A 71,695-nucleotide genomic window follows, 5' to 3' on the forward strand; every position below is an offset into this window, starting at 1 on the left:
TGAAAGACAGGAAGACTGAACACCCTTCTTCTGCCTCAAGCTACCTCCAGCTCAGGCCAGCATCATGGAAGTGGCTTCATGGGAGGATTTAACTTACCAAAGCAAAAATCACATGAAAAGAAAATGTGTTGTAAGTGTTATGGTGAAAGTTTATTTCATTTGCTGCTGTTCCAGAGCTATCAAAGGGGAATAGCATTTTAACAACAACCCTCTGGTCCTGACATCACTCGGGCTGGACCTGCATAGGCCTAAAGAGAGAACCATACCCACACTGAGTGTAGTTGCTTTAATACAGTAATATCCATTCAGTAAAGAAGAGCATATACAATTATCTGTATGCAGGGACATGCAGTTTTAACAAAACTCTAACCCAATGCAGATAAAGGCCTCGGAAATCACACCACAACATTCTCTTTTAACCAGCAGGATGACTTAGATATTGAAAGATTAAAAACCAAACCAGAATATAAAATTGCGAAGGAAAACCCCCAGGAAACAAACTGCAAATCTGAATGTCCCGCACACTGAAAAAGTGTATGTTGACATACAGAAAAAAATATAGCTTTCAAGTAATTATGCACAGATACAGGATACCAGAGTCTAAGTAGCAATAAAGTTCTTTACACCAGAACCCTAATGTAAAACTTCACAATATTAGCAAAAGCCCAACCATTGGGGCTTATTTACAGACAAAGACATTAAATAGCACTTTCAAGCAACGATTGTCAGACACAGACATTTCACTTTAACAGCCCAACTGATATACAGAACATTGTACCTTACTTAGTTTGGTTATTGTTAATATACTGATCAGGCTACCCTGGGTTACTATACATTTTAGTGTACTGTTACCCTAGGCCAATTTGCTATGACAGGCAAAGCATAAAGAGCTGGTTTGAAGGATGGAAAACACCTGCTTGTGGATTTGAGGCAGGCTCACCTGTCAATCAGCAAGGGAAATCTGATGTTATTTCATATTTCCATTGGTTTGATGTCACCTGTTAGCCATTTCCATTGCTTTAGCAGCCCACTACTGCCATATTCTTATTCCCCTCGCCGCCAAGCACGGAGGGTCTCTCTGCAAAGTTCATCTTCACTAAGAAAAGGAGTACTTGTGGCACCTTAGAGACTAACCAATTTATTTGAGCATAAGCTTTCGTGAGCTACAGCTCACTTTATGCATCCGATGAAGTGAGCTGTAGCTCATGAAAGCTTATGCTCAAATAAATTGGTTAGTCTCTAAGGTGCCACAAGTACTCCTTTTCTTTTTGCGAATACAGACTAACACGGCTGCTACTCTGAAATCTTCTTTAAGATTCATGTTGGTAGGGGGCTGAATTATTGTGATGTCTATTTCTGAAGTGTTAGGAGTGCCTAGCCTTTTGCCTTGACTTCCCTGTAACTGTGGTTCAAATCAGGCCAGCTACTGGTTGTGAACTCAATGATGAAAAGGAAAGACACACACATACAAACGAGGGACTACAGTTCTAGATGAATGTTTCTTTGAAAGACAAGTTTCTTCCACCCTCCCAATCTGTTTGGTGTTTGACAGTTGTCAGGCTAACACCCAAACACTCAGTTCAGACCAATGCATATGCATGAAAAACCTGATGGAAATAATTGCTCAAAGCACCAGCCCAGTAGCCTAGCAAAGGTGGGACGAAAGGTCTTGTGAGTGAGTGCACCTTCCAATTAACTCAACAAGCCTTATGCTACTCTCATAGAGAGTCCGATCCAGCACTTACAGAAGACAATGGAGTCTTTCTATTGACTTCAATGGGCATTGGATTAAGACCTTCCTCTGTGTTTACACCTTCATTGGCTTCAATAGCGTCACTCCTACTTTACACTAGTATCAGTGAGAGGAGACTCCAGTTCAATGTTCTCAGATACCATGGTGATGAGCACAGTCTATGAACCTAAACAGAAGAGAATGAGGATTTGTGCCTGCTTATTCCAGAGCTGAATTTGGCCCAAGGTCTCTCTTTAAAAAAAAAGAAAAGAAAAAAATCTAGCAAACAAATTTGAACTGGAAGCTTTGGGGCTATTTTAAAATACTTGCTTAAGACAAAGACAGTCCCTGTGTGGTATGGTCCACAGTGCAGGCATTGTTGTAGGAGGTTGAAAGTAAGAATGAAGCTCAGACACAGGATAATGGATAGTCACAACCTCCCTCTAACTCATATTTCAAGCAGTCTGTTTCTCCGGGTAGGTGCTCAAAACCCAGGGTATGTGTGACTGCAAGAAAAGAGCTACAGGCTGTGTGTGTTATTTTAAAAAGCCCTCTCCCTCCTCTCCGCCCAGTCTCCAAATTGTACGGCTATAACCTTGATCAAGCATCTCCAGGATAAGTCAGCAGCCCAGCTGCATATAGGTGTAAGCTCCTATATTCACCTGGATTGGATACCTGCAGCACCAGCCCCTGTACAGCGGGGAAAGCGGCTGCCAAACCCCCTCTGATGCAGGTGGGCAGGGAGGGATGGGCATTGGCTCCTCCCCGAACATGCCAGCCAACATAAATGAGCCAGCTGGAGAGGGAAGTGACGTGTGCCAATAAAAGGGTTGTGGAAGATTATTTCCCCTGTGGAAAAAAGAGGAAGCAGGGATCCAGTTGTGATTCTCACAGTCACAATGGAGACTGCGCGCTTTCCCTGGGGCACTGCAGTTCCATGCTGCCCTTAATGTGGCTGGACTGCCAGGTGCCAGTCCAGCCCTCTGTGAATCACAAAACACTTCTGCATGAAGCCTTCTCCAAGAATCCAGCCAAGCATTGGGAGCATTCAGGAAGGGTGGAGAAGACAGAATTAGATCCCGTACATTTCTGCCATTGCTTCACACAGAGCTCTTCCTCTTCTCCCCCCACTTCCCTTTCCCGGGAACAAATAACCATAAATCAGATCCATAATGGCAGGGATAATTAGGGGGTAATTTCAGAATAATTATATGGTTATTTATGCCTTGATGATTACATGGCACAAGTGTTACCATGAACAGATGTAAACTTATAAATGAATAACCAGTAAGTAAATATCATGTAATTACAGAGCTAGTCTATGGTCATTGTTCCTTATTAACTCAAGTGCTTCTCTTCAGAACAGCTCAACAAAAAAAAGACAACAGAAGCCCTGGAGATTCCTAAATTATGTGGATCTGGTTATTCTGAGGGAATTGGTGCGTTAGGCTTTTGCAGTTCTGTGCCTTATGTGTGAAAGGCTCTCACTGACTCTTCATGGGCCTGATTCTGAGCGCCCACAATGCCCCCTGATGTCCACATCAGTGTTTCCATTGATGTGTAGGGGCTTTGGCTCTCCTTTATACTGATGAAAAGGACCGATCCAAAGCCCCTACACGTCAATGGAAACACTTCCATAGATTTGCGCAGGCTCTGGATCAGGCCTCAAATCATGACTGACTCCACTAAAGTCAATGGTGCTGTGCTGGTGTGAAACCATGGGAAGCGAGATTAGAATCAGGACTTCAGCGGGTCTTAATGGAAGCTCAGAGTCTGATCCTGAATGGCACCAGCACAACTATTCAATGAATCACTTGTGAGGAATGTTGTACATATTCAGTAAAGTGAGTAATATTTACCAATATGGTTTCAGCTCCAAATTAGGGTCAAATCCAAGGGCTATTATAGAGGAAATGGCCTTAAGCTGCAAGAATTTGGATTCAGATCCAAGCTTCATCACAGTTCAGGAATGATTAGACCTGGGGTTTTGGTTCAGGTCCCTTTCAGGCTATTTTATCTGACACTTCTAAGTCATGTCTGGGGCTTGGTTTGGCTCCCAGTCACTTTGCCAGGCCTCTTTTGGCAGTTCAGGTTCTGGCATTCAGGGCTTGTTTTGTTTTTACATGCAAACTCATATGTAACCACTGCTAGACATTCAGTCTTAAACATAGGAAATCATGGCATTTCATAGGAATGTGGCCATAACAGATCAATGATCTATCTAGTCCAAGGGTCTGTCTCTCACAGTGGACAGTGCTTGAGAAGAAGGGATCAATACCTTGTAATTGTATCTAATAATGCAATACTTCCCCATACAAGGACAGTAGCAGTTTCTTTCTGATCCCAGTTGGTGAATGGCTTATCCCTTTTTAATTCCTATACTTTAAAATTAATGCTTATAACTAATGGTGTTTTGAAAGACAGTCTATTAGACCCCAGCGCTGCATGCTTCACACAAGTGAAATTCCCCCTAATTGAATGGGAGTCCGGATGTGTAAGGGCTGCAAAGAGAGGCATTAGAACCAATACTGAGTGTGACATTTCACTGAAGAACAAAAAGGCAGAAGCAGAAGGAATGGAGATTTATATTGATTTCTTGCTGCGTTTCATGGTTCAGAATCTCATCCTACTTGATCTTGCATGTTGGGTTGTGGCCTTTACTGCCTAGTGTGATAAAAGCCAGGCAGCCTGCAATTTAGTAGACTGGTAAGATTAAAGATGATCCCCAGCCCCAGACTGCAAAATTTGGATCAGGGGTTTTGAAATGGTCTCATCTCTGCCAGGGACAGGTCCAGCAAGAACACTGGATCTAAACATCCCTTAACTTTGGTGGTACCAGTGTCTATACCCAAGATACAGCTCTGAATTGGGCGCATGTCAAGCTGACACCAACCTTGCATCAGAAGGAGGGGGAAGGAAGTGGCAATTGGCCATGGTGCCATCAACAAACATATCCAAGATGGTAGATAGAAAACAAGAGTGGAGGAAAGCAGGAGTACAGAAGGGGTGAGAGAAGACGCAAAAGAGCAATAGGAAAGAGGAAAAAGAAGAAAAGTAAAAAGCCTTAGGACCAAGTTGTGAACCTCTTAGGCATCTGAGGGAATGGTGACTTGAGACATTCCAAGAACTTAGCTCTGAGCCTTTCTTTATTTTCTTCGAAATACAATGTGGGGAGCCATATTACTTTTGCCTCTGCTCCCCATGATATTTTCAGGCATTAAGCCTAGCTCTGTGCACCTATTTATTTGACTTAGACACACACGCACACACCTCCTCTTTTTCCTGGCGTTAATCCCATCATATGGGGTCCGCTCTACGTGTCCTCTCTCTCTCCAAAGCACTTTGCTCAATGCCATAGCTTCTATCACACCACAAACTACCATGTCTTCCCTTATGACATCCCACCATTTCTTCTTGGGTCAGCCTCTCTGTCTTTTCCCTTCAGTCTTGATCTCGTGGACTCTCTTACCCACACAATTGTCTAGACTGCGCTTTACATCACCAAACCGTCTGAGCCTGCACTCCCTCGTTCTTTAGTTTATGGCTGTTACTTTGAGCATGTCTCTAACCTACATGTTCCTCACATGGCCCTTCTTGGCTTACCCCAGTCACCCATCTCAACATTTTGCTTTCTGTGGAGCAGACCATTTGCTCATGTTTTTCTTCTTTGGTGCCCAACACCGAGCACCATACCTTAAAACTGGACACACTACAGGGCAAAAATCAGAGCTGGTGTAAACAGGTGCAACTCCAGTTCAAGTAGCAAATAAGGAAGTCAATGGAACTTATTAGCTATATGAAGTCTGAATTTTGCCCCATGTATTAATTGTACTAAGGGTGGAATTCACCTCAGCATAAGACTCAGTCACCACTCTAGTCCCCAGTCCTGCAATCTGATCCACATGGCGTGTGCGCATTCATGTGAAGCCCCACTGGAGTTTGTGGGACCCCAGATGATCTGACTGCAGGACCGAGGTCATAGGCCCATTACTGTGACTGACACCACATAGATGGACCCCTTCACATGTCTGTGGAATCTGTTGCAGAAGAACGACCCAAGTTTTCAAGCTCTTTGGAGGCAGGGACCATGCTTTCATCTATGTTTATACAGCACTTAGTTCAATGGGGCCCCAATCCCGATCATGGGCCTCTGGGCAGAGTTGTAATTCAGATATTAAATAACAATAAGACATCATGGTCAATAATAACCATTGACTCAGCGGGATCACTCAGGGTGAAATTCTCTGGCCTGTGTTATTCAGGAATTCAGACTAGATGGTCATAATGAGCCTTTTTGGCCTTAAAATCTAACGGTAATAAGCACAATATCCAACAGTAAATGTTTATAGGTTTGGGCCTTTAATTTGTCAAAATCTGCCCATCGTGCATACAATGGATTTAGGCAACAGAAACTTAAGCCACAGCTATCCTCAAGAACCTGGATTTAATTTATCTAGCATACATGAACACCAAGAGTACATATCTAAAAGGTATGCTGTTTTTGCCATTGAGGTTTTTTGTTGATTTTTTTTCATGTTCCACATTTGCCAAGCATACCTAGTAACTTGCTCTTTAAAGCAAAAAGACCTTGTGTTTTCAAAATATCTTCCCCTCTAGCCTATCCCCGCCCCCTCCAAAAAAAAAAAAGCAAAGCAAGATTTTGGTGCTTATTAAAAATTGCGAATCACCCCATAGTTCTGTATTAAGGCAAATCGTGATGCAACATTGGGGAGCTGATTCCTTACCCTATGACGAAAATGCATCAGCTACTTTCTCAGTGTGGATCTTGCTAGAATGCACGTTCTTGGATTCCCCACCACAAGAGCCTTATTAAAAAAAGATTATTTCAAGGACATTTTGCCTGAACAGATGCTGTTACTATGAAAGGGAATAATAAATAACCATACCTAGTGTTCACATAGAGCACTTTTCAACAGCAGAGCTCAAACCACATAGGCAAAACTGAGGTACAGAGACTAATCCAAGGCCACCCACCAGGCCAGAGCTGGGAATAGAACCCTGGTCTCCTAAGAGGCAGTCATGTGCTTTAACCACTGGACCCCACAGCCTCATTCCAACAAAGATGAGACTCTGAAAACCACAGGGCTGGAACATTTAAAAAAAACAAAACAATGAAAGTTGTTGCTTTTTTATCAGAATTTTTCCAGCCAGTTGGCTTCATACACATACAAATTAAGGATCCGGAATCACATCCAAATCCAAACTTCACTGGAGTTTGGTTTCACGGTTTCAAGTCCAGGCCACTACAGAAAGAGGCCTAGCTTCCTGATTTTATAGATCTACGGGTAGATGTTAGAGATGAACCTGAACCAGAACACCGCATCAGTATACAGACTACAATATCCTCCTAAGTCAGTTGTTCTCAAGCCTTCCATTCTGTGGACCTGATGACAGAGAAAGAGTTCTCCATGGACCACCTCTTTCCCAGCTTCTCAAACCCACCCCCCACTCCCTTGCATGGTTCTCCAGGTGCCATTCTGTGGACTAACAATAGCCCATAGTTTGAGAACGGCCACCCTAAGCCTTCAGGGTCTGAGCCAGCTCCCATTTAAGCCAATGGAAAACCTCTGTTTCAATGGAGCAAGATCAAGATCTCATTTGGTTAGCACCCTTAATGCCAGAGTCCTAAAAGTGACAGAGGAACATTGGCCTGTTTATCTCCTTTAACTGTGGCATGACAGGTTAGATATTAGTTCAACCTTTCTAACTATACGGATGGTTAAGCACTGGAACAGGTTACCGAGAGAGGTTGTGGAATCCACATCATTGGAAGTTTCTAAGAACAGGTTGGACAAACACCTGTCAAGGATGGTCTAGGTTTACTTAATCCTACCTTAGCATGGGGGGATGAATTAGATGATCTCTCGAGGACCCTTCTAGCCCTATATGTCTAAGATTCTCTGAACTGGAAATGGTAATAATCCTCAACTGTTGGTAACTTTGTCTTATTTTGAAGAGAGGGTGAAGGTTAGAGATGGGGGCGGGGGGGCAGGTTAAGCCAGTTGGCAATTACATGTCACCGGAGTGAACTCGTGTTTCATTTTCACTCTGGAGTTGGGGTTTGGCGGGAGGGGGCGGGTGGGGAAGAGGGAATGTACTCACAGCCCCTCTTCGCTGCCAGTCTGGAGTGACATCTGCCGAGCCAGCGGAAGCTGAACGCAATGAAAAGCGCTAACAGGTCTCATATCTGCATCACAGCCTCGTCTAAGTGTAATTAATTAGTAGCGCAGCAAGTGGGGGTGAAGTCGCATTTTCTATAGGCTTTTCATTCTGCAGCGATTATTACAGGAGTGATATCGTCAGCATGCATTTATTCCAAACTAACAAAGTAGCACTTAGTGACTGAAATTTCCTTGCTTCTTAAACTTAACACAGAGAGTTCCTGGAGGCTTTTTTTCCTTCCCCGCTCTTACCACTATATTTATAGTGGGACACATTATCTTGTGTGTTATTCTGGGGGAGGGATTTGTGTACTTCCCCACCGACTGAGACACAATAGTCATTTCCAAGAGGCTTCACTACCGCAGCAAATGGATCGTTAGATAACTTGGTGTCACCATTCTGGCTAGAAAGGAACTTGAAGATGGCTTGTTAGCCTAGGTGCAAGGTAGTCACCCAGGAAGCAAAAGGTCATGGGTTCACAGCCTGACCCTTCCTTCTAGGAGAGCAATCCTTCACCTTTGGGTTTTGATAAATTGGATGGTCTCCATTTGAGATTATACAATGAATTGCAACAAAGTAATTAGCCAGGATTCCACTGCAGAACTGGAAAAAAGGAATCAAGCATTGTCAATGTCCCCTCCTGTTTCGTGAGGGTCTGTTCTTGCACCAAATTATTTCTGAAAGGTGGCCACGTGGGCTGTAAAGGTAGCAGCACGTGGAAAGACCTCAGCCCACGGGAAATAAATGGTTTGGAGCATCAGCGCTGTGACGAGGAGGAACTGGTACAGAGAACCAGTTTTACAGCTTGTGAAATTAGTGACTAGCTCCCTTGAGCAGAAAATAAGGACCACAATCATTCCTAAACTCGCTTACTTCTTCAAAAACCGGTTTAACGGGGAACGATACATCTCACACCATGGGTACCCATAAAATTTGCCTCATTCCCCCCAAAGTCTAGGTGTTGTCTCAGCCACACGTATTACACAGGAGTCATTCCGGGACCCTCAACCTCTGGTTCTATCTCAGCACAAACCATTCTAGGAGAGGCAGCTATTGGCTATCAGCTTCTTCTACTGCTCTGGTGACCTTGGTGGGTGGGGGAGAAGGAAGGAGGCAGCAGGAGGAGAAGGCCTGGAGAGCAATCAAGATTCAGCCTTCTCCTTCTTTTTGCCTTTTTTCAGGAAGGATGGGGTCCGGAATTTCTTCTTCTTCTTGGAGGGAGATTTGGATGGCGAGCCTTCTGGGGACACAGGCCCACTGGTGATTGACTCGGTTTTGTCCTTAGGGGCATCTGGGTCAGCATCTGTGGTTGTGGTCATCTGGCTCATTCCTTTGCTTAGGGTGTCTTCTGCAGTTTGGTCATCATCTTTCCCATTCACAATCACTGCTGCCGGCTGCGCCATCTCTCCAGCAGCAGCGGGATCAGCAAGGGCTGGGCTGGTGTCCGTCTTCTTAGCACCTTCACAAAAGAAAGACACAAGGCATGAGGATTTATGGAGGCAGGGTCCCCCATCTCACTAGAAGGGCTACTACTTTGTGTGGCTACAGGACCGGATCGCCTGGCTTTGCCATACAGATGGAACAGCTGATTGCTTTAGGGTTGTTAAAGATAAGGGTCAGCAGAATATCGAAGAAGTGGTTTCAACTGGGAGACTGCCGGCTAATAAGGGGTGGGCATTTTCCAGCTTGCCTAGAGCTAGCCCTGCGGCCTTACTATAATCATTCCACCAGAGACTTCAATGAGGATACTCTAGATTGACATTAGTTTAAATAGAAGCAGAATCTGGCCCACGCTGTAAGGAAATTGTCATGGCCTGATTCCCTTCTCTCTGACACCATCGTAAGTCCACTGGGCCTGGTTCTCCTATGCCGTGCACCTTGGGTATTTATACATCTCTGCAAAGTGGGTGTGATCTGAAGTTGGTGGTGTGTTTCATCCACTTTGCACAGGAGCTGCAGAGCAGTGGGGAATCAGGCCTATGGTATTTACACAGACTAGACCATATCATGCTCCCATTGAATGGGAATTTGGCCCTTGATTTCAAAAGAAGCCAGAGCAGTTTTGCTGTGATGGGGAGAAAACAGGACACTGATGGGTTGAGACAATATGGCCGGGAAGGAACATAGACTATCAGGGTTGGAAGGGACCTCAGGAGATCATCTAGTCCAACCCCCTGCTCAAAGCAGGCACAATCCCCAATTTTTTTTGCCCCAGATCCCCAAATGGCCCCCTCAAGGATTGAACTCACAATCCTGGGTTTAGCAGGCCAATGCTCAAACCACTGAGCTATCCCTCCCCCCAGGGATCCTCTGACCCAGATTGATTTCACATGTCCTAGAGCTGGGGAAAGAGCTTGTGCTTCATGTTGCCTCCTTGGTTTCATTTTCCCTCTTTGAATGCAGGCAGAGCTAGAATTCGCAACTAAAGATACGTCTACACGATAGCCACTGCAGTGGCAGAGCTATGCTGCTAAAGCACATGTAACATAAAGCATATTCAGCACCGTGGTGTAGACAGTTCCTACAGCAATGGAAGGGTTCTCTCTCCAAGAGGCTGATGGAAGAATCCTTCCGTCGACCTAGCCATGTCTACACCAGGGGTTAGGTCAATCTAATTACAGTGTTCAGGGTGCAAAATTGTTCAGAGCCACCAAGCAAGGTAGCTAGGTCAGTCTATGCTTTACGTGTAAATCTGGCCTAGATTTAAAACCAGAAGTCTCTCAACTTCCTCCCTGGGAAAAAGAGGTTGCAAATTCCATCTACAGCAATCCGGAGAAGAAGGGGTTATTGCTAACCGAACACAATGCCCAACAGCAGCAGATTGGCCGAGGATGGTCAGAACTCCTGGAAGCCTGTCTGCTAAATGAGCTGTACATTTAAACAGTGCTAAGGGTATCTAGGCACTTGGGTTTTCCATTTGCTCACACATGCTGTTTTTTCTTCCAAGCCCACAAACACAGACTGGGGTGTGTGTTTTGCAAAGGGCTTCTTTTGCAACTAGTGTTAATGAATGATCCTCTTTGACAATGAACTCAGGAAGCTGTGTTCTGGGAAGAAGCAATTAAACAATTGCATGCATGCCTCTCTTCTCTTTTCCTCTTCCTTCTCCTCTCCCTCTCTCTTTTTTCCCCTTGTCCCGTTAGATTTCTTTATTGGATTTACCAAGAGAACTATAATTAACACACCAGACTTCCATAGCACTTTTCAACTAAGGATCCCAAAGGGCTTTACAAAGAGGTGCTGAGCCACCCAACGCCCTTGTGAGGCACACAATATGATTTCCGTTTTACAGATGGGGAAACTGAGGCACGGATCATTTCGGCAACTTGCCTAAGGTCACACAGTGTGAGGAATAGAACCCATGGATCCCCTGCTCTAATTGCTAGACCGCACTCTTGGCTGATACTTGTCACAGCTTGTGTAAAGCCCATGCAATGTACATAGCAGAGCAGCGGTTCCCTTTGTACATATTCATCATGAATATATTGCTCCCTGGCTGTTTTGCCAACAAACTACCTTTCACTCCTTCTGCGTAGGCAAATATGGGACACGTTTAAAACGGTGATACAACGGCTTGGGTATTTGCCGGGCTTGCTGGTTTGTCACTGGGATACAGCTAGCATCGAAATATGGATAACATTTGGTATGGTGAAAGCTGGATTTCCCCTCTCCAAACTCCCCGCGCCCCTCCAGAGGCTGGCTGTAAGGACACATTAACCTTGCTAATTCAGACAGTGAATACAGTTTCTGCAGGCATCCCTGCCGTGATTCCATAAGGGTTTGGGATAGAGCGCAAACGGCATGGAGGAGGAAGCTTTCTTTCCAGGGCCTGCAGAGCAGAGAACATTTGGAATCAAGCAGTCAACCCCTAATCTTGGCTGCTCTCATTTGTAAGGCCTGGCTCTTCGCTTGACTCCAAGCCTGCCTGCACCCCCACTCAGCGCTCCTTGACTTAGAGCACGATCCTGGCGGGCACAGAGAGGTACTTACTCAATGCATAGCGCTGTCTCTGCTGGGGTTGTTCCTGTGACTAATTGCAATGAATGAAGGTGACAGAATCTGACCCTCAAGACGTAATACAGTTTAGAAAACCCTGGGGCTTGTCTATGCAGAGACCAAGGGTATGTCTACCCTTCAAGCTGGGGTGTGGATCCCAGCTCAAAGAGACTTACCTGTGCTAGTTCTGAGCAAGCCTGTGTGCTAAAAATAGATTGCAGCTGAAACTAGGCACCCTGAGTATGTATCTGTCTGAGGGGATCCCGGGATCTTGAACCGATGGGCTCTCAGCCACTGCCGCATCCACACCACCACCTGTCAACTCGTGACTGAGGAATTGGGAGCCCGAAGGTGTAACACTCCACTAAGTGCACCAGCCACAGGGACCCGACTGGAGACGCTCTGGAGTCCCTGACTGGGCCGGGTACGCTACTGAAGCCAGGAAGAGACACGAGAAGCGGTCTGTGCGACAAGGTGGATCCTGGCTTGCTGCTGCCATAGCCCCTGCTGTCCGCTACTTGGCTCCTGGTCTCATCCTCAGTTCCTGACTTTGATCCTGCTCTGTTCCCGGCTCCTGCGCTCAGTCTTATGCCAGTCCCTGAACCTCGTTGCTCCGGTTTCCGACTGCTCTGGCTCCAACCCTAGGCAACGGCTCTTTGTTTCTGACAGAGCGCTGATCCGTGGCTTTAGCTCCTGTTTCCTGTCTGACTTTCGGCTCCGACACCTGGCTCCTGACTTCAGACTTGCCCATTGATCTCCGGTTCCTGAACACTGTGCTGCCTACCAGCCAGACTGCCCACGTCCCAGCCACTAGCATGGTCTTCCACAGCCCCTGACACTGTCCAAGACACGAGAACGCCCCTCCACCCATGCTGCTGTGTTAACTTGATGAGAGGTGAGGTGAGTATGTCTCCTCAAACTCCCAGGTCAAAGTGTAGACATATCCTTTGTGCACGGCAAGCCAGGGTCTGAATGTACCATGCACTAGCCTGCCGTGGACTAAGTCACCACATGGACCCAACTACCATGCATGCCAAGTTCCAGAGTGCACTTTGATGTACCCCAAAGCACACCACGGAACTTTTAGCGGGCGGTAGTAGACGAGCACACTCTACGTTCATACCCTGGCTTGCCCCGCACTAAGTCTCTGCGTAGACAAGCCCTTACTTCCGTCCCTCCCATCACAGGAGATTGGTCAGAGCCGAGAAAGCTCCAAAATCTGAAGCAGACCGGAGTCCATCTGTAATTTTGACTGAATCAAGCCCTAAGATTGTAGCCTACTTAAAACAGTGACACCCATCACTACGCAAAGGTATGCCAGTCAGTGGCTGGAGTGAGAAGTACTTTGGCGAGAGAAGCCCAGTGCCGAGTCCTGAGAACGTACTCGTGTAAGAATTCAGCCACACATTTCCAAGTAAAGAAATAATGCAAAGGGGTAGTAAGCTGGCTAGGACTGAAGAATGAAAGTAGCTTCAGCTCTCAGACAGGCTGCGTATTCAGTACATGGGTGAAATTTTTCAGCTCAAATTTAACCCCCCAACCCCCAACAAAATGCAGCTTTGACAACACTAAGACATTTCACGAGATGTCAGTTTCACCAAATTGGTTTGGTAGGGGAAAAAAACAAGTGAAAAATATTCTGAAAAAAATCTTTGCCTCTGTAAGATGCTCTCACATTAGGCGGCGTGAGGAACGCAACACTGCATCACCCCCAGACCCTGCGCTCTGCAATATCCTTGAACATACACGGCTTGAAACCTGCCCAGACTCTGGTCTCCTGCATGGCAGAGAGGGAGCTGCTAGGTGAAACGGTCCCTAGAAGTATCTATAACATCGATTTTTTTCATTTTACCACCCCTGACCCAAGTAATGACTTTCCATCAGAAACCTCATCAAATTTTAGAGCTTTCCTTTTTTCATGCTGTCCTTTAGGACACTAAAGGCACAAATTGTGTATGCAACAGCAGAAAGTGATATGCACAATGGGAAGCGATGGGGAAAAGACAGAAGAACGGCAAGAAAAGCGGCTTATAGCAAGCGTAAATTGCTTTGCTGGCCAGTTTTGATGCGGGTCATTTGAACTCATAGTCATTCAGATGGCCATTGTTGGTGTTTTGAAATCAGTAAGCTAAGACAAAGCTCTGCTCTCAGATCCGCCTGGCAGATCTTGAATTTGATATTCCATTCCTCCCCCATGCACAGATCCCCCACTGATAGAGTGACCAGATGTCCCGATTTTACAGGGACAGTCCCGATATTTGGGGCTTTGTCTTACATAGGCATCTATTACCCCTCACCCCCGTCCCGATTTTTCACACTTGCTGTCTGGTCAGGCTACCCACTGAGCTCAACGGAAGTTCTGTGAACAGGGCAAGAAGAAAACTCTCAAGCCCTCCTGGGTAGAATTTTGTCCATTAAGCAGATTTTGTGATCTTGGTGCCGTGCTCTTGAGGGTGGGAGATTCCTTCTACAAAGACCTGAGGCTACAGCTGGCTCCTTTTTACAGCTTTCAGGACTATCTTTAGGTGGAAGAGAGATAGGAGATAAAATGGGGCATAAAAATAAATCCTTCTCAAAATCTTGAGCAAGGAAAAAGTCAGGGCAACTCTTCTGAAACAGCATATAAGAAAGGAGCCTTTCTTAATCCCTCTGAAGTGAGAAGCATCAGCATCTTAATAGAGGTCTAAATCACACAGTTGGATGGTCAAATCAGCACACAGGCAGGTGAAGTGGGAACTTTCGAGTATCAGTGCTTACATACAATGGTGAAAGTTTCTAGAGAAATGACAGATAGAATTGATGAGGATAATAATAATGCTTTGCTCTCGTATAATACTTTCCCACAGTAGATCTCAAAGTGCTTTACAAAGCAGGTCAGTAGCATGATCTCCATTTGTAAAATGGGGAAACTGAGGCATAGAGGGGGGAAGTGAGTTGCCCTAGGTCACCCAACAGGCTAGGGGCTGAGCCAGGAATAGAACCCAGGGCTTCTAAGTGCTGCTCTGGTGCACCATCCAGGAGGCCACCCTGCCTCTGAGCCTAAGCGCTGACTGAAACAGCCAAATGCAGAACATGCAGGTTCTATTAAGGTGCCCAACATTTGAAAACTGGTTCCTATTGGTCTCCCATACAACGAAAGACGGATACTGGGCGAACTGAAAGCTAGCACATTTGGATGCTTCTCCATGGAGCTGCATCCCTGCTGTGAACGTATTGGAAGATTTTCCCCACCCACCCTCTATCTCCCCTGTGAGAAGCATCCCACCTCCCGCAAGGTGATGGTATGTGAGCTTAGAAAACAGCCTCTCTATACTTACTACAGTGACAAGTATTCAGAATCAGAGGTAAGTCCTTTGATGAAAGCAACACATGGAAAGAGAAAGGAAGAAATTGTGGGGACAGACATACACCAACACAATGAGACACAATGCGACACAATGAGAACAATAAAAAACGTAACGCCACCACATTGACCTTCATGGACCAGGTCATGTCTTTGCCTAGGACAGCCAGATCTTCATTGTCTCCAGTGATCTGCGCATCTGATCTGAGGAGCATGCTAATAACTCGCACTATTTCTCTTCCCGCATTATGCCCAGCTACTGATTAACACAACACTGACGTGTTTTGATTTTATCTGTCTGATACCCTCTGATGGTATTACGTTGCCTCTGATCTTACACTGAAATCCAAGGGAGGATATATATATAGATATATATAGATATATATATATATAGACACACACACAGAAGAATGACAAGAAAAGCTGTTTATAGCAAGCGTAAGTAGCTTTGCTGGCCAGTTTTGATGCTGGCCATTTGAACTCATAGTCATTCAGAAGGCCACTGTTGGTGTTATATATATATCCTAATTGGATTTCATATATATGTTAGAATTGGAACATATATCTATATATCTCCTGCCTTGGATTTCAATGTAAGAGCAGAGGCAACATAATACCATCATATATATATGTATGTATATATATGTGTATATATATATATATATATGTATGTATAATGTTCTGGAATCTTTGGGACCAACTCACACACATCTCACTAACCCAAAGCCCACTGGAGTTAGTAGAAAGACTCCCATTGATTTCAATAGGGTTTGGATCAGGTCCACAGCCAGCAGCTTCTTATGACACGTATTGTTCTGCTCACCGGTTGCGCCTCGTTTCAAGTTGGACTGCCAACTCTTTGGGGCGGGGGCTGTGTCTTTCTATGGGTTTGTACAGCGCCTAACACAATGGAGAGCTTATTCCGGGTGAGGGCTTTGGGCACGGCTGCCGTGCAAATAATAAAGAAATAGACACATCTTCGTTCCAAAGGCCTCTTGTGTGATTTGTTGGGACAAAGGTGGCGCAGAACTTATGGCCATAATAACCCACCCTCCTTTTAATAAAGAAAAGGAGGCCTTTCTACTGGTGGAAGATGCCCCTCCAAGCCTACAGCATGCCCAGGCCTTGCTGCCCATGTGACAGGGCTCAGGTTTATCCCAGGATGCAACTGCAGGAACACTGCTGCATCCACCCTAGGCAGTGCCCCCAAATGCTTCAATTCCTGCCATGCAGCATAACCACCGCCTGGCACGGAGGCTCAACTTACCATCTGAAGACTTGGCGGGGGACACGGATGGGCTCTTTGGTGGCGACTTTGTGGGGCTTTGCTCCGGGGAAGCGGAGGGGGACTTCACCGGAGGAGCCTGAGATTCCTCTACGCTCGCGTCTCTCTCACCTAGGAGCAGAGAAGACATCCAAGTGCTATGTAAAAAATGGGGGATGAGATCCCAAAAGACACACTCCTTGCCTGTCTTCTGGGTACGGCTAATTGGAAATATTTCCTCCAAGCCTGAATGTTTTGAAGACGTATCGGTTTCCATAGAAAGGGTTTTCTCAGAGCGCTGTACATACACAGGGCACTGGCCAGGGATGTGGGAGAGCCAGAAGCAAGTCCCTGTTCTGCTTGATTCAATCTGGGAGGAAAAACTCTGCTCTGAACCTGGATTCCCTGGCCAGTGCCCTAGCTAACCCCCCCGCAACATACACACACTTCACGTGACCGAACAAAGCCATAGCCGCTCCCTCCGGTTATTTACCATCTAATCCCAGTTTCTTTCTTTCCACCTCTTTCTTGTACTCCTCTAGCTCTTGGTCGGTTAGCTGGCTGAACGGGTTGGGAGGCTCTGGCTCGGTCGGTATCTCCTCCTGGGATACTTCTTTTGTCTCCGTGTCTGCTTTGGAAGCCAGGTTACTCTCCGCAGACTGAAACCAACCGCAGACATGACATTGCACCATCAGCACAAGGGCTGGGGATATGGTTTAGTGGGTTTTATGGGCCATCTAACTTAAGCTAGCGATCCTCTTTTGTCACGGACCGAGGCTCAGTATTCTAGGAGCCCAGCCCATGGCTTAAGTGTTTGTTCTCACAGATGCTGATCCTGATCTGCAGGGAGCACAGCCCCACGTCCAGCAGAACTGATGCATTCCACCATGCACAAGGGGAGCAGGTTATGGGGAAGGCACATAACCCCTGCGTGACATGAACTCAGCTCCAGGGTGGGAGGAATACCTTAGGGGGCTGCTATGGGGGGGTGGGCTAGTGGATCCATTACTCTGTGTCTCCACTTGATACTGCCAGCCATGGAGTTGGGGCACAGTGCAGCTTTAACAGGGTGGGGGCAGCTCCACTCCAATTCTGAGCTGGGAGAGAAACGCCCCACTTCAACACCAACACATCGCCGTCAGGATTCCCCTGATCCGAGCTCCACAACCGGAGCTCACATGCTCATTCTGCAGAGAAGGACCTGGGGGTTATGGTGGACGAGAAGCTGGATAGGAGTCAGCAGTGGGCCCCCGTTGCCAAGAAGGGCTGTTGGGCTGTATTAGTAGGAGCATTGCCAGCAAATCGAGGGAAGCGATTGTTCCCCTCTATTCGACGCTGGTGAGGCCATATCTGGAGTACTGCGTCCAGTTTGGGGCCCCTCACTACAGGAAGGATGTGGACAAATTGGAGAGAGTCCAGTGGAGGGCAACGAAAATGATCAGGGAGCCGGGGCACATGACTTACGAGGAGAGGCTGAGGGAACTGGGGTGATTTAGTCTGCAGAAGAGAAGAGTGAGGGGGGATTTGATAGCAGCCTTCAACTACCTGAAGGGGGGTTCCAAAGAGGATGGAGCTCGGCTGTTCTCAGTGGTGGCAGATGACAGAACAAGGAGCAATGGTCTCAAGTTGCAGTGGGGGAGGTTTAGGTTGGATATTAGGAAACACTATTTCAATAGGAGGGTGGTGAAGCACTGGAATGGGTTACATAGGGAGGTGGTGGAATCTCCATCCTTAGAGGTTTTTAAGGCCCGGCTTGACGAAGCCCGGGCTGGGATGATTTAGTTGGGGATTGGTCCTGCTTTGAGCAGGGGGTTGGACTAGATACTTCCTGAGGTCTCTTCCAACCCTAATCTTCTATGACTTTATTCACCCTTAATCCACACATGACTTCTGCCTCAATCGGCAGAGAGCAGGGATGTTTACTGCTCTGTAACTTTCCCCGTGAAGCTAGCCCCTTCGTTAATAAGAGTACCGGACTCCTGCTCTTCTCTGCTATCACGCTGGCTAAGAGCTGGGATTGGGGTCCTGCCGATTTCACATCCTGGCGGTTTTGCTCCCGAATCTGTGGGTGAAAAATCAGCCAATAAATAAAAAGAGCTGAAATAAGAGTCTAGCCTAGCTGGCTTAGGGGCACGGTAATAGATAGAGCGGGCCTTGAATTGCCACTGCTTTGCACCTCGGAGAGACATTTACACTTGGGCTAAGGTAGCGTAAAAAGCTCTTTGCACCAGTACCAAGGAATCAGAGAGTCAAGCACAGAACCTCTCTCTCCCTGGCTGCCCATCTGAATCCAGTTTAGCTCAGTAGCGAGTGAATGCTCTTGCCATCCAACGCCCGGTCCTTGGCCTACGTGAAACGAGTCAGCATGTCTCAGCCCCGTTCCTAGAGGACAGGGAGGTTGAGCGTGACTCTGGCACTATCTGGAACGTCCGCCTCAGCCAGGAGGCCAAGCACCGACTGGGTCACCGAGTGAATTTCCCTCTGACCTAGGGGTGGTTCATTCCGAACAAGGCTGAATCGTGTTTACAAGGCAGCGTTGGGAAAAGGGTATATGGCAAACTACCCTTGTACCTGCTCTGGTGGTGAACAGAGGACTTCAAAGTTGCAAGTCTGGACCTCACCACCAGCACTAAACTTGTTTATATAAAATGAAGAGAAAAAGTAAAAAGGAAGTGGGTCATCTGTTCCCCCATCAGCTGCAGGAAAGTCAGGTCACTGGAGTCTCCAAGGAATCTACTGATTCTCGGCCACCTGGAAACTAAGACCTGCCGTAGAGCATGGGGTGACAAGAGAGACATCTGAGAGCTGACACACCTTGTTCCTCATTTCCAGCACTTCCTGTGGGTCTGTATAGAGAGGCACAAATTGGTTGGGGTTTTCAATTCGGATCGGGGTCCCGCTGCTGGTTTTTTCCACCTCATCGGCCTTCATCCACTGGCCCGTACCAAGGATAGGTAGGGAAAGAGCAAAGAAAATGCATCAAGCCCGGAACTGCACTATCATTAAGATCCAGGAGAAACATGGGTCCAGCCTATGGGTTTCTGAACCACCAGAGAATTTCAGATGTTCCAAATTTTGTAGACATTCAGAGCTGGGCAGAATCCCTTACGGAGAAAGGAGCCAGCTGCAAGATTCAGGAATCTGAATTTGGATTCAGATCTAACCCACCCCCTTCCTTGATGTTCAAGGTTTTGGTTCAGCCCATTCGGGTTCAATTCCACACATCTGGATTCTGGTGTGTGCCACTTCAGGGTTTTGCCTTGACTTGTGTCTACTAAGCAATTGTTAAATCCCTGTCCAAATGTTTATCTAGCTTAGGAACTTGTAGGGTCCCCAATACCATAGCATCTCCCCACCTTTAATGTATTTCTCCTCCACGCTCCTGTGAGGCAGGGCAGGGCTATTATCCCATTGTACAGATGGAGAACTGAGGCTAAGTGACTCGCCCAAGGTCACACAGGAAGTCAATGGCAAAGTAAGGGATTGACCAGGCACCCTCGCCACTGGCCCACTCTTCCTGTCTATGCCCCAGGTGACTCCACTCTGTTGGAAACCCCAGCTGGTTAGCGCATCTTCCAATAGAAGAGGAAGGTGAACATTGTGGGGGGCAGCAGGGATAGCTCAGTGGTTTGAGCATTGGCTTGCTAAACCCAGGGTTGTGAGTTCAATACTTGAGGGGGCCATTTGGGATCTGGGGCAAAAATTGGGGAGTGGTCCTGCTTTGAGCAGGGGGTTGGACTAGATGACCTCCTGAGGTCCCTTCCAACCCTGATATTCTATGATTTTTATACAGACCAGTCGCCAATTTTGGGAGGGCTCCCCGTGGTACCTGTTGCTGCTGGAAAGCAGCTTTGATGCCTGAAAGCCGAGGGGTTGTTTTCAGCGATGTGTGAACTGGTTTGAATACAAACTGCCTCTTCCCCCCAAAACCTTCCCCTAAAACCTGAAGGTAACGATTTACAGGCTGTCCTACTCTGGGCCTGGCCTGAGCCCCAGTTACTCTGGGAGAGGCCGTGCTTGGGGTATACCGAGTCCAACCAGAAATATCATGAGAACGTCTAGATTGGCTCCAAGCATCTATTGGGCCTTTCAACTCCTTACCCGCTGCGCTCCGCTGTTGTGAAGGAAGTTGGCCATGTTCCTTTATGACAGTGCCTCAAACTCAGGACACAAAGCGCATTCCCCCTTACCGTGGTCTTAGTCCGTTGGCTGCCCACGCTTCTCTGGTTCTCCTCAGCTACGTTCACCCGTAGGTAAGTGTTGGGCGTGTTTAGCCAGCGGGTCTTCTCCTTCTGCTGCTTCTGGGCATGCTGTCGGAGGGTGGCGATGGGAGCACCCTCCTCCTCAAAGACGAATGCTGTGACGGTGGCAGGGATCAGCACATCACTTTTATGCTTGGTTTTCTCCTGCACAAAGGGGTGCCGATACTTGTATCCTGTTCGGTAACCCTGGAAGGACACAATCAGAATGCTTCTTTACTTGGAAAACTCTAGGGCAGAGGTCCCCAAACTGTGGCGTGCGCCCCCTTAGGTGGGGGCGGAGGGACGTTCAGGGGGCGTGGCTGGGGCCCAGGAGGGAGTGCCACCCAGTTCCGCTCCTGGCCCCAGCTCCAACTCCTGGCCCCGCACCCAACTCCAGCTGCCGGCAGCGCACCCACGGTCCTGGCTGCTGGCCCCACGCCCAGGGTCCCGGCCGCCAGCTGTGGCCCCAGTCACCAGTCCCCTTACCCAGGTCTGCGTCCCCTCCCTGAGCCACGTCCCTGACTCCGGGAGGGGGGGTGCAGACAGGGATTGGGGGAGTGCGAGGTTAAAAGTTTGGGGACCACTGCTCTAGCTATTAGGACTGGGCAAAAAATGGGGGGGGAAACGTTAGAGAAAAATGCCACAAGGTTCAAACCAGATCTAGTGCTTGATTTGATTCTGCTTTTTCCCCTTTTTGCAAAACCACTGAAATTGTTATTAACATTTTTTGTCTCCCCAAATCCTGGTTTTTAGGAATGGTTTCAGTGAATGAAAGTTTTGATGATGTCTGCAACAACATTTCTGATACAAGAAAATTTTAAAAGCGTTGCAACAAACAAACAAACCCCAGAATAAAATTTAAGACTGTTGCATTTAATGGTTTTGAATAAAGGCCATTTTGTTTTGAAACAGTTCTTCATTCAAGCATTTTTGGGCAGCGGTGCTATCTGCCCATCTCCCTGTGGTCAAACAAGGGCTATCTACAATCTAGATCTTTGCCTCTTCCCTCCCAAGACTGCTGTAAACTCGCTCCCCCAGAGGCAGGAAGAGAGCACTCATGATGCCCCGAACTGGATCTGTAGTCTGTTCAGCTGGCATGCCTGATGTTTCGAGGCAGAATCCTTAGCAGGAAAGCAAATTGCTTGTTTGGCTTGGAACACATCCCGTGAGATGCTGAAGATGCACGTCTACACTGCAGCTGGAGACGTGATCCACAGCTTGTGTAAACCTGCCCGCACTGGCTCCAGGCGGGCGGAAGGGGAGTGTGGAGAGCGAGTAACGGGTCACCACTAAATCGGCTGGAGACTCACCAGGTTGTCCAGCATTCTCATGAGGGCCTCAAACTCATGCTCTCCCAGGCGGCTCTTCTGCATGGGTCCGAACGTGCTCCCGGCCCATCGGACTGACCCAACGTCGTGGGGCCTGTACTTCTCCCGCTCCAGCACGATCAGATTCTCCACTCCCCCAGCGCTAGACAAGGCAGAGACCTAGAGCAAAGCACAGAGACGACAGCAACACAGGAGCCGCTGGGGAAGCCGCTGAGAAAGGGCCAGGTTCTTGGTTACGCGCCACCCCCGTTTGCTCGGCAGAAAGGGGAAGGATTTTGGCCAGCAGAGCATTCCCTTGGTGGACGGGAGCTCCTGAATGGAATAAAGCCTCTACAGTGGACTCCTGCAGCAGCTACTCGCCAGCCCAGCCTTGGGGGCGTGCCAGAGTTACCCTACACCACTGGTCCCCAAACTTTTTACCTTGCACCCCCCTTGCCCCGTCCGTGCCCCCCTCCCACCCTCTGGAGCCAGAGGTGCAGCTCTGGGAGAGGGGGACACAGACAGGGGTAAGGGGGATAAGGCTGGGGCCACAGCTGGGGCGAGCGCAGGGCTGGGAGCAGAGCCCCGGGCGTGGGGCCAGCAGCGGGGGCCAAGAGCAGAGACCCCAGTGCAGCACCCCACCAGGTGTGGAGCCTTGGGCACGGGGCTGGCAGCTGGGACCAGGAGCGGAGCTGGGTGGCACTCCCTTCCGGCCCCCCCATGGGGTCTGGCCCGGGCCCCTGAATGGAAACAATGTCCCCTGCCCTGAAGGGTTTGCCATGTGAGACCCTAATCCTGCCAACATGCATGTTACTCATGCACCTGGACGGTTTGCAGCGTCGGTCCCAATCCACGTATTTACGGACGACCTTTTCCTCTCCTCAGCTGACGGCACCGAAAGAGCAGCGTGGCGCTTGCCCCGGCACTGCTGTATTTCAGAAGGCCTAGGCACACATGTAACAGCCCCCAACCCCAGAGCGCTCCCCGCCTGCCAGCCACAGAGGCAGAGCGCATGCCAGTCTGGAAACAAAGCCAAGCAGCCTCGGGAGTCACTGGGCATTCAAATGCCGCTATTGTGCTGGGGAGTTAATGAGGAGAGAGTAATGAGTGGGGGCGGAGAGGACAGACAGGGAACAGGCAGTGGGGCCCATGAGTAACAGGAATATCCCAAAGCCCTTTGTCAACAAAGCTGCGCGTGGGAAGGAGGCAGTCTGCAGAGGGCATGTATTCCCCGCCCTTCACCTGCAGGTGGCTCCTGCACCAGGCCTCAGCAAGCGCTGCTGACCTCGTTTCCCCAGCTAAAGTAGGTCGGCGTGCAGAGAGGAGGACAGCGGCATTTATAATAAACGTCACTGATGGCAAGCAAGCTGCCTAACCAGCGCAACCAAACCCGCCGCGTCGTTACAGCCGCGTCAGCAGCGCGTGGGAAGAGCAGAGCAGAGCAGGAGAAAGTTATCATCCTGTTGCATATTCAGGCTTTGCTGACAAGCCACTGTTTAAAAAAATCAAAAATCGAAAACCAACCCACAAAGGAAATCGACAGTAGCTGTGGGTGAGGCCGCAAGAGGTTTGGCTGTAGGCACGGAGCCAGGGCAGAGATCTGAGCACTGGTGTCTTCAGCGATTCCAGTGCCGATAACAGTGCCAACCTCTGAGGATTGTGGCATCATCCCAGACGTGGCCATATCACCCTTTCCGTGCATGGAATACCTGAGCAGCTGGACGACTGTCCTTTCTTAATGCAAACCCTTCCTACAGACCGGTTTACTCCATGTGGCCAACAAGAAGCTATGAACAGTCCAACCCCTGTTTATTCCCTTTTCTGTTCTTCCCAGTGCCTCCTGCTGACTCTGGCTGGTTTGTTCATATCGAGACAGATGCTGTATTGTTTTGCGTGCTATGTTTATGGGGATTTGGGAAGCCTGGTGAGGGTCTGAGTTAGTGACAGAACTGAGGGCGTTTGCCTGTTAACATTCTGGGTGGCTAACGTTGATTACCCGAGGGAGGTTAGGTTTCTAGATGTGCTGATGGATATCGTTATCAGATAGAATCACGTTTATGATGGTCGTGCCCCTAAGGATCAGCCAAGAGATGGTCTCCACTGTAGTATTCCCCATTCCCTGCCCCGAAGTGCTTACAAGGGAAACACCAAGACAAATACAGGGTGGGGGAAAGGCCATTACACACAAGCAGAGTGAACAATGTGGTGGCAGCCAAGGTCATGTTCCAATTTTGGGTTTAGTTAGGAGGGGATCAGCTAAACGGAAAGAAAAGAGAAGGGAGAGGGAGCAATGAAAGGAAGGAGAGTGAGGGGGACAGGGCAGGAGGGAAGAGGGTAAAAGTGGCAGGTGTGGAGTACAGCACTGGTGCCCTTGGATGTTTTTAACATTTGTCAAAAGCCTCCAGTGTGCCGGCAAAGCTCTCTGCTCTGATCTACGCCTAGAAATGAATCCGTGGCATTGGTAGAATGGATGGTGCTTGATAATAAATAATAGTCATTTTAACTACCATAACAGCAGTGCCAATGTCGTGAGGGGTTGGAAGCCAAAGACTTTTTCTGGATATGGCTCAGGTTGAAACTGGTGACACCATGGTCTCAAAGCGTTTGAACAGGTGCACCTAGATGGTGTACTGAAGGCAAATGCTCCCAAAACTAGCCCAGCAAACACACACTACGCCTGAAATACCGTCCCTTGCCACGTTACACCCTCTCTTCTACTGTGAGCTCTTTGGGCCTGATTCACATCGCACATTGGTTTTTACATGGGTGTAATGCCATTGACTTTGGTGGCGTTATTCCTGATTTATGCTGGTGTTTGCAAGATCCAAATCAGGGCCACTGTCTTTTATTCATCATGAAAGCACGACTCACGTTTATGGCACCGTATAAATAATGAACAATAACCGCAATCACTACTTTTGCATCCCCATTTGAGCTCTTGCTGAGCTCTGAAGGCTTAGAGGGCGAGGTTTCCAAATCAGCATTTGCTAATCTCTGCTCTCACTGAAGGCAGTGGGAAATCATTTAGGCTAGTGCCAAACACTTCTGAAAATCCCACCCCAAACCAACAGTCAACAGCGGAGGAGAAAGCAAAGGCCCAGTTCAAGTTATTGAGCAAATAACAGGGCAGCAGCTGAAACTCAAGGCTAACCTGGGAGTGACTGAAAGCCACGACCGTATATAAAGCTGTAAAAAAAAAAAATAAAAACCACACTGGAAGTTTCAGAGTAACAGCCGTGTTAGTCTGTATTCGCAGAAGTTGGTTTCTGTCCTGAAGTTTGTTCCAGGGACTGCCCAGTAGAGGGAGATAAATGATCAGTGCAATGCAGCCAGATTGAATTGGTGTATTCCCGGCAGCATTCTCCTAGGGTGCAAACCCTAATCTGCTCCTTGGGGGACATCTCCCCAGGGTCAAAACAAGATGTGGCCATCCTGCAGCCCACCATCTACACCAAGCACTTGAGTATTTCACAGTTGTGGCTGGAAATCCTGCAAGATGTAGCATTTGGGATGGAGGCTTTAGAACGCTGGAGTTTATACCATAGTGATAACTTGCAAACACAGGACTCATTGAGTCTGGTACAGGGGGGTTTATAATGATCCTGGGTCTCTCCCCATATTAGGCATACCAGACACAATGCAGTCCTGTCTTAGCAAGTTATCACTGTGAGTCTGTCTGTCAGTCTATACTGGCGGTAGGGAAGGGAAAGAGAGCAAGTCGTTTTGTCTTTAGCTTATGGGAGACACTCCAACTCTACAGTGACAAGAATCATAAGTACCTAGGTGGCTGGTTAGATGGAATATTCACCTAGATTACATAGCGAGCAGAGTAACAAAGCATTGTAATGAGAAGCGACCTTGGAAACACATCGACGAGGGCGGATGCTCATTCCAAGTTGCTGCCCCAGTGGAGTCGCTCACCTGGATCTCACAAGCAGCCTGCAAGTGAAAGGTTTTATAGAAAGCTTCCTCCACCGTGTCTCCCAGAGTGATCACGCCGTGGTTTCGCAGCACCAGGATCTGCGGGGAAAATGAAACACTAGCTAACACAGTCCTTGCCAGTGAATGCATTTCTTTCTAAAGAGGCTCAGAGATACAGTCCATCGACAAGTCTGGGTTTTTGCCCAGCACCTGAAGGTCCCTCGAATGACTTGCAGGCTATTTCAGCTCACATTCGGAATGACAGGTTCTGTAAAAAGTGACAGCAATTTAACCCCTTTGTAACTTCCCAGATGTTGAGTAGTTCTGATACTTAGAATCATAGAATATCAGGGTTGGAATGGACCTCAGGAGGTCATCTAGTCCAACCCCCTGCTCAAAGCAGGACCAATCCTCAACTAAATCATCCCAGACAGGCCTTTGTTAAGCCTGACCTTAAAAACTTCTAAGGAAGGAGATTCCACCACCTCCCTAGGCAACGCATTCCAGTGTTTCACCACCCTCCTAGTGAAAAAGTTTTTCCTAATATCCAACCTAAACCTCCCCCACTGCAACTTGAGACCATTACTCCTTGTCCTGTCCTCTTCCACCACTGAGAATAGTCTAGAACCATCCACTCTGGAACCACCTCTCAGGTAGTTGAAAGCAGCTATTAAATCCCCCCTCATTCTTCTCTTCTGCAGACTAAACAATCCCAGTTCCCTCAGCCTCTCTTCATAACTCATGTGTTCCGGACCCCTAATCATTTTTGTTGCCCTTCGCTGGACTCTTTCCAATTTATCCACATCCTTCTTGTAGAGTGGGGCCCAAAACTGGACACAGTACTCCAGATGAGGCCTCACCAGTGTCGAATAGAGGGGGACAATCACGTCCCTCGATCTGCTCGCTATGCCCCTACTTATACATCCCAAAATGCCATTGGCCTTCTTGGCAACAAGGGCACACTGCTGACTCATATCCAGCTTCTCGTCCACTGTCACCCCTAGGTCCTTTTCCGCAGAACTGCTGCCTAGCCATTCGGTCCCTAGTCTGTAGCTGTGTGTAACTTCACCTGGTTTATTGGCCATTTCCTTCTAATCCAATCTATGTGGCACTCCTCTTGCTGTGTCTGGTCTCAGAAAAGCTTTACAAACATTTATGAATCAAACCCCGGGTATTTCAGGACACAGGTGGGTAAACTGAGGCACAAAGCAATTGGGAGGCCCAAACTCAAACAGCAGGGCAATCGCCCAGCCAGCTGTAGAATCCAGCCTTCTCAGTCTGGTGCTTTTGCCACATGACGGGCCCAAACCTCACAACACGTCAGAATGTGAAGCCCCGACAGGACTGCAAACCAGAACCCAAACCCCAGCACAGGACCCAGATCTGAACGCCACCTCTTCGGCCCATCTCCAATGAAAATATTACTGGGTCAAACCCATTCCTGGAGCAACTCATAAGAACGGCCATACTGGGTCAGACCAAAGGTCCATCCAGCCCAGTATCCTGTCTACCAACAGTGGCCAATGACAGGTGCCCCAGAGGGAGTGAACCTAGCAGGTGATGATCTAGTGATCTCTCTCCTGCCATCCATCTCCACCCTCTGAGAAACAGAGGCAAGGGACACCATTCCTTACCTATCCTGGCTAATAGCCATTAATGGACTTAACCTCCATGAATTTATCCAGTTCTCTTTTAAACCCTGTATAGTCCTAGCCTTCACAACCCCCTCAGGCAAGGAGTTCCACAGGTTGACTGTGCGCTGAGTGAAGAAGAACTTCCTTTTATTTGTTTTAAACCTGCTACCCATTAATTTCAATTGGTGGCCCTTAGTTCTTATATTATGTGAAGAAGTAAATAACGTTTCCTTATTCACTTTCTCCACACCACTCATGATTTTATATACCTCCATCATATCCCCTCTTTATCTCCTCTTTTCCAAACTGAAAAGTCCTTGCCTCTTTAATCTCTCCTCATATGGGACCCGTTCCAACCCCCTAATCATTTTAGTTGCCCTTTTCTGAACCTTTTCGAATGCCAGTATATCTTTTTTGAGATGAGGGGACCACATCTGTATGCAGTATTCAACTTGGATTTATATAAGGGCAATAAGATATTCTCCGTCTTAGTCTCTATCCCTTTTTTAATGATTCCTAACATCCTGTTTGCTTTTTTGACTGCCGCTGCACACTGCGTGGACGTCTCCAGAGAACTGTCCACGATTACTCCAACATCTTTCTCCTGATTAGTTGTAGCTAAATTAGCCCCCATCATATTGTATGTATAATTGGGGTTATTTTTTCCAATGTGCATTACTTTACATTTATCCACATTAAATGTCATTTGTCATTTTGTTGCCCAATCACTTAGTTTTGTGAGATCTTTTGGAAGTTCTTCACAGTCTGCTTTGGTCTTAACTATCTTGAGCAGTTTAGTATCATCTGCAAACTTTGCCACCTCACTGTTTATCCCTTTCTCCAGATCAATTATGAATAGGTTGAATAGGATTGGTCCTAGGACTTACCCTTGGGGAACACCACTAGTTACCCCTCTCCATTCTGAAAATTTACCATTTATTCCTACCCTTTGTTCCCTGTCCTTTAGCTGGTTCTCAATCCATGAAAGGATCTTCCCTCTTATCTCACGACAACTTAATTTCATAGAATCATAGAATATCAGGGTTGGAAGGGACCTCAGGAAGTCATCTAGTCCAACCCCCTGCTCAAAGCAGGACCGATCCCCAACTAAATCATCCCAGCCAGGGCTTTGTCAAGCCTGACCTTAAAAACCCCTAAGGAAGGAGATTCCAACACCTCCCTAGGTAACGCATTCCAGTGTTTCACCACCCTCCTAGTGAAAAAGTTTTTCCTAATATCCAACCTAAATCTCCCCCACTGCAACTTGAGACCATTACTCCTTGTTCTGTCATCTGCTACCACTGAGAACAGTCTAGATCCATCCTCTTTGGAACCCCCTTTCAGGTAGTTGAAAGCAGCTATCAAATCCCCCCTCATTCTTCTCTTCCGTAGACTAAACAATCCCAGTTCCCTCAGCCTCTCCTCATAAGTCATGTGTTCCAGTCCCCTAACCTTTTTATTGCCCTCCAATGGACTCTCTCCAATTTTTCCACAAGTGAGGGACCCTGTCAAAGGCTTTCTGGAAATCTAAGTACACTATGTCCACTGGATCCCCCTTGTCCACATGTTTGTTGACCCTGCTGAGCTGTATTAGCCCAACGGCTGATCAGCCACAATATCTTTCAGTCGGAGGAGTGTGTCTTTTCTCCTAACCTTGCAGGTTGGTCCAAGGCACTTCTGTAGTTCAATCCTGTCTGCCTCTTCCTCCATCTCTCCATTGAAATCGAAGTACACAATGTTGCCTAGCAGCAGGGCATCATGGGATACAGGCAGGATGCCACATTTCATGGCAGACACCTGGCAAACAGAGAGAACGCAGGAAGCCAAGGGGAAGATCAGCATTTTGGTTCCCTCACGTTTACACCAACGCACCTGTCGAGTCTACGCTCAGCTTTCAAACCGGCAACCTGTGGCCTGTTGTTGCGCTTTTACGGCCCTGATCCCGCAATATCCTGAGCATCCTTCTCCCTCTCTCTCAGTGGAATCAACGGGTGCAGATGTTGCCCAGCATCTCCCAGGACTGGCCCTTCAGAGCAGCGGCTGCATCAGTTTGCAGGCCTATGAAGCCATGAAGGTTCAGCAGTGGCAGATCAGTGTGAACAATGAGGCTCTGCCATCAGCACCAACAAAAGGAACCCAGGAAAACAGCAGTTTTGTAGCAGTCACATATTTTGGCCTTTCTCCTCCCAGGGGCTGCAACTTTCCCTTACTTTTATGCATCCCACCCACAGCTTCTGCCTCACATTAGAAGCATAAAGCAACTGACCGAAGGTGAGTCACATGAAGTTTGGGGATAAAAAAATGTTCATTTCTTAAATGACGGAACATGCACATGTCCGAGAAGTGCTCAAGTGAGGGGCAAACGGAGCCCCCTTCTCGGGGCCCTGCAGCATCCCAGTGCAGCAGACAGAGCACAGTCCCACTGTGCAGAAAGGACTGAATGAGCACAGACCTTGCCCAGTTCTAGTGTAATCCCCCTGAGCAGTAGCATGCCAGGGGCAAGAGAGGGCAGGTCGTCTCCCAGCACCCCTCCTGTAAGTCAAGTATTATCCCCACAGAACAGGTGGGGAAACTGAGGCACAGAGCCATTCAGCAACTTGCCCACGGTCACACTGTCTGTGACCAAGGTGGCAAGAGAACTCCGAACGCCTGAGTCCTGGCCCCTCAAAAGGTTACATGGCGTTCAAAGAGGTGCACACGGTCTGGTGCAAATCTGTTGCACTGGGGTGAATTTCATCCCTCTCATCTTCGCATGAGCAAAGACCATTTGCATGCTCAGGGGGTTGCGGGGAGGTGTTCTAAAGTCCCGGGTACAGTTCTAAAGTCGAGGTTGAAACCCATTGGAAAATAAGCCTCAGTAAGGACTGGTCTCTCATAACCCATTACGAATGACGCTACTTAGCAGAGATGGGCTTGTGCTAGACATTCAGACTAACGAAGTCACTGCCCTTGAGTTTTGTCCCAGGATCAACAAATGCTGTGGCTGTCCGGAAACAAGAGGCCATTCTCCTGAGCAGAAGTTCTGCTGTTTTTATTAGCTGCTAAAGTAACAGCCGTACTTGATGCAAATACCTATCCTATTTACAAAGCATCACAGGGTTTCTAAAGGGAAATGAAACTTAATACCACTGTGCCAGAGGCCCCGTTAATTCCACTGATTTTAACGGGATGTGGATCGGCCTCTGAGAGACCGATGTGTTTGAGAGACGAGTGGAGTGGGGATGCCACACACGGATCTCAAAGCCACAGAGGCGAGCACGGTGTTATCAGCAATGAGCCTGAACGAAGCCCTGGATTCCCCATCCTCCCAACCTCACTCAGGATGTTCAGAGCCGGAGCTGAACTCTGCAGCTCTCTACGGCTGCGGTGCAAACCGTACAGCGGCTGACCCTGGCAAACCCGTCAGCATGACTGATTGGGCTCCTTACCGCTGCAGTGTCAGGCGTGTGCAAGTGGATAATGCACCTGATGTCGGGTCTGGCTGCGTAGATGGCTGAGTGCAGGCCGAATCCTCTCGTGTCCACGGAAAAACTGGTACTGCCCTGCTCCACCACTTCACCCAAGATGTTCACTTTAATCTGCAGCAGGAAAGAAACGAGGCCGCAGGAGAGTTACCGGGGAGGGGAGGAATTCACACTCCCTATGGCTCACCCCAGATCTGCAGAACACCACTGCGCTCCCTCATCAACCAGTTGGATCCACCTTCCAGGTGGCTCTGCATTCAAAGAATGTGATTCCTTCCAAAAGATCTGCTCTTGGAAGTATTTTGAGGAAGTTCTCTGGCCTGCACTCTACAGGTGTTCAAATTAGATGATCACAATGGTCCATTCTGGCCTTGGAATCTATTAATTAAGCCTGCGAGGTAGGTATGGGATACAGACTCAGGTCCGTCAATTCTACAGCAACTCAGCCCATTCCCATACGGCCTGTGACATCTGCTGGGATCACAATCTAGTGTGTGCCATGCATGCATGAAGAGAACATGCATCAGGTGGCTATTGAATGTTCACTGTCTATCTTTTTCAAAATGGTGATAAAAACCACGAAACTTTGAATTTTGACCAAAACAGGGTGAAAAAATTGGTGAGATTGCCACACGTATTTCTCTCCCCCTCACACCGCAGTCTTCAAACCACTCTGGAGCATTTCAAATTTCAAAATTTTGAGAAAAAACGGTGGGAGTGGAGGTGGAATTTGTTAAAAAAAAAACATAATTTTTGGTCTTTCTTTAAACCATCTCTCAGAAAGAATTCTTTGCCGTCAACGTCTCCCAAAGCGGTCCCAGATTACCAGCATGGATTTAATTTACCGTCGAGAGAGAGAGAGAAAGTGGAGGGTTTCATTATGAAGGGAGAGGGTGTTATTTAGCACACTCACCAGACTAGAAGCAGTGACTTCATTACACGAAAGACCTGTAGGGCAGATCAAGAAGTGATCCTGTTCTTTGCTGACACGCATCTACCAAAAGAAATGCACAGGAGTGGGGGGAAAGAGGCGAGTTAAGATTAACTGGACAATTTTCAGTAGCATGTGCATTCTTACTTTCCTGGTGGAGCGTTCTGAGTCCTTCATATTACTAAGAGTATCTGTCTTTTCTATAGCCATTTCCATTCCAAACTATGTTGCTTAGTCAAGGGTCCATCCCATGACTGCATACTCCTGGCCAGAACTAAGGATAGGTCTACACCGCAACTAAAAACCCGCAGCTGGCCCGTGACAGCTGACTTGGGCTAAGGGGCTGTTCAGTTGCAGTGTAGATGTTTGGGCTGGGATGGAATCCTAGATCCTTCCAAGCCCACCTATAATGCTAAGAAACCAAACATAATTCCTTTCATCTGCATTTTCCAGTCAAGCCTCCAATCTCTGAGATTCCACTGTGTTTCATTTTGGTTTCAGATCTCCGGGAAAGTCAAACGTGACTGACCAAGCGTGGTCTCAGTACTGTACCACTTGGGTCACACAATGGGCAAGAACTTTAACAGCTGGAAATTGGGGCTGAAGAAAAAAGGAAATCAGTGACGGAGAAAAATTCAAAGAGTATAGTGCCGTATGTTCCATGATCACATATCATGCGGCTGCACTGGAGCTGCTAGATTTCCTAGCCTTTGATCACAAAGATAAAGGGATATGGCATTTCTCGGTAGCATCTATGCCACTCACTACGGGGTTTTTTGCTGTGTTGACGAGTTGTCTCTGGTCCAGATGCTCAGTATAGCTCCACTGAGGATCTGGCCCACTTTGCGTAGTGAGCAATGGAATGGCCTGAAAGGGAATTCTTATCTCACCAGCTGAGGAGCAGTTCCCAAGCTAGGACTGTAAAGTCAGCCTGTGGAAGTCACAGCTGGATGCCCTCTGACCCTGCACATGGGCATGTATGTGAGCTAAGATCAGGGTCATCTGATGCAGGGCACAGCTGAGCAGACGTCAAGAGAGAATTCACTTTGAACCCCCAACTCCCACCTATAGTATTAAACCGCTGAGCCGGTGCTTAAGCACTGTAGGTTGGAGAGGGTTTTTCTTTCCCCTTCCTCTGAAGGGTCACGCATTGACTTCTGCAAGATACCAGCACAGACAGCCTGTGCCAAATGTTACATTCCTGCACTGGCTACATGGTGTAGTGTTTGCTGAGGGATGCCAGAGGTTAGTAGAAAAGATGAGACCAGTCTCCCAGTCGGAACTCCCTCTCTTTATATCCTTCCCCCCACAAGTCTGGTCCACTACGGTAACTGGAGGATCAAGAACTCTACGCTTCCATCTCAGCTCCACACAAGGATGTGGATGGCAAAGGCAGGAGGACGGCAGTGTGCGGTCATCTGCAGGGCCCTACCAAATTCATGGCTGTGAAAAATGCATCACGGATCGTGAAATCTGGCCTCCCCCTGTGAAATCTGGTCTTTTGTGAGCTTTTACCCTATACTATACCGATTTCACAGGGGGAGACCAGCGTTTCTTAAACTGGGGGCCCTGACCCAAAAAGGAGTCGTGGGGTTTGATAGGGCCCTAGTCGTGTTCCATCCTCACTACGGAGATGACCCCATGTCCATGTTACCACTGGGGTTCCCCCCTCACCGTGACGTAGGTGTTGCTGAGCTGCGCCCAGCCGTACAGGTCCAGGAGTCGGTAGATGCTGCCAACCTTGCAACGCATGAGCCGCTCCCCTTTCGCTAGGGACAGCGACTCGGTGCTATGGAGGTCGTTGATGGGCGTCACCATGGAGAGACCTGAGGAGAAGCGGAGATCGGTTAGCCGGTTTGAGGGGCTCCTGGCTAGGAGGTGCTTTGGGAAGCAAGGAGGCTTCCAGGCCATTGGATCTGGCCCATCCAATCTCTATCTGATCCCCTAGATGAGAGGCAGGATACTTCCCCAAGCTCTTCAGTCCGTATGTGTTGACTCCCATGGTGGATTCCCTTCCCTGAACCTTCACACCTTACCTCTCAGCCCACGAGGGCCGTGGAAGGATCTGTGGGACTCCCGAACACATCACTGCCAGTCTTAGACTGGGGATGGGGATCGCTGGAGAAAAAGCACAAGGGGAGCACCCTGCCCAGCCCCATTTTTAAATGCAATGGGTTAGGGTTGATTTTATTTGTAGGATCTCCCCTCCTTAATCCTCCCCCCACTTTACTCTAACTCTCCTTTTTTTTTTTTTTTTTTTAAACACGTTGCCATTAAAAAAATCAGGGCGGGGAGGAAAAATGGGGAACAAAAGAGCAACATTTTGCTTGATCAGAAACCTGGAAAATTCAAAAAAAAAACCCCCAACCAACTGTTTGCAAAACATTCCATTTAAAAAAAACCAGACGGTTTTCATCAAAAAGCAGTTGAACAAAAAATTTCAGACAACCCTAATGTTCACCTTTTTTAGGCAATAATGTTCAGGGTATTTTAAAATACCTCTTTTGTTATCACTTATTCAATGCAAGTGTATGAAAACCACTTGGGAGGAAACTTCTCTTTGTTAAAGAAACAGCCACCCATTTCTTTAGTTAAGGGCCAGAAAAGCTCCCACTACAGTTCTCTGGTCTTCCAAGGAGACATCCAGGAAAAACAGGGAATGAGTTGATAATCCTGGAATTTTTAAGGTGAAATATAAAGAGGGGAAAGCCTTTAAAACAGAGTCAGCAAAACACAGTCTTCAAGGCCTGTTTTGGGCATTATAAAGAAGCAAAGAGGGGCAGAAACCCAATGTTATTTATCCCCATGCTGGTTGCCATTAAAGCTGACCACTGTATGGGTGTATGTGAAATCAGTGCAACCAGATAATATTTCACTGGAAACCATGAGCACTTCGAACAACCCCATCCAGAGAAGGGAGAGATATAGCTGAGACGGTTCTTGTTAGCCTAGGGGAATTAGGCACCTCAGTCCAACTGACATTCATGAGATGGGCACCATAGGTGCCTTTGATTGTCTTTCCGAATCCTGCAATGCCTGTCCCACCCTGGTTTGGTAACTTGGCAACAAGGCAGGCCTCCCCCCCCCCCCAGCCCGAGAAGAATTATCCACCAACATACTGATGGGAGAGGTGGGGAAGACGGAGGGAGCAGTGCTGGCCATGAAATCCGCGATCTGTCGCAGGGCCCAGATGTTGGAGTTGTTCCCCTTCTTCATTTGTTCTTGGATAAGGCTCTCCAGCTCCTCTCTGAAAGACTGAAACAGCATGGCAGACAGTGAATCGTCAGCGATTTCACAGATCGGCGCCCACGCTGCCTTACAGCCACGCCGTGAACTTTACAGAGCCAGCATCTTCCTGACAAAGCCGGCAGCGCTCCTCGCCAAGGCAAGGCGCTTCATGGGAAACAGGCTCCCTGGCCTCACACATTAAACACGGTTGGCACTCACAGCCCTGCTGGCACAGGGGAATGAGCAACACCTAAAGGAGGACACTGGGCATCAGTTGCTCTCTCTATGCTCCGTCCCTTAAGCACAGAGCTTGCCCCGGTGACCACTCCAAGAGGAGAATGCTTCATGCTTGCAGAACGAGCTTTTAATAACTGGGGGTGGGGGGAGAAGTCTCAATTTTTGGATGTCCAACTTTAAGACACCTAGGGCCAGATTTTAGAAGAGCTCCCGGCCACATTTTCAAGGGCTCATCACCCAAAACCGGGGCCAGATTTTAGAAGTGCTCAGCACCCAACGTGATGAGGGGTTTTAAGAATCTGGCCACTCATTTTGGCGGCTCCGTGGGTCTGCTCTGCAGAGGTGCTGAGCAGCCACAGCTCCTAGTGACTTCAGTTGATTTCTAGAGCTGGGCATTCCAAACAAATAAATAGAGGCACCTGTAACAAAGAGCCCGCTAGTGGAGAAGCTAGGTCTTAGGATACAGAGACAGAACGGGGGATAAAAACCCCTGACTCCCACTCCCTCGCTTTGGCCATTTGCCAGGCACTCTCTACGCACTGGGCTCTGTAGGATCATGGTGACTCGCTTCTTCTGCTCCATCATGTTGAAGTCCTGCCGGAGATCGGCCGCCATGTTCCGGATGCGCAGATATTCCGGGTCATCTTCGGAGAACCGATCGAAGTAACGCTGCCCGTGGGGAGGCGGGGAGGAGACCGGGGGGGAAGAGACTGCCTCTGGGGTGGTTTCGTTGCTCATCTTCACGGCTGTCTAGAGTTTACTTCTTGGTACCTGTGCGGAGAGATGGAAGGGTCAAGAGCCGCCAGTAGGACTGGATGTGGGTTTTTTTGCACTTCTGACAGCAACATAAAAACACATTCTGGATGTTGCCTGGGGGGATAGTGGATGATGTACAACTCAGTTAACAATAATGGGAGGCAGGGGTTTGGGGTGGGTGCATGGCATGTATCCCTTATATTGATAACATAGGGTAGCCGACTTGGTAATATTTAAAAAACTTAATTTGCATCTGTACATTTTCACTCCATGCATCTGAAGAAGTGGGTTTTTTACCCAGGAAAGCTTATGCCCAAATAAATCTGTTAGTCTTTGAGATGCCACCGGACTCCTCGTTATTTAAAAAATGGGCACTCTAGCAGGACTGCTGGAACCTCCCCTTCCCCATCCCTTTCCCCGAGGACCTGTCCTGCCCCCCCGAGGACCCGCCCCGCCCCACCCCGCCCTCTCCTCTTCCCCCCCCCCCCCCCGCCCCATCGCTCATTGCTTTTCCCCCTCTCCCCTCCTCCCTGTGTGGATCAGGAGGGACTCGCCTGCACAGCCGGGGCTGGGAGCTGCAGCCACCAGATGCAGGTAGGAGGTGCCCTTGGCTGAGCAGGGGCTGGCGCGGGTGATAACTGGACTTTGGGTGTCCAGTCAGTAGATCTGACCGGACACCATCAGGTCCCCTTTTCGACCAGACTTTGTGATGGAAAACCGGACACCTGGCCATCCTAGGATAACATACCCTATGGTTTCTCTAATATTGAATACTAGAGTTTCATATTATCTGAGTTATTCAAACCAGCCACAAAGAGGAAGGTGGCTGGGAGACCTGGATGCAATTCCCTGCCCTGCTATACTTGGGCAAGTCACTAGCCCGTCTGTGACACAATGGCACCTCCGTCCCGTCCTGCGGCGCCCCCTGAAGTCCCATTCCTGCTCCCCGATGCACCTCCGTCCCGTCCTGCGGCACACCCAGCTGCTCCACTTCTGAGCCTTTCAAACAGAAATGGGCTCCCCTATCCTTCCGCGCAGTGGTTTTGTGATGAAGACAGACGTGGACGAAGATGAGATGCCACCAAACTCAATTCCCTTGTGATCTAAACCAGCACTTAAACCTACGCCTCCAGAAGCAAAACCTTAATGCACTCATGTGCTGAACTGCCTTTATGCCCTCAAATCGGTAGCGTTTCCCTGCGTCCTCCAGGTGTGCTCGGGAATCAGCTAGTAAGGACCAATTCCGAACACTGGAGCAGCAGGCTTAATTAAGGCCGGGATTTTAGAGTTCACGCTCTGAGTGCAGAGTCCCCTTTCGGCTTCCTGATCATCTTCAGGCCTGTGAGTTTAACAAGTGGCAGGACACAGCCTGCACAGAGTGTCCCCTCCTCGGCCTGGCTCCCAGGAGAGGACTTTCTGCAGCATCCTTGGCCTCAGCGCTCGGAACGGAGCCAAGCTGGGGCCACGGCAATAAGATTCGCTGTGGGCATCTCGCCCAGGGAACAGGGCAGCGTCTTTGCAGCCAGCAGCGGCTCTGCATCAGAGAGACCCATTTCCGCGGCACGTACGTGCTTTGCTCTTGGCACTGGTGTTAATCCGGTTTCCGCAGCACCTGCGGGGGGTGTTATGCAGGCGTTGGTGAGGGCGATAACCCTGATGGGAGGGGGAGAGGGGGGGGGAGCGCTGGTCCCATCAGGGCTGGATGCACAGAACATCTCTCAGCTACAATCCAGAGGGAGAGAAAGGAAGACATGCATCAGCACCTTAACTCTTTGGAGCCTGGGGGCCGGGAGACTTGGATGCTTCCTTCCAAGAACCAGTCTTTTAAGGGTTAGTCTTTCCTCTTCTCAGCTAGGGAAGCAGTTCACATTGCTGAGTACAGAGGGCTAAGTCTGTCCAACACCTACACCCCTTGGGGGCAGACCTTTGAGATGGCAATGGTGATTAGCCCCTAGAGGGCACACAGGAAGCTTGCGCCTAGCAGCAAGGCCATGGCCAAGCCACTGCTGGCAGCATTCAGCCAGGGCGCGATCTGCTCTTTGCAAGCTGCCAGCAAGCTGGAATCGTGCAGTCTGCACACAGCAAGGCAGGCTTTATAGCATGGAGAAGGAGGCACGCAGCAGCGGAGACTTAAACCTGCACCTGTCCTACAGGGAGGGCCTTTCACAGGAGGTCAATGAGACTGAATAGCATTCATCTTGCAAGGGGCGGGGGGGCATCGCAGGGCTGTGTGCCTTAGCTCAGTGCTACCAGGTGTTTAACTATGAGGGGACAGGTTCACTGCAGTAATCGTGAAGCCTGCAGACTTCTAGCCAGTGCAATGTTAACAGAGACTGCAGAGAACGGTGGGAACAGGGAATGCCCCCAGTGAAGTCAGGGATCGCATTCTGCTCCCAAACTACATTCTAGACCTAGGGATATGCATGGCCCAGGCTAGAGTGAAATTATACTGCGGGATTTGCCTCAGACGTCGCTGAGACACAAACTATAGGGAAAACACGGGTCAGAGGGTTTCGATTCAGATCCAAAGTTCTGCTTCAAAGCAAAGCTTTTAGTGCCGCTTGGAAGAGCAAAGCCTCATGTCGGCCCCTAAACGAATCCCCGAGATGTTGACTTCTCCTGAGGGGGCTGGAGCTGTTCTCAGAGAAAATCCAGCTTCCTGAAGTGTTTTACTGCCACCGGGCTCAGCTCCCCTTGTCCCGCTGCCTGCCCGCCCCCTCCGCCGGGCGCAGACTTTGCAGTTAGAAAGAGAATGAGAAACGGACAGCGAGAGAAACCGGGCAGGTTGCGGAAGACCCATCTGCACCCCTGACTACTCCCTCCCTAGCACAATTGCGCGGGCAACACGTGCCTGCCTGTCTTGAACAAAGCACGAGCCTTGATCGACACTGCCAGCCTCAGCTGCGCCCCGGCCCTTCAGGTGAGCTCGCAGAGACGGATCCACTGTCACTGAAACAATACACAGGTCGCCCTGCATTAACAGGCTACACTAAAGCCAGGCTGCACAGGCCAGACGGGCACACAGCACCCCCACGGCTCGGGGCAAAGCACGGCGGATGGAAAACGTGATGCTGGCAGACCCTTTCGGAGCTCTCACAGCATTTTGTCACCGCCTGGATAAGGGGAGGATGCAGAGCTGAGAGAGGGCGGAACAAACTTTCTCCCTTCCCCGAGGAGGGAGCAGTCTGATTTCCCCCCGGCCCTCGCAGAATGCATCAGGGAAGGATCTGTGCACCCGAGCAATCTGCCCCCGTGGGCTCGTACCATCAGCCGAGGTGGCACCCAGCTCGGAGCAGACGCAGGGGGCGGAACGCTGGAGCCAGAGTGGCTTGCTGGAGCCACGCCGGAAAGCCCACATGTGCTGGCAGCTCGCCTGCATGGGCGAGAAGCGAGGCTGTTCCCTGCCTGCAGCCTATCTGCCACAGCACAGCTCTCTCTGCTGCTGACATTTCTGCGTCTGCCAGTGCCTGGCTTTGCTGCGTGCACATCGGTTTCCTCCAAGCGGATGCTGCTGAAGTTACGGCAGCAGCTGTTCACATTTAAAGAGCTCGAAAGACTATATAGGGTCCTTTCATTCCCCATGCAAATGCGGCCACTTCTGGGGTGGAGTGAGGCAGTGCATAGCCATGCTACACAACAGGTTAGGGCAGGAGGTGAAGAAGACTGTCAAAAGCAACTGCATCTTTGTAAGGTGATCAGACTGGCAGGAAGTCATTACCGGGCCCCGCTTATGATTATTTAAGATTTGAATTGCTGTAGCGCCCAGAGGCCAGTCACAGAGCAGGATCCCCGTGTGCCAGGTGCTGTACAAACCCAGCACAAAAAGACAGTCCCTGCCCCACAGAGATGGCAATCTCAGGATGAGAACAGAGGGATACAGACAGATGGGGAAGTGCCAGGAAACAAGGCTCCGAAGTGGCTGCACAATACAAATAACTACAGAACACGGAGGCAGACCTTCCTGCTCTTATGATGAATGCCAGGGGATGTTTAATGATCCCCAGAGATCATGATGTCCAGCAACGCAGTGCCTGCTTCCCTACATCCCTTTATGGGGGAGCTGAAGGGCAACTGATTCCAGACCGACTAGGGTAAGGAGTTCAGGTGTGTAGTTAATTAACAGGACAGTGCAGGCTGGGAGGCTGAGAATATCCCTACTTTGTGAAGTTCTCTATGGACTTACCATACCCAGTGCGACTGCCATGCCTGTTTGGGGGATGCGGCCTCTGCCACTCACCCTGCACCCTCAGCAAGGCGCTCAGATACCAAGGTGACGGGCACAGTACAAGAACCTGAATAGAACAGAAGGCTGACTCCGTGGGAGGAGAGCCACCTACTCTGTTCTCCCTTAGGAATCCTGGCCTTCTCTTTGGTGCGTTCCCCTCCACGGGCTAACCCACCTGCACCCTGCTTCGCTGACATGCACGCAAAGCAGAAGATTTGTGAGTGTGTTTGGCTGGTGCTGCTGCTAAATCTTAGTGGTTTGAGCATTGGTCTGCTAAACCCAGGGTTGTGAGTTCAATCCCTGAGGGGGCCATTTAGGGATTCGGAGCAAAAAAAAATTGGGGATTGGTCCTGCTTTGAGCAGGGGGTTGGACTAGATGATCTCCTGAGGTCCCTTCCAACCCTGATATTCTATGATTGGATATCAGAGACTGGTGTAAATCAGTACAGCTCCAGGGAAGTCAGTGGGGCTATGGCCATTCACACCAGCTAAGGAGCCAGGCCAAGGATTTAAGATATTGGCACGATGCATTATTTTGATACTAGCAATAAAATGCCCATTCTGCTTTCGCCAAACTCCACCTTTTTACCGTTTACTTTTTACCCTTGATCACCTGTGCCAGGAAACGTCTTGTCTTCCAAGCACTTTTTGGTGACTGTTTTGTTCCAATCTGTTTTCCCCTGCCTCGGAGACGCTTGCAGTCTGTGCGCCTTCCCTGTCTTTTGAAGCTCTCTCCAGCAGCAATGGGGAATGCTGGGGATTACCAGGCTACGAAGGATTTGAACTCTGATCATTTCTTCCCCATGCTTCTCTGCTTCTTTTGCGAAAGTAAAACAGCTCTCTGGTTTCCATGGTGAAAGCTGCTCCAGAAATATATGTTGCAGGGATCAACCCTTCATTTAGAGGACTAAAACGGCTCGAGAGGCCTTAGTCACATCTAGTTGCTAGGATGAGATTCCTGCATACAAAGAAATAGCCAAAAAAAGCTGGGGGGCGGGGGCGGGGGGAAACGTGCAAGAAAAAAAAATATTGTTTTTTCCCCCTTCTCTGCCAAATTTTTCATGATGTCCTCGGGGGAAAGCTCTCACACGGTCTAGTCAAATATATGCTGCACATCTTTCTGCACATTACGGTCACAACCCAGGGTCTGTCTTTGCCGGCTGGGCTCGAGGTCCAGGCTGTAAATCAAAGTGCCCCCCGAGGAATGGTTCCCCACCTTTTTGCTTCCGTTGCTGCACACATGATTCTCCACAGCTCTTCTCAGCGTTGGTTACATTTTTTTCCTCTCCCCCATCGGCTGTGAAAGAGCAAACCACATGCCCGTGGTTTCAGAAGCGGATCAAGACACTGGTCAGCATTTGCATGCACGGAGGCGACTCTTGACCCCCTCTGCTACTGAATCGCCTCCCACAAAAGCATCGGAAGTGGTGTGGTCCTGATGTTCAACAGGGGTGGATCCTCCAGCTACTGACACAACATAAGCTGCTCCCCAAAGGGCATGGGAGGAATGACTGGGGGCTACTACAGTACCCTTGAGCTGGTGGGTAGAGTTATTCCTCCCCCCTCTTCAGAAAGCCCCACCCTGTACTGAGCCTGGCTACTGCAGCTTGGCAGAGAGCCTGGCCCCAGGACCTGGCCCATGTGTATGTGACTCATTCAGAGCACACTTGTTACTGCAGAATTAGGGGACGTTCAGAGAAGGACAACAAGAACGGTATGGGGCATGGAAACCATTATGAAGAGAGATTGAAAACAATGGGATTGTTTCCCTTAGAAAGGAGACTAATGAGAGAGGACATGATAGAAATACATAAAATAAAGAGTAGTTTAGAAAAGGGAGAGGGGAAACTACTGTTATCCCCAGTTTCAGAGTAGCAGCCGTGTTAGTCTATATCCGCAAAAAGAAAAGGAGGACTTGTGGCAACTTAGAGATGAACAAATTTATCTGAGCATAAGCTTTCGTGAGCTACAGCTCACTTCATCGGATGTATCGAATGCATCCAATGAAGTGAGCTGTAGCTCACGAAAGCTTATGCTCAAATAAATTGGTTAGTCTCTAAGGTGCCACAAGTCCTCCTTTTCTTTTTACTGTTATCCCCGTCTCCTAACACAAGAGGAAAAGCCTATTCAATAAGAACATAATGTAAGAACGTTCATACTGGGCCAGACCAAGGGTCCGTCGAGCCCAGTATCCAGTCTTCTGACAGTGGCCAACGCCAGGTGCCCCAGAGGGAATGAACAGAACAGGTCATCATCAATGAGTTCAAAGAGGTGGGGAGGGGCAAACGTACCAGGGCTCCAAGATCAGGGCCCCCCCTCCCAAACATCCATGGAAACAAAGTGATACGAACGGGTGTGGGGCCTCAACCCCCAAATTTCTCCTGATGGGCCTGGAGGGAGCAAATTCAAAACGGATACAAAGGAAACTTTTTCCCACACAACCTGTAACTAGCCTGTGGAATTCACTACCACATGCAGTCATGGAGACCACAAACTCGGCAAGACTGAGGAAGGGAGTACACGTTTATATGGATAGCAAGGCTATCCAGAATTCTAATGGCTCGAGGCTGGCTTACGTCCGGAAGCATAAGGTTTACTAAGCTGCCAAAAACTTGTCAGCATCAATGGTCAGAGAAGGATGAGACCCAATGTATGTGGGTGGACAGATTATCCCACTTCTGCTACTGCGGGGTTCTGACACCTTCCTCTAAAGCCCCAGCATATTGGATTGAATGGACCACGGATTTGATCCAGCTTGAAGCCGTATCTTATCCATCCTAGAAACAAGCTGTGGTTGGATCATTTCCTGACCAATCATATTTGCCGCACTGGATTAGGGTAAAGCAACCGCATGCATCAGGGTGTCAGCGGATCACAACTGGGGTCAGGAAGGCTCCATGGTGGAGCCTGATGGTCCTTCCCTAATGCGTAGGGCGTTGCCCGAGGCGTGCTACACGCTGGCACCCTATCGCTGCAGCATGAGGACACAGGTGGCAGGATATGGAGGAGCGCGGGGAACACTGCAGCCTCTCCTTTTAGTTTGCACCCCAGCAAGTACTTTCTATTCACCGAGCAAGGGAAACGCAAGGCTGGGCTAGCATTGGGTACATCCTACAGACTCCCGACCAACTATGTGCCCACGACCCTCCTCTCCAAAAAGCCACAGTCTCCAAGGTCCTGATTTTGGGGAGCTCAGTCTCCCCCTTTCTCTAAGTCTTTCCCCCAGCATCTGCAGAACGGAGTAGTTTCCCTTCGCCTCCGCTCCGGTGAAAGGAGCATCAGACCTGTTGCCTAGTTACCCAGGGTCTTAAGGTACCGCAGCACCATGGCGCAGCTGCCTGCTGCCTAAATACAGACATCCGGGGTGATAAAGCCGGCTGGCTGCTGCTGGACTCTTTATGCCTCGCAAGCCAAGTGGATGGCTGTGCGCAGACTGATTGGGAAGACGAGGCTAATCAGGAAAGCAGGCTGGGGTGGGGCCATTGCTTAGAGCACAGAGCAAACACACTGAGTGGTTTTGCAACACCAAGCTAGCCCACTGCCGTCTGCCAGTGGCAGACTCCATGTTGCGGCTCCCCGGCGAGCAAGGAGCGTGCCTGGGTAGCACTGTGAAATGCTCCCACCATTGCAGCCCCAAATGCGACGTGGCCCGAGTCACTGGCTGTGCACGGCTTTGCAGGCTGCACCGCTGAGAGACGGTGCCCTCTTGGCACCCGGAGGTCCCGCAGCCCGATTTAAGAAGCAGATGGAGCACTCAGGGGCCAGTAATAATCAGAGATGGTTAAATCTGCACTCTGAGCTGAATCGAACCTTCTGGGTTCCATGTTCTGGTTCAGCCCATTGTACAGCTTTTAGATCCAAACTTCCTCAGCGTTTCCCAGTGTTGCCACTTTTTGTGACTGATCATTGAGACTCACGGTATTTGGGGCTCTTTCTCTAAGTCGCAGTTCCTGGAAGCATGTGATTAAAAAAATAAAAGAGCTCTGAAATTCTCACTTAAAGTTTCTAGACTTTGTGATTGCAGAGAAAGATAAACCCCACAGGCTCAAAACCCAGGAAGCGAACTGAAAATAATTTGATTTTTAAAAATAGTAAATTTGAGAAGTGGGGATGTTAAATCCATGAACTTTAGGGGCCTATGGTGAATTGCTTAAAGCAGGGGAGGAGGGGAGTGTTTGGCAATACTGGCTTTGGAAGGAAGGCTTGCATCAGAGTTCTTACAGGGACCAATTTCTATTAACATCTGCACTTTCGTTGGCTAAGGTAAGGATACTTGAAATCTCATGCTTCAGGGCTTAAACAATGCTCACGGTAGTGCTCAGGAATGAACTCGCTCCTCTCCTTCCACCCCCTGTACAGAACTGCACCATGGTGATTGCTGAAGGTTTTCTCTGCCCACTGAGAAACGTGAGGCAGGGGCATTCTGCCCTTAGCAGTGATCCAGCTAGATTGGCCAGTGGTGCAATCTGGAATGGCATAGGTAATGGTCTTGCTTGAAAAAGCCCTCCCACCTCAGCAATAAGACACTCTGATGCTACAGAGATATATACATAGACTAGGGTGACCAGATAGCAAATGTGAAAAATCGGGACAGAGGGTGGGGGATAATAGATGCCTATATTCAAAAAAGTCCCAAATATCGGGACTGTCCCTATAAAATCGGGACATGTGGTCACCCCAACATAGACAGACAAACTGAGCGCTCGAGGAGAAGGGAGTTGGGATTAATGTTCAAAAATTCATTTTCTACCTTGACAAACAAGCAGGTTAAAAGCCTGAACTTCACAAAGTCTCCGCTGGCCATTAGCAGATCATACCCATATGAACCGGGTGCATTGGCTTTCACTCAGTTGATCTATGCAACGTGCGCCAGCAGTTCAAGGAGGAGATGAAGGATCACAGCATTAGAGAAGAAGGGATGGGGGTGCACTTCTTACACCATACAACCTTGATCCCTGCTTGAAAGGAATCCTCCTCAAATGCCACAGGATTCGGCCACATGCAGAGAAGGCCCCTAAGCTAGCATGGAAGGGCCCATCTACACTGCAATGTAAACCTAGGTTGGATAGAACGCAAGTTAACAGACTCTGGGTTTGTTAACCTAAGGCTTCAGCATCTACACTAAATTGTAATCCCAGGTTAGGATTTGTTGAACCCTGGGTCCCAGCCTATGCTGCATTATGCAGGCCTGGGTCCAACCACCCACATCCCAGACTTCCTAGCACCCTCCCCAAATGTGACTGCTCTAGCCGTTTGTTCATGGAGCAGTGAACACTCCGGGACCGCCCACCAAACTTGACTGTCCAGAGGACAAAGAAAATCGGCCTGTGGGATTGTGGGATACTTTTGGTGGATTCCCAGAGCGTAAATCCAGTGGGGCTACGTCTATGCTGCAAAGCAACAGGGTTTGAGCCCTGGGTCCTGGCTTGACTCAGGTTTGTATCCTTCAACCCCTGTGGGGTCCCGGGACCGTGGGTCCAAGGCCTGGGTTAGCCTGATTTGTATGTGGACAGAAAGGGGGTTAGGCTTGAGCCTGAGTTCGAACCCTGGGCTTACTCTGCAGTGTAGACATACCCTGTATGACAAAATAAATACAGACCCAATTCTCCACCTGGATGCAGAGGAGCAAAGGCTCTGAAGTCAATTGGCTTGTTCCAGTGTACATAAGAAGAGAACGCAGCCCAAATATTTAGCAAGAGCTACGTTCTAGTACAGTGCGGTACAGATTACTGTAGCCAAGGGCCTGGCAGTGTTTCTCGTGCATCTGGATGGGACACAGATTCACTGCCTGGGAGTGCAAATGCTAACCCCCTTTGTCTGTGCAGGGTAGTGAACTGGGCCCATCAGATATAAATACAGGCCAAAGGCCCATGCGTCTCCAAGTGATGCAAGGAGAGCTTGGGGCCTCAACACCTGCACGTAGCTGCCCCTTAGCTCAAGTGGGAGAGACTCGGGGGGTCCCCCTGCTCACAGCCCAATCAGGACCACGCATCTTGTGTCACACTCACTGCATGGCATCTTTGATCATTTCAACCCTAGTGTCTTTGCGTAGGTCCCCTGGGATCCACCGGTGTATGCCCTCCCCGACCTGCAGGCCAGCTTGGCCTCTGGCAAGCTCCTGTTCCATCCCGGCATTTCCCAGACATGAGCTGTGTGAAGCTGCCCTTTGGGATTAGCAGCTCGCTCTGGAGTTCTGCTTGATGCGTGTCCTGGAGCGCGTGGGCTCAAGATGAAAAGCAGCCACCCGATGTGCTTTCAGAAACAGAAACAAAGGGGATATTTTTTGAAGCAGGGTCAATTTTACCCACAATTTGTATTTTCCTGTACAGGCATTGCCAAGGCACTAGACTATCAGCCCCGGCATTAGCCTCTCACATGCTGGATTTGCAACACGTGTGGTCACATTAAGACAAACATGAGTTTCCCGGAGACAACGGAGAGGCAAATCTCAACCCCCTGAGAAAACCAGGGCTGTGAGGAACCCCCACTTCCCCTCCTTGCCCCCAGGGCTATCAGAGCTCCCACTTCCCCTCCCCCTGCAGGGCCATCAGAGACCCTACTTCCCCTCCCCGCGCCGGGCAATTGGAGCCCCCACTACCCCTTCTCGCCCCCAGGGCACCCAGCCGGTGCACAAAGCAACTGTGTCCATCCGTTGGTCGCTGCCTTCCAATGGACCAGCTAGTTCAAGACAGGTAGGATCTACGCCAGCACAGAGATGTACTATACCTGATCCAGTCAAAGGAGGAGGTGTAAGGAACCCCTTATAGCAGACGTGCTCACTACTGCCTGCAAATCAAGCCCTGTGTTTCAGGCAGTGGGGAGCTACGCTGGGGGAATTGCTGTTCTGATCAGATAAATAGCAGACTGATCTCTGCCCATCTTTGGGAATGTACCTTGGGAGAGATCCCCTGGAGTCTTCTGACGCAAAACCCTAAGTCTTAGGAATTCAGTCATCTGCCACGCACGGGCAGCTAGCACCTAAGCTGAAGAGGTGCTAAGTGCATCCCCAGGGTGCTGAGCACCCTCAGCTCAGTGGCACCTTTCCAGACTGGCTCAGCAGCTCACAGGATCAGGTACCTGGGTGGCACATTGCAGTACGGCAACCTCACTCATCTGCTGCCTGTTTAAAATATGCTTTCAGTTCATGCTTGTCTGTAATATTGACATACGAACCAAAAGCTAACCACCAGGCTCCAAAGCTAGGACACTGCTGGCTACCTGAGGCCATAAAAAACACCACAGTGGCTAATGCAACTGTCAATATAAAGGTATTTTCATTATATTCCTGATACAATGCGCTTAAACGGGGGGACAGGGGCAGGCAGCTCCCCAGCAAGTGTGAATCACATGGAAGAATCCCAAGGAATATTTTTTTGCTGAGCCTTGACAGATAGGGCTGCATAATCCATTGACTTTACTATGGACTGAGCAGATAAACCGTGCTGAAGACACTTGGAAGAGTCATGGAGAGTGGGGGATTCTAAGGACTCATTCTCCCCCCTTGACATCTGTGTGAAGTGAGGGCAAAACATTACAGTAGCCTTCAACTACCTGAAAGGGGGTTCCAAAGGGGTTGGAGCTCAGCTGTTCTCAGTGGTGGCAGATGACAGAACAAGGAGCAGTGGTCTCAAGTTGCAGTAGGGGAGGTCTAGGTTCATAGAATCCTAGAATATCAGGGTTGGAAGGGACCTCAGGAGGTCATCTAGTCCAACCCCCTGCTCAAAGCAGGACCAATCCCCAACTAAATCATCCCAGCCAGGGCTTTGTCAAGCCGGGCCTTAAAAACCTCTAAGGATGGAGATTCCACCACCTCCCTAGGTAACCCATTCCAGTGCTTCACCGCCCTCCTAGTGAAAAAGTTTTTCCTAATATCCAACCTAAACCTCCCCCACTGCAAGGTTGGATATTAGGAAACACTGTTTCACTAGGAGGGCGGTGAAGCACTGGAATGGGTTACCTAGGGAGGTGGTGGAATCTCCATCCTTAGAGGTTTTTAAGGCCCGGCTTGACAAAGCACTGGCTGGGATGATTTAGTTGGGGTTGGTCCTGCTTTGAGCAGGGGATTGGACTAGATAGCCTCCTGAGGTCTCTTCCAACCCTAACCTTCTATGATTCCCCAATCAGAATTGTAATGTGGAGAGAAGAGACAGAGGTGCCGGGCAGAAGAAAACTAGGTCCAACCTTTCTAAGCCATCTGGCTCTGAGGCAGGGGGCTCTTTACTTGTTCTGATCCAAACCCATAAACTTTGTGATGCTCCATCCTAACCTCAAGCAGGACAGGTTGGACACGGGAGGGGATTCAAGGTTCAAAAGTCAGATGCTTGCTGAAATAGATGTTCAAAACTTACATTAGTGATAGCAGTATGCAAACACTGAGTTCATTTAATTGCATTAATTCTTCTTATCTGCAGGGCGGGAAGGAAGCCACTGCACTATTAGCTGCACATTGAGCTATTTCCAGTGTCTCAATTAGAGATGACCCCTGGATCTTTAACCTGCCCCCCACCTCTTCTTTTTTCCCCTCCCCAAGAAGCTGGAAGGAATCAGATGTGGGGGGGAGGGATAGCTCAGTGGTTTGAGCATTGGCCTGCTAAACCCAGGGTTGTGAGTTCAATCCTTGAGGGGGCCATTTAGGGAACTGGGGCAAAAACTGGGGATTGGTCCTGCTTTGAGCAGGGGGTTGGACTAGATGACCTCCTGAGGTCCCTTCCAACCCTGATATTCTATGATTCTAGATAGGCCTGAATCAGAACTCCCAACTCTGAACAGATTCTGAGCCGATTTTGGATCTGAATTTCCAGGCTCAAAGCTCCTTTGTGGAAGATCCAGTTCTGCAGCGTGCTGGGCACACTCAGCCTCTTCTAATTTCAACAGGAGCTGGGGGTCACTCAGCCCCTCCGAGGCTCGGGATCTCGCAGGATCAAATCCAAGAACTCACTGGCTGCAGGAACGTTGCCCCACACAGCAGAGGGTTAAACACGTTGCTTGGTTCTCTTATAAGACTTCTGAAAGATCCCTATTAAGGCTGAAAGAGACTGAACACAGAACGCGAGACTCCAGCTGAGTTTAAGCAGGTTACAAACACACTGACTGCACACAGGCCTGTGAACTAAGGACAGTCCTTTCATCTCAGAGGGTCTCAGAATTCGTTAGAAACACTAACTAAGCTCCCAACAAGAGGTCGTTAACAATACGCAGCAACACTCACTATCCTGGCTGTGAAGCAGATCTAATCACTGGTTTTCTTTTCAGCCAGTAGCAATGCTGTGACCGTGTCTTTTAAGTCTTGGATTGTTTGCCCTTTGTCAGCAAGCCAACATCTCAGCAGCGTAGGGTTAACAGTCCCATCAGTAAAGCACGTTATAGTTACATAGCGCATTTTTTAAATGGAAGGCAAACAGCAGCGGCATACATTGCTTACCCGCCAGCCTCCCCCTGTTCTTAAGACACCGGAGCATAATGTTCTGGCCATGCCAGAGCTTCCAATGCTTCTGTCCCTTAGAAGGCACTTGGTTAAGAGCCACCCAGGAACTGTCACATGCTACAGAGCAAGCTACACTGCCAGACCCAAACATTTTTCAGCATTCACGGCCAACTCTCAGGCGAACCCCCCACCCCCAAACTGTCATTAACCAAGAACAGTGACCCAGCAAGTCACTCGGCTCTTAGAGAGAAGTTTGTAATAAACACAATCTGTTTGCCCTACATAGCGTAGCCTTTCAGTGTGCCATCAACACACAAAAGGATAGAGGAACGCATTCATTGATCTAAGCTGGGATGGTCCAAATGGGAGTTACAGGAGCTTTTCACTAGGGCTGTCGATTAATCGCAGTTAACTCACACCATTAATTCAAAAAATTAATCGCACTGTTAACCAATAGAATATACCAATTGAAATGTATTAAATATTTTGGATGTTTTTCTACATTTTTATATATATTGTATTCTGTGTTGTAATTGAAATCAAAGTGTATATTACTCTTGATTACAAATTTTTGCACTGTGAAAGATAAACAAAAGAAATAGTATTCAATTCAATTCACTTCCTACCCCTCCTCTGTGTGGTGAAAGTGCAACTTACAAATGTAGGCTTTTGTTTGTTACATAACTGCACTCAAAACCAAAACAATGTAAAACTTCAGAGCCTACAAGTCCACTCAGTCCTACGTCTTGTTCAGCCAATTGCTCAGGCAAACAAGTTTGTTTACATTTGCAGGAGATAATGGTGCCCACATCTTGTTTACAATGTCACCAGAAAGCAAGAACAGGCATTTGCAGGGCACATTTGTAGCTGGCATTGCAAGGTATTTACATACCAGATATGCTAAACATTCATATGCCCCTTCATGCTTTGGCCACCGTTCCAGAGGACATGCTTCCATGCTCATGACGCTGGTTAAAAAAATAATGCATTAATTACATTTGTGACTGAACTCCTTGAGGGAGAATTGTATATCCCCTGCTCTGTTTTACCCGCATTCTGCCATATATTTCATGTTATAGCAGTCTCTGATGATGACCCAGCACATGTTGTTCATTTTAAGAACACTTTCACTGCGGATTAGACAAAACACAAAGAAGGTACCAATGTGAGATTTCAAAAGATAGCTAGAGCACTTGATCCAAGGTTTAAGTATCCAAAGTGCCTTCCAAAATCTGAGAGGGACGAGGTGTGGAGCATGCTTTCAAAAGTCTTAAAAGAGCAACACTCTGATAAGGAAACCACAGAACCCGAACCACCAAAAAAAGAAAATCAACCTTCTGCTGGTGTCATCTGACTCAGCTAATGAAAATGAACATGCATTGGCTCACACTGCTTTAGATTGTTATCGATCAGAACCTGTCATCAGCATGGACACATGTCCTCTGAAATGGTGGTTGAAGCATGAAGGGACATATGAATCTTTAGCGCACGTGGCACATAAATATCTTGTGACGCTGGATACAACAGTGCCATACGAATGCTTGTTCTCATTTTCAGGTGACATGTAAACAAGAAGCGAGCAGCATTATCTCCTGCAAATGTAAACAAATGTATTTGTCTAAGCGATTGGCTGAACAAGAAGTAAGACTGAGTGGACTTGCAGGCTCTAAAGTTTTACATTGTTTTATTTTTGAATGCAGTTATTTTCTGTACATAAGTCTACATTTGTAAGTTCAACTTTCATGATAAAGAGATTGCACGGCAGCACTTGTATTGGTGAATTGAAAAATACTATTTTGGTTTTTTTACAGTGCAAATACATGTAATCAAAAATAAATATAAAGTGAGCGCTGTACACTTTGTATTCTGGGTTGTAATTGAAATCAGTATATTTGAAAATGTATAAAATATCCAAAATATTTAAATAAATGCTATTTTATTATTAACAGTGCGAACAATCATGATTAATTTTTTAATCGCTTGACAGCCCTGCTTTTCACATAAATTTGGGGGCCTGCCATATTCTTAAATTGCTTGAGTTTATTCAGCAACAGGGGCAGGCTCTGATAGTTCTTCCCTTTTATTATTTTTTATTTGTATTACAGTAGATGAAGTGAGCTGTAGCTCACGAAAGCTTATGCTCAAATACATTTGTTAGTCTCTAAGGTGCCACAAGTCCTCCTTTTCTTTTTGTGGATATAGACTAACATGGCTGCTACTCTGAAAAGTAGCACCAAAAGGTCCCATCAGGGCCCCATTGTTCTAGGTACTGTATAGACCCGGGGTGGGCAAACTTTTTGGCCCGAGGGCCACATTTGGGTATGGAAATTGTATGGCGGGCCATGAATGCTCACAAAATTGGAGATTGGGGTGCAGGAGGGGGTGAAGACTCCAGTTGGCAGTGTGGGCTCTGGGGTGGGGCTGGGCATGAGGGGTTGGGGATGCAGGAGGGTGCTTCAGGCTGGGACTGAGGGGTATGGAGGGCAGGAGAGGGATCAGGGCTGGGGCAGGTGTTTGGGGCACAGGAGGGGGTCAGGGGTGTAGGCTCCAGGCAGCGCTTACCTCAAGCAGCTCCCAGAAGCAGCAGTATGTCCCTTCTCCAGCCCCATCCATAGGCGCAGCCCCTGCAACTCCCATTGGCCATGGTTCCTGGCCAATGGGAGCTGCAGGGGCAGCGCTTGGGGCAGGGGCAGCGTGCAGAGCCCCCTGGCTGCCCCTATGCGTGGGAGCTGGAGAGGAGACATGCTGTTGCTTGCAGGAGCCACGTAGATTGGGGTAAGCCCTCAACACTGCTCCCCAGCTGGAGCGCCAGAGCGGGGCAAGCCCCAGACCCCACTCCCCAGCAGGAGCTCGAGGGCTGGATTAAAACGTCTGAAGGGCAGGATGCGACCCCTGGGCCGTAGTTTGCCCACCCCTGGTCTAGACACAGTGAGAGACAATCCCTTCCCAAAGAGCACATTACACACTGTAAACGCAGCATTACTGCCAGGAACATAAATAAGAGGCGCCCAATTGCCATGGCACACTTACCCACCACCTATACACACCTGCCAACCTCTGGGTCCCTCTGTGGCTCCCATTGTGTCTCTACTCCATGGATTTTGAGAGGAGCCACGTTCAGGACAAGAACTTCTACCCCTCTGCTTAAGAGTTCCCTGGCATATGCTGTGGCATAGCAGGCAGACATAGCAGGGTTTGCAGTGCCCACAGCTTTGCCTCTTACCCACTTCATCCCATAGGTCCTGGCCTCTTCGGTGGATAAAGTAATTGCTGCCTATTTGTCTCAGCCAATATCTTTAATTTTTTGGATCAATTATTCATGCCAGGGCATGTATATTTTAAAAAGAAAAGTCACCTCTTAAAAGGAGGCCGAGTACAACCGCGTCTAGACCTAAAACTACGCAGTTCAACTGCATCTCATCAGCCAGTCAGACACTTTGTGGGCAAGCCCAAGGAGCCGCCTCACATTTTAAGTAGCTTGGTGCATGAAGTCGGTGGTGCAAATTCAGACGTGGAAATAAAAACCACTCAAGCCACTGCAGCTGCACCTGCTAGCAGCCTGCTCTGCGTTTAACCCAGTGCGTGAAATGCAAGCGGCATGAAGAATTTTGCCCTGGAGGGGAGCGGCTGAGAGGCACTGCCATCCAATTCCTGTTTCGGTGGCTCGTTGGAGGTGATTTGGGTTCCTTTCAGGGCGGCTGCCAGTGGATAAGTGGTCCCGTCCCCAGGATTGCACTTGCTCCCCTTGTAGGCAGTCCGAGCGGAGGGTTGAGCCATGCAGAATGGACTGCCCCTTGCAGGGGTTAGAAGCCGGGAATAGGGGCAGGGTAGCATGGGAGAAGCTTGCAGTGCCATGGGGCTCAAGCCATGCATATTCTGTGGCTAACCGTACCGAAGGACTTCAGCATAGCAGTCAATCTGATATTGTATCCTGAGTCCATCCAATACACTGCCGAGGAATATCTCACTGGCGGCTGGATGGTTGGTATTAAATAGGGACAGGATTTCCACAGCAGGAAAACAAATGGGTTGGACCTTTCTGGATCCTAGATGGTTCTAGCAGAACCAGGAGCTTTCAGAGGCTGCTACTGAGGGGAACATGTTTTTAACACAAGGCAACAATGTTTGTAACACTATTCCCGTTATTCGGGAGGAATGAAAGGTTGTAATCCGCTGGAGGGCTTGAGACGACAACATGCTTGAGGGGCTCATTCATGTTACCAGATCACCTGCACGGAGTCACGGTGGCCTCATGCCAGTCCCAAATTTTGCTCCCAGGAAAATGCACCTTGAAAATTGCATCTTTTCCATTTCTGCACGCAAACCAAGATCACCTGGTTCCACTGGCTCCTGATAGGGTTACGCAGACGTTGCAATGGGTTTGTGAGAAGAAAGGCTGTTTCATCTAGAAATAATTGAAAAGGAGCGACAGAAAGCTGTTTGCCATTTGTGTTTGGAGACTGGCTCCAACTAGATCAGTGCACCCCAACGTGCAGGAGTGTTTGGATCAAGGATATTAGTTTGGAGAGACACGTTTTCTTATGAACCTAGACGTTTTCTTCTTTCTCCAATTTTCCTCTACTGGCTGCTTTGCACGCACCAGCCTTAGTGGAGGCTATTTGCGGTTCTTATGAACACATGCAGCTGCTACAAGGTTATTCCGAAAATGGATTGGAGAGTACGTCGGAAATCCATATATAAGAGGCCACCATGCAATGCCCTATTTTCAGAAACGGGTACATATACTTGGGCTCAAGGAAGACGGAGTGGCTGGCGGTGTTTCCGGTTTCATTACAAGGAAGGCAGCTCGCTTCACAGCCGCCACCTTGGGCTGTTCAGCTGAACCCGAATAACCTAAGAGGAAGCTTGACATCGCCCTGAGCAGCATTTTGCTCCACTCTTTGGCCACCGCAGACCGCGAAGGCTGCGGTTAAACTGATGAGCGGAGGAAAGGGAAGTCTTCATTCCGCGTGTTAATAGTGGCATAACTGCGGAGCTGTCGAGGCAGATTCCATGGCGCCCGTCTCTCCACGCCGCGTCAGCCACAGTAGGACAGGTGTCCACAACTACCACTAAGGAGGCGATGGCTTGTGATGGGACACCTGCACCAGAGGCAATGTATCATAATGGAGATTTCACTCCCCTCTCCTGCAGCCTGAGTGGCTCAGCTGTCTACTGAAGCCACCTTAGTCATGGAGGCCTAATGGGTGCTTCCAATGATTGCACATATCTGAATCTGTGCAAGCAGAACAGAGTATTGTGCCCAGGCATAACAGATATTGGGGTGCAGAACTCTGCGTGCAATTACTCTAAGCTGTGTGTATGAAATAGCTGCCTGGGCACGTTGTCCTGGCACATTTAGCTGGCCACTTTTCTGAGTCTGGGCCTACCTGTGTTCAGGGCTTGGCCCGGATCCTGCCTGACAGTGTGGCCCCCCAGTGCCAAGCTTCCCTAAATTGGGCATGGCCAGCCACAGGATGACGTCCCCTCCATCAGGGAATCTTCTGATGGCATGAAACCAGCTTAGTGACTAAAACGACACAATCATCAATGCTGCAGCTGCGGGAGCGGGGAGAGGTGTTCCATATACACTGCCGATGTTCCAGCCCATTGGGACCAAAAAGCACTTGGCATATTTTAGAGAAGACTGAAGGCTGCTCTAATTTACACCCAGGAAGCGGAGCAGGGAGTGGCCACCCCGGATTGGGGAAGCATAGTCGTACACCCTTCCTGAGCCGGGCTTTGCACTCCACAACCAAGGATCTGAACTTGTATGTTTATTCCATTAAATCGTCCCCGGCATATGAGCTCAGGTAACATTTTCCACAAGCAAACAGATTCCAACCGAGAGCACAATCCAGCAATTATTTTCCAATCCAATTTTAATGCGGAAAAGCCATGGGTGCAGGATTACACTGATCCACATAGTCTTCTCCTGCAAGGGGTTGTGTACTTGATAAATACTGGATTTAACAGGACAAAGTGTGTATCATACGGTACGGCTCGCTGCACACACCCGCCCTGTGGTATGCTCCCATCATGTTAACCCTGCCGTTTGCCATTGAAACGGGTGCCCTTTGCAATCAATAGCACAGGACTCTTTCGGGGGGGGGGGGACCCCGCCAAGGGCCATTTGGCAGAAGGGGTGTTTAATCCCATAGGGCATGAACCACGCAGAGCAGCATCTGCAAGTCTGTGCTGAGTGTGCCTCAGGGCGGGTCGAAAAGTGGTATTTTCCATAAAAATATTTCAAAAGAATGTTTTTAATGAATTTCCCCCAAAATCTGCACGGATTTCTACCCCCTCCCCCCACGTCATTCTGACAAAAAATAAAATTCACGGGGTTTTTTTGGGTTGGTCTATCCCCAGCTGCTTCATCTCAATTTTTCGGCTTCCCTCACGTCAGAAAAGGGAAGGACTCCCCCTTCCCCCCCCCAAAAAAAAAAATTATTGGGGTGGGGGGTTTGATGAAAAAAAAAGACATTTGAAAAGACAAAAAAGGTTTCAAGTCATTCAAAAAGCCATTCTGGGGTCAAAGAATCCCAGTCCCCGGGTACCAGCTGCCTCAGGTATTGTGGCTAAAGTGCTGGCAATGCAGAAGAGAAACCTTCTGCTAAAAACATGCAGATCCAGCTTGAGCAAGAGTGGTCTCCCCTTTAGCTGGGGTAGCAACATGATCTCTCACCCTCCCCTCCCCCCCGCCCTGTAATTTACGGCAGCAAAAGGCTTAGGGGAATCCTGGGGTGTTTTATGTGCCTTGTCCACAAAAGAGGATAAGGATCTACTACTGCTACCATCTAATGGAATTGTTCCTTTAACTCAGCTCTGAGATCTTCCACAACTAAAGCACAAGGCCCTACCATTTGACAGGGGGGTCTGGAACAATTTGTACAGTGGGGGTTCTGAGAGCCATTGAACCACATTGTAAACCCTGGATATAGAATCATAGAATATCAGGGTTGGAAGGGACCTCAGGAGGTCATCTAGTCCAACCCCCTGCTCAAAAGCAGGACCAATCCCCAATTAAATCATCCCAGCCAGGGCTTTGTCAAGCCTGACCTTAAAAACTTCTAAGGAAGGAGATTCCACCACTTCCCTAGGCAATGCATTCCAGTGTTTCACCACCCTCCTAGTGAAAAAGTTTTTCCTAATATCCAACCTAAACCTCCCCCACTGCAACTTGAGACCATTACTCCTTGTCCTGTCCTCTTCTACCACTGAGAATAGTCTAGAACCATCCTCTCTGGAACCACCTCTCAGGTAGTTGAAAGCAGCTATCAAATCCCCCCTCATTCTTCTCTTCTGCAGACTAAACGATCCCAGTTCCCTCAGCCTCTCCTCATAAGTCATGTGTGCCAGACCCCTAATCATTTTTGTTGCCCTTCACTGGACTCTTTCCAATTTATCCACATGCTTCTTGTAGTGTGGGGCCCAAAACTGGACACAGTACTCCAGATGAGGCCTCACCAATGTCGAATAGAGGGGGACGATCACGTCCCTCGATCTGCTCGCTATGCCCCTACTTATACATCCCAAAATGCCATTGGCCTTCTTGGCAACAAGGGCACACTGCTGACTCATATCCAGCTTCTCATCCACTGTCACCCCTAGGTCCTTTTCCGCAGAACTGCTGCCGAGCCATTCGGTCCCTAGTCTGTAGCGGTGCATTGGGTTCTTCCGTCCTAAGTGCAGGACCCTGCACTTATCCTTGTTGAACCTCATCAGATTTCTTTTGGCCCAGTCCTCCAATTTGTCTAGGTCCCTCTGTATCCTATCCCTGCCCTCCAGCGTATCTACCACTCCTCCCAGTTTAGTATCATCCGCAAATTTGCTGAGAATGCAATCCACACCATCCTCCAGATCATTTATGAAGATATTGAACAAAACCGGCCCCAGGACCGACCCCTGGGGCACTCCACTTGACACCGGCTGCCAGCTAGACATGGAGCCATTGATCACTACCCATTGAGCCCGACAATCTAGCCAACTTTCTACCCACCTTATAGTGCATTCATCCAGCCCGTACTTCTTTAACTTGCTGACAAGAATACTGTGGGAGACAGTGTCAAAAGCTTTGCTAAAGTCAAGAAACAATACATCCACTGCTTTCCCTTCATCCACAGAACCAGTAATCTCATCATAGAAGGCGATTAGATTAGTCAGGCATGACCTTCCCTTGGTGAATCCATGCTGGCTGTTCCTGATCACTTTCCTCTCATGTAAGTGATGGAAATCGCTTCAAGCTGCCGCACCCCGAGTTCCAGCACCTATGCCCTTTGAACAGAAAGAGCAGCTCTTAGCTCTGTATTCGTAGCAGGCTGCTACAGTCCTGGGGAACCTCTAGAGGGAGACATAATCACACACCAATCAGTACGACACATGCAAAAATGTCACAAAGGGCATTGCGAATACTCCTTGGAAACTGTGTCTCCGTGCAAGGTCAGAGCCGCAGGGCTGCTTGCAGGTTAGGATTACGGTGCCTTGCTAGAAGTCTGCTGGGCGGTTCGAATAGGAGTCTGTGCAGTTCAGCTACCTTTAGAGCCCCCATCACAGTGGTATCTGAACACCGTAAGCTCTTCCCACGCTGCAGCTAAGTTGTCCACGCCGCATTTCTTGCTTGCACAAGCCCTCAGCGTCTACCACATTCGCCCCCCAAAATTAGCAACAGCAAAGTTTTGCAGCTGGGAAGCACGTGCGCATTGCAGGGAGAAAACAGAATGCACAAAGAGGCCATGGTCACAGCCTATTCAGGGTCAAGCCTCGCAAATCAATAGGCTGCCCTGCATGCTCAATTAAAATGAATATACAGGAGGCAGGGCAAATCATCAGTCAGACAATGAAATCGTTGGATGCTGCATGGAAGTCTATAGGCAGCGCATTAAAAACTGCCCATCGGGAGCGGTCTGCTTTTGCAAGGATGCCTTTGTGCAGGAAACTGCTCTGGCATATGGTCCTTTGGAAAATAATAATGCTGGCAGGCAGACATCATACTGAGTGTCATTCGAGAGAGCAGAGCTGCCTGATGGGGAAGGGTCACGTTTTTTTACGGACACACAGGGAAGAAGAGTGATCTAAGGATGGGGGTGGGTGGAATACAGACCGTGCTGGAGTAAAGAGCTACTCCTCCCATGAGAAAAGGGGAGCTCTCTTAAAGGGGCAGCACTGCTCACTCCGGATGGGTCTACACAGCAAAAACAAACCCACAATCGCGAGTCTCAGAGCCCAGCTCAACTGACTGGGACTCGCGTTGCAGGGTAAAAATAGCAGTGTAATGTTCAGGCTTGGGCCCTAGCCTGGGCTTTGAGATGCTCCCTCTTCCCTGGCTTTCAAAGCCTGGGCTCTAGCCCAAGCCCAAATGGCTCCACCTTAATTAAACAGCCCCTTAGCCCAAGCCCTCCAGGCCAGAGTCAGCTGAGCCACGGCCTGCTGAGGGGTTTTAATTGCACTGTAGACATACCTTGAGTCTCCCAGGAAAAATGCACTTTGCAGAACTTACAGAGGTTTCAGCACAGGGAAATGAAGGGAGAAGACCCAGCAGGATATGCCACACCCCTTATTATAAAGCACTGCAATATTCTTCAGCAGTGACAAACTACAGTTTGCTGGGGGGTTGACTCTGGGCTCCTCAGTGCCCTCTGCAGGGCAAGTGGCGTATGTCACATTGAAGAAAATTCACTAGCTCCTGCCAACTTGTGTTGCTTACCTCCCTTTGTAAAGCACTTTGAGACCTACTGATGGAAAGCACCATGTAGGAGCTAAGCGTTATTATTAAAAACAGCACCGTTTGACATCCTTGACAATCTGAGACTTCTTTGTCATCAGCGCTTGTCTGACGAGTGAAGATCAATTTCCCCAAGAATGAATTAAATGGCTGTATCCTTTGCTGGGTCTTTGTGTCACATGCACACTCAGCAAGGCTATACAACAAACAACACAATGTTAAAAGACCATTGATTTTGCAATCATCGGCTCTCATAAGTTAGAAAATGGCTGCTTGCGTGTATGCATTATGATGCAGTTTTTAATGATATGATCACATCCCTTTTCCCCACGGGATCCCTACCTCATTCAGTGCACAGGAGAGATCTGCTCTGGAGATGAATCAGGGCTGCCTAGCAAAAGATGCTTTTGCCTGTAAGACCCCTGCCTCAAATACTGCAGAAGTTGGAAGGTCTGCGGTGAATGATGCAGAGAACGCCAGGAAGAGACAGGAGGGTCTCCTGGGTAAAGCAGTTGAATGCTATCTTAGAGAATTGAATTCCATCCCTGGTTTGACTGAGTTTCCCCAAGCACTGCTGTTGTTAATAATATTTCTAGAGCTATTAGCTATGCATGGTTCTTTGAGACCAGTAAACAGTCCCACCTGCAGAGAGTGTATCATCTAGGACACAGGTCAGGGAAGATAGCGTAAGGGTGTGAATATGGGATTAGATGCCGCATGATATCCTCTACTGCTGGAGAAGCTCATGAAGGCTGTTCCCACAAAAGGCTGGAAGCATGAGTCACACGGCTGTCACCGCTAAACCAGGCTGCTTCACACAGTGACGGCAATTCCTCCCTCTAAACAGCATGTCAGACCGTGTGAGTAGGTTCAGTCATGCAAACCTGATCCGTGCCATATTTCACTGGATTGGGATGGATTCGTGGATGGTAACCTTCTGGGATGTGGAGGTTACCTGTGTCAAATCCTCACTGAACGCAGAGGCAGATTCAGAAATGCCCACATGCTCCTCCCAAATGCATATTCAACACTGTTTTTACAGCAGTGATTTTGAAACCTAACATGGGGGCGGGGGGCGAACAAATCAGGAGGCACTGAATGGCTCCATGGACTGAAAAAGGGTGGTGTGACTTTTTGTAAACACCCATCGCCAGATGCTGCCTTTGTTAGACTCCAGCAGATGCCTTTGAAGTCGCTGTAACCAGGGCAGAGAATTTGGCCCACACTATTTGACCTGTGTCCCATGGTCTCTCAGTCCAGCAGCTGACTCCATAATTCAGTCTATACTCCTTTCTCTATCACCTTAACAATACCCTGAGCCTCAGCCCTCTGCTTGACCTCCCTAGGGAAATCGCGGTTCTGGCACGAACCATCGGGCGATTCTGAAGCGGCTGCTGCTAACACAGCCAGGTTTCAAAGTGGATTAACTACATGCCCAAATCGGAGAGGGGAACCAATAAATACAATTCAGCAGAACATCAATCACACTGCATTCTCAATGTCCCTCTGCTCTGAGCAGGCCGGCCTGCATCCAAACTGCTCTTGTTTCACTTGTCTCATTTTTTCAACCTAACTATGGAAACCTTCGTGCAGTTACATGGGAAACTGGCAGAAATCCTGGCATATGCTATCTCCGTCCACCCGATGAGTTAAATAGCTCCCAACAATCCTTGGGAAGAAGTCAGCCTTTACCTATTTACTTTTTCATTGGACTTTAACTTGAAAGTTCTCAGGCCATGGCCTGCTCTGAAGTTGTGCCAACGTAACCGAAAGCATTTCAAAGTTGATCTAGTTACGCTGGAGCAAACTAGCCCTCTGCTCGGGCCAAATTTTAAAGGCCGACCCAAACCCAAACTGAGCACAGCCGATCCGACCCGAGAGCGTTGAGTTGTTTTCAGAACTGACCCAACCTGAACCAGATGCTTCCCCCTGAACCTGTGTCGGGTGCCACCACCAAGGCTTGGTGGGGGCTTCTGTCTTTCCACGCCGCTTTCTGGCGATCGAATGTGCCTGTTGACCAAATAAGAGCATAAACAGCGTTGGAAGGATTCGATTCTCATTGGTAAATGTCGGTACACGTAGATTTCACCAGATGCACACAAAAACTATTTCCATTGTAATCAAAATTTACAGATCGGCAAAAAGTAAGAAGGATGCTGCTCGAGAACTGCGAGTTGGAAAGGACGTTTACCGTGTATATTTTGACATGCGATATTTGTGTTTTAATACTGGTAAAGCTTTAACTTTTTTGAAACTCAATGTCTGTTATCATTAAATAATTATTGCCTGACCTCCCCGTAATTTACCACAACTGTGAAAACATAAATAAATAAAAATAGGGGAAAAAATGCTTCCAATTAAACTTTGATATTATCTGCCAAAATTATAAAAAATAAAAAAATTGAATTCTGCCAGACTTACGCGTAAAACTAACAACAGCTAGTTCGAGTGTTGCCAACTCTCATGACATGTTTCTTAAAGCCCCAGCTCCTGGAAGCAAGAGATCACATGAGAATCTTAAGTTTTCATTTTAAAAATAAGTTTCTAGGGCTCCTTGTTGCAGAGAAAGGCAAATTTTAAGTGAGTGCAACTTAAAGGCTCTGGAACCAGAAAGCAAATTAAAAAAGCCCAGGTTTATTGCTTTAAATAAATCACGATTTTATAAGCCTGATTTCTTGAATGCTTGAGGCTGACAATACTGTAATTCAGAGATGCAAAGTGTGGCCCAGCCCCTATTGATACCGAATGGAAAGCTCAAGAAATCTAATGCTGTAGAATGATCTTCCCTGCGTTCCAGGCCAGCTCATTGGCACAACAAAGGAACAGCCCTCACTGTATCCAACTCCAGGGTTTTCATAAGATCTAAGCCTCAGACAGGTCACTCTGGGATCTTTGTTAGCGGACTCTTGCCCATGCTAGTTGTATGTAATGAACCTGCTTGTTAATACTGAATCTTAAGGTATTAATTAAAGGCTCTCAATGAAGGATATGAATCCCCAAGCAGCCTGGCAGAAAGCCCCATCCATCAACAAAAATTATTAGGGGTATGGAATGGCTGCCGTATGAGCAGAGATTAATAAGATTGGGACTTTTCAGCTTGGAAAAGAGACAAATAAGGGGGGATATGATAGAGGTCTATAAAATCATGACTGATGTGGAGAAAGTAAATAAGGAAGTGTTATTTACTCCTGCTCATAACACAAGAACTAGGGGTCACCAAATGAAATTAATAGGCAGCAGGTTTCAAACAAACAAAAGGAAGTACTTCTTCACGCAACGCACAGTCAACCTGTGGAACTCCTTGCCAGAGGATGTTGTGAAGGCCAAGACTATAACAGGGTTCAAAGAAGAACTAGATAAATTCATGGCGGATAGGTCCACCAATGGCTGTTAGCCAGGATGGGCAGGGATGGTGTCCCTAGCCTGGCACTGGCCACTGTCAGAAGACAGGACACTGGGCTAGACGGACCCTTGGTCTGACCCAGTATGAACATTCTTATGTTCTTTCAAGAAAGATGCAAAACTCAGGCCCTGACTCAGCCCAGGAACTTTTTTTTTGCCAGAGGGGATGATCCTAGAACAAGTGCCATGGCCAAATTCCAACTGAGCTTGGTGATCAGGGGAGTCTGCCCCATTTCTAAATGGATTAAATCAACCTTCTCCCACCCCCCTCAACTCCATACATCCCTAAGCACCACGGGGTTGAAAATTCTGCAACTTGCCCTGTCCAGTAATTACATTTGACCTGCATACGTCAACCAGCTTGTTTCAACTGTACAAAGCATTCTGCATCACTGCGTGTCCAGAGCAGCTTGCCTTTTAACAATGAGGCTTCCTTCTGGCAGGAGCTATGTTATCCTCTCTTTTGAAAGCACCTCACACAGTTTGGGCGTGGCCACACCAAAAATAAAATATAAATAAAAAAATAATAAATGACATTGTTATGTGCTGTTAAATACTGCCATATCCCACCCCAGAGGTGGCTGCATTTCAGAGGTGGGGGCAGTAATTCTGTCAAGCACCCGGCGCATCTCTTGTTGGCTAAGTGTCAACAATGTTTGCTAAACGCAGACAATCCAGACAGCCCCTGCCTTGGAGAGCTTGATGTTGCATAGATCAATAAATGAGTACACCAGAAAGCCACGTGAGGGATTTCAGAGTAACAGCCGTGTTAGTCTGTTTTTGCAAAAAGAAAAGGAGTACTTGTGGCACCTTAGAGACTAACCAATTTATTTGAGCATGAGCTTTCGTGAGCTACAGCTCACTTCATCGGATGCAACCGATGAAGTGAGCTGTAGCTCACGAAAGCTCATGCTCAAATAAATTGGTTAGTCTCTAAGGTGCCACAAGTACTCCTTTTCTTTTTATGTGAGGGATTGTATCTGATTTATATTGTCAGTGCCGTGGTGCAGCAAAGAGTTGGAGCAAAATAGCTCAGACATGGTAAATGCCTTAAAGGACAAACGTTTAAGCAGCAAACCTGTGCTCCTGTCTAGCGACTACAAAAAGGCCTGATTCTCCAGCTTTCCCCCGTATAACTTCACTGACATCAGCAGAGCTGCCCCTGATTCACAGCAAAGTGAAAGCAGATTCAGACCATTAGCTCACGTAACAAGGCCATTATTTTGTGCATAACTGGGAAGGCTGAGATAAGGAATTGCATTTTATTTGCCATTTTAATGGGCCATTTGCTAGCATGCGTGGTCACAGCATTTAGACAAAGCGGCAAAGAGCCCTGTGGCACCTTATAGACTAACAGACGTATAGGAGCATAAGCTTTCGTGGGTGAATACCCACTTCATTGGATGCATGTAGTGGAAATTTCCATTTAGACAGCGTCCCGGCACTCTGGAGCCATATTATATGGCTAAAGTCTGAAGATTTCCATGACATCTCTTTCCTCTGCTGTATGTACAAATACAATAGGCCTGATTCTCCACTGGCTTGCACCTTGTGTAAATACTTACGCCTGCGCAGAGTGGCAGTAAAACTTGTCTCCCTCCCGTAAAGCACAAACTCTTCCAAAGACAGCTGAGTGAAAAGATTTTGTGTGTGGGGGGGGGGGATTAGTGATTTTTCACCTAAATTTCCAGCTAAAAATATTCAACAATTTCCAGCTAAAAATATTCTTCAGAGTGTGTGTGTGTGTGAGAGAGAGAGAGAGGAAAATCAAGATAATTTCCTCTAATACCCCCATCTCTTCCTCCCCACACACTGAAATTCAAAACATTTCTACTGACCCCACCTACTGCATCCTTATTCCTCACCCATGGGAAACGCAGAGATTTGTCTATTTAAGATTTCTGGGTGTCTACAAAGTTTCCTAAAATCAACACAACACATAGCACAACCCACACAGCACACTGTTCCCTAGGACTTCTGATCTCACCGCACTTCGAACGCAACTTAAGAATCTAACCAGAGCTGGCATTGCATTGACACAGCAGTGTTTAATAAGCTATCATCAAAACCAGGCTGCCAGAAGCCATTACAGGATTTGGGGAGAAAAGCCTTTAATTCTCCTTCCTCGCTTTTCTTCTTAGATGGCTGATGCCTTAATGAAGTTGCTTTCACTGAAGCTGCATGGAGAAAAAAAAAAACACAACCTTATTTTGCTGAAGAAAAGTTAAAAGGATGACAAGTCCCACAGCAGAAAATTTCATTGAGAACAGAAAGACGGCTTGTGGGGATGAGACGCAGTCATGCCAGGAAGGAGTGAAGACCGAAGCCTGTAAAAGGTTGGAGTTAAGCAAGAGCTAACATGACTCATGAAAATTAAAATAATGTAAGGAGCGGAGGACTCCTGAGAATTTAGTAAAACTCACAGTTCAATTGCAGTAATAATGGACCAGATCTTATTGGCATAGCTCCACTGGCTTCAGTGATGCTAAACCAATTTATACCAGCTGAAAAAGTGGCTCAGTATATTGTTCGGATTATGCCAACAGCACAGGGGATTGATTTGCAGGACCATAATGCAGGAAATATAAATTATATAGAACTGCTTGGAAAATTATATAGAACTGGTTAGAAAATTCCAACAGTCCTCCCCACCCCAAAACTGAAGCAAAAAGCCAAAATATCAAAATTTCCCGTGGACAAAAAGTTCCAAAAAAAAAAAAAAATCAATTTGGGACTATCAAATAGTTTCACTTTGATAATGTTGAAACGGTCCATTTCGATAACACAAAAACACTTCGTTTAGATAATGTTGAAACATTCTGATATAAAATATATATTCGAATGAATAATGTAATATTATATAAGCATCAAAACCAAAATGAATCGAAACGCTTCACCACAATCAAAACTAGAAAGTCAAAATGAGTTGTTTTGACTTTTTCCCCACCAAATTTTGTCAACGCGGACACATGCCCACAGAACATTTTGATTTTGATCCCACTGAATTTTCCGATGGAAACCTGTTGTGTTGAATTTTTTTTTTTTTAACAGCTCTAATAAATAACCCGATCATCTTAACCTAGCTCGGAGAGAACCCTTATCTGAGACCACCGCTCACGCTGACTTATGGCTGCCAATTGGTACAGCACTTGGGGCAATTAAAATTCCGAAATACAAATACCATTAAAACAAAAAGAATCCTAATGAATTGGCCTGATTCTCCATTGCCTTGTATAACCCCTTACACAGAGTGACTTCCTCTAGTGGCTGCTCCACCATCCAACCACAAAGCCAGTCTTCTTCTCCAATCCATTCTCCCTCTACCAGAGCAGAGCTGGTTCCTTGCAGAGTATTCTTCTAGTGCTCCCAGTCTGGCTTTAAATATCCCAGTCTAAGCGATGATCCTTATAAGGATAAATGACAGCTCATGGAAATGCCATGTTGCATATTCCAAGGAGCAGCTTGGAGTCACCTGTGAATGTTGTTTGTTCCAACATCCAGAGATCAGTTACCTTGATTGTACACACCAACAGCAGAGCACTGGGAATAGAAAGCCATAAAAGCACCCGGAGAGAAGTCAAGATGTGCGATGGTTCACACACCACAGTTCCCAAAGGGTTTGGGCTGATGCTAGCCTAGAGGTGGGCAAACTGCGGCCCAGGGTCCACATCCGGCCCTCGAACTCCTGCCGGGAAGTGAAGTCCGGGGCTTGCCCCGCTCTGACACTCCAGACGGGGAGCAGGGTCGGGGTCTTGCCCCACTCCGCACGGCTCCCAGAAGCAGCGGAATGTGCCCCCTCTAGCTCCTACACGTAGAGGCAGCCAGGGGGCTATGCACACTGCCCCCGCCCCAAGCGCCACCCCCGCAGCTCCCATTGGCCGGGAACACAGCCAATGGGAGCTGCAGGGGCAGCGCCTATGGATAGGGCAGTGTGCAGAGCCACTTGGCTGCACTTCTGTGTAGGAGCTGGAGGGGGGGCATGCCGCTGTTTGCGGGAGCTGCTTGAGGTAAGCACCACCTGGAACCTGCCCCCCTGGTCCCCTCCCACGCTGCCAAGCCCCTACCCCAGCCCTACTCCCCCTCCGGCCCTCTGAACCCCTCAGTCCCAGCCCGGAGCACCCTCCTGAACTCCCAACTCCTCATCCCCAACCCCACCCCAGAGCCCCTCCCCCACCCCCTCCCAGCCAGAGCCCTCCTGCCTTCCTGCACCCCAGCCCCCAATTTCATGAGCACTCATGGCCCCACCATACAATTTCCATACCCATATGTGGCCCTCGGGCCAAAAAGTTTGCCCACCCCTGTGCGAGCCCATGCTGGCACGTTAGGCTGCAGCCCTTGCTAGTAGAAGATGTATGCTGCTCTTGTTTGGAACAGCTGCAGTTCTCCCTCATTGCCCTGCTGGAGCAAATGGTGGCCACAGCCAGCAGGATTCCTGCCGCAGATGTCAGCTGAACAATATTTCAGATTAGCTTTCACTGTACCAGGATTTGGCCCACAGTTTGGGAAGTGTCTTAGGCTCCCTTGCGGCGAACGATGGCCTATAAATCTGAGCATGTATAAATATAAACACGGCCTGTTTTGAAGGGGCCACGCTGGTCTAGTGGACAGAGCACTGGTCTAGGTGTCAGGAGAGCTGGGTTCTGTTTCTAGCTCAGCGGCTGACCTCCTGCTTGACTGTGGGCAAGTCACTGCTCGGCTTCCCCTCCAGTCAGCTCTTTTGGAGGAAGGGAGAAATTTCTTATCATGTGCCCCTCTAACACCTAGAACAACAGTGTTTTATTTTGGCCGGGGCTTTAGAGAGAGACTGTGTAAGATCTGAATAGTCAATGCCTGAAGATATTTCCCGTCTGATATATTACAAAAGCATGAGGGTAATTTGCCCCCTACCCGTCTCCCAAATGCACTGCTCTGGGAACTTGCCTTCCTCCTGGACATATGGAGGAGCTGTCTCTCATCCCATGCCAAGGGCACAAGATACATTAAAGGGCAGAATTAGCTCACTGAGAGCCACATCTGTGAAGGTTTTTTTAATTGGCTCATCTTCTTTGGCTAATTTGCAGCAGCCATCCTCAGAGGAAGCATAAAAACTTGGGATGCCTGTAGGTAGCCCTAGGCAACAGATTTAAATTTTAAATAAGGGTACACCCGGGCATCGCGGGGGGCGGGGGTTTGGAAACTCTATAAATAAATTCTCTCTATTTATAAGATGTCCTGTATGCAATATATTTCCCTTCTAACACATTGTGCCTGGCATGTCATCAGACACAAAGAGGATCACTATGTAACACACAGGTTTTCCTCTTATTTCCCCCCATACTTAATGGGATAAGGTCAGAATTCCATTGACTTGTCAGGAGGAGGCTGGGACCCGCTTACAAGCCCCTCTGGATAGAACACCGTTTAATTTAATTGTATTAAGCCCAACAGAAGCGATCGCTTTAGGAAGACCAACAAAAGTTAATACACGTGAACAAAGGGGTGTCTGATTTCATCTTCATGTGGCCTGGATAGAAAAACATACCCGGTTGGGGCAAAGTTTGGAGACTTGATGAAACTAAGCTGATTTATGCTCAGAAACCACTGAAGACTTGAGCCAACACTTTCAAACAGGGGTGCATGAAGATAGGTATAAATATGGAGCCTGTCAGTAGAAGGAGCATGATTTCCAAAGGTGCTGAGCACCTATAGCTCCCATTGACTTCAATGGGCATACAGGGGGAGAACGGATGGGCATAGATATGGATTTAGCAGCCTAACTTTAGGTTTCAAAAAGTTGGCCTCAAATGTTAGGTAGATAGGTCCATCCACATTAACAGCAGGTCTTAGTATCCTGTAAAAACAATGAGGAGTCCTGGGCACCTTAAAGACTAACAGATTTATTTGGGCATAAGCTTTCATGGGGAAAAAAACAAAAACCCACTTCTTCAGGTGCATGGAATCTGAAGAAGTGGTTTTTTTACCCACGAAAGCTTATGCCCAGATAAATGTTAGTCTTTAAGGTGCCCTGGACTCCTCTTTGTTTTTGTGGATACAGACTAACATGGCTACGCCTCTGATACTTAGTATTCTGTGTAGTCCTCAGTTCAGTGCATTGCTAGAGAACACCAGCGCTTTGCTAAATGAAATGACCCAGAGATGATCTGATCTCCTAATCCAAGGGCCTTTTCATCTAATGGAAACAGCAGCCAAATACAAGTTTTATTACGTTTCATCATTTCCACACAACTGGGTTCTCCATCTCAAGGCAGGCGTCAGTGAAGACTGTCTCTCTTCCCTGGCCCATTCCACTTTACCTTCTCACTCCCTCTGCTGTTACGTAACTCCATGCCCAGACCCAAGATCAGACTGGTTTAATGGAGTCCCGTCGGGGGTAGAGTTAGCCCAGGTGAGATTGGAGTCAGGTTTGCACTTTCATACAAAGCTGCTGTACGAAATAAGGCTCCAATCCTACCCCGTGTAAGAAAATAAATGGCAAAACTCACTAATTCCAAACGAAGCTGCCCTCATTTACATCAGCTCCGAACTGGGCCCTCACCGTGTGGTGTTAACTCCCAGCGCTGCTCTGGTTGACGTCGGTGGAGCTGTGCCCACTGGCACCAGCAGAAAAGATGGCTATATATTTCCAAAGCTTTTCTACAGAGTTAAACAGAAAAGCTCTTCTTCTTCTGCATCACGCTCTCACCTGACAGCTTCTACCAGCCATCGCCGGTTACTCCGGCGTGGCTCACCCCACAGATGACAACTCAGCGGCAGTGCACGCAGGGATTATTTTTCAGATGCTAGAATAAAAGGCCTCCAAAGAGATATTTCTGTTCAGGTCATTAATGCACGAGCAGCGGTGGGGGTGGGGGAACCATACTGAGCAGCTTCAGATTTCTTTCTAGGCAGACACCCCCTGATTGTTATTTCTCTTCACTTTCACTCTTAATCCTTTTAACTCCTTCAGTCACCTTCTGCTCGCAGTTTACTTCATCAGTGCCTCAATTCTGCCACCACTTTCTAATGCTACCATGAATACACACGTTACAATTATAATATACACACGTTATAATTCCAGAGTGCTAAACAAGTGATCAACAGTGGGGATAGAGAAGGGGACCTGCTTGCCCATCTCTCGCCATATAACTCCCAATCAAACATGGTGGGCCACATTCTGCATTGACCTGCCATCTTCCCCAAGCAATCCCGCTGACTTCACTGGAGTTGCATGGGATGCAACCCAGCTTGTGTGTCATGGTCTTGCAGTTAAGGCACTGGACTGGGACTCAGGAGATTTGGTTTCAGGTCTTGGCTCTGCCATAGACTCTCTGTATAATGCTGGGCAAGTCACTTTCCCTCTGTGCCTCAGTTTCCCCATCTTGTATAATGAGGATATTGGTCCCTTTCTCCCACCTTTGGTTTATCTGCACAAACTGCAAATTCTGTGGGGGCAAGGACTGTCTCTTACTATGTATATGTACTGCACTTAGCACCATGGAGCTATGATCTTAATTGGGAAGATCTCTTAGAACAACATCCCATCTTGATTTAAATATTATCAGCAATGGAAAATCCACCACAGTCCTTGGTAAATTGTTCCAATGGTTAATTACCCTCCCTGTTAAAAATTTACGCCTGATTTCCACTCTGAATTTGTCTAGCTTCATCTTCCAGTTATTGGCTCGTGTTAGACTTTTCTCTGCTAGACAGAAGAGCCCATTAATAAATACTTGTTCTCCATGGAGGTGCTTATAGCCTGTAATCAAGTCATCCCTTAACCTTCTCTTTGTTAAGATAAATAGGCTGATCTCCTTGAGTCTATTTCTATAAAGCAGTTTTAACCAATCCCTTGGCTATTCGCTGAACCATCTCCAATTTAATCTACATCCTTCTTGAACTGTGGGCACCAAAACTGGACACAGTACCCCAGCGGTGGTCGCACCAGTGCCAAATACAGGGAAAAATAACCTCTCTATTCCTATGTGAGATTCCCCTGTTTATGCACCCCAGGGTCACTTTAGCTCTTTTGACCACAGCATTGCAACTGGGACCTCAAGTTCAGCTGATTATCCACACACAACGCTAAATATTTTTCAGAGTCCCAGATTCCCAGGACAGAATCCCCTGACCTGCAAATATGGCTTGCATTCTTTGTTCCCAGAAGTATACATTTACATTTAGCCTTATTAAAATGCCTAGTGTTTGCTAGTGCCCCCTTTACCTAGTGACCTAGATCACCCTGAATCTGTAACCTGTCCTCTTATTATTTACCACTTCCCCAATTTTTGTGTCATTTAGAAACTTAATCAGCAATGATTTTATGTTTTCTTCCAGGTCATTGATAAAGATGTTAAATAGTGTGGGGCCATGAACCAAACCACTGGAAACACCCACTCGATGACGGTTCCCATTTACAGCTACATTTGGAGACCTATCAGTTAGCCAGTTTTTAATTCCTTTAATGTGTGCCATGTTCATTTTATATTGTTCTAGTTTTTTAATCAAAATATTGTGTGGTACCAAGTCAAATGTCTTACAGAAGTCTATTAAAACAGCACTATTATCTTTATCAACCAAATGTGTTATCTCATCAAAAAAAGATATCAAGTTAGTTTGATGGGATCTATTTTCCATAAACCCAGGTTTGATAGTTTATACCTGGTATTCTGAGATGCAATCTAAAACACAGATTGCAATATTTACTGCT

The 71,695-nt window shown here is 48.2% G+C and overlaps 1 protein-coding gene across 3 annotated transcripts; it reads right to left on the reverse strand.

Annotated features, from left to right (window-relative positions):
• Positions 1–9,057: 9,057 nt before the first annotated feature.
• Positions 9,058–36,219, reverse strand: ADD2 (adducin 2). 3 transcript variants are annotated; one of them, XM_077805654.1, is made up of 16 exons: positions 36,022–36,219; positions 35,136–35,271; positions 33,691–33,842; positions 31,999–32,079; positions 31,050–31,199; positions 29,275–29,418; positions 25,988–26,086; positions 22,070–22,246; positions 20,709–20,966; positions 19,333–19,452; positions 18,491–18,580; positions 17,012–17,138; positions 12,562–12,615; positions 11,484–11,505; positions 10,989–11,005; positions 9,058–9,347 (listed from the first exon to the last, which is right to left on the reverse strand). In XM_077805654.1, the coding sequence occupies exons 1-16, from the start codon at positions 36,217–36,219 to the stop codon at positions 9,058–9,060; spliced, it is 2,115 nt and encodes a 704-aa protein (XP_077661780.1). The 3 variants fall into 3 exon arrangements, with proteins under 3 accessions (XP_077661780.1, XP_077661778.1, XP_077661779.1); XM_077805652.1 differs by lacking the exons at positions 10,989–11,005; positions 11,484–11,505; positions 12,562–12,615 and adding exons at positions 12,311–12,313; positions 16,522–16,650 and having other exon boundaries at positions 9,058–9,374; positions 17,012–17,177; XM_077805653.1 differs by lacking the exons at positions 10,989–11,005; positions 11,484–11,505; positions 12,562–12,615 and adding an exon at positions 16,522–16,650 and having other exon boundaries at positions 9,058–9,374; positions 17,012–17,177.
• Between the last annotated feature and the right edge of the window lie 35,476 nt (positions 36,220–71,695).

Source organism: Eretmochelys imbricata, chromosome 26, assembly GCF_965152235.1.
Source record: "Eretmochelys imbricata isolate rEreImb1 chromosome 26, rEreImb1.hap1, whole genome shotgun sequence".
In the NCBI taxonomy this organism is placed as follows: domain Eukaryota; kingdom Metazoa; phylum Chordata; order Testudines; family Cheloniidae; genus Eretmochelys; species Eretmochelys imbricata.

Excerpts from the sequence above, each read along its gene's own strand:
- ADD2 (XM_077805652.1), bottom strand. The coding sequence starts at position 36,219 with ATGAGCAACGAAACCACCCCAGAGGCAGTCTCTTCCCCCCCGGTCTCC. Across the intron at positions 35,272-36,021 it reads CCATGATCCTACAGAGCCCA|TCTTTCAGAGAGGAGCTGGA; the intron begins GTGCGTAGAGAG and ends ATGCTGTTTCAG. Across the intron at positions 16,651-17,011 it reads AAAGAAACTGGGATTAGATG|GTGAGAGAGACGCGAGCGTA; the intron begins GTAAATAACCGG and ends CTCTGCTCCTAG.